This window comes from Sparus aurata, chromosome 18, assembly GCF_900880675.1.
Source record: "Sparus aurata chromosome 18, fSpaAur1.1, whole genome shotgun sequence".
Lineage (NCBI taxonomy): Eukaryota > Metazoa > Chordata > Actinopteri > Spariformes > Sparidae > Sparus > Sparus aurata.
Genome location: NC_044204.1, coordinates 37,009,573 through 37,081,661, shown reverse-complemented (window position 1 = coordinate 37,081,661; position 72,089 = coordinate 37,009,573). Strand labels below are relative to the sequence as shown.

The following is a 72,089-nucleotide window of genomic DNA, read 5'->3' as shown; positions in this document are numbered from 1 at the left end:
ACTATACTATTGTATTTAACATTTTGAAATCGTGTTTTAACTTCCCAAAACTTCACCATCTTGAAAGTCGAATTTTTGCCTTCGTGAAAAGATGCAACATGATAATGATCATTTGTCATTCAAGAGAATTATAACCTGATTAAGACATGAAGCGCCAAGGTATACAACATATAACAATAAGGTATAAAATACACAGTAGAACCAAGGACGTATACATATTCCTTGTAGTTATATCTTTAACAAAACAAATCAGACATGTAACTGCTAAATAATACAAGTATTACACAAGGAATGATGATCTTCAAATCTCTCCTCTATCGACAAAGGGGAGGGGGTTTCTGTTGACCTCAAACTTATTGAGTAATAAACTTCATTTGGGCTTTACAATAACATAAGAAAGATCTGTTGAATGATCTTCTTACGCTATTTTTGGAATCTGCTAAAATTAAGAAGTTGGAATTGTAGTTTATCAGTTATTTAGGACGTATTTGAATTTGGGTGAGAACAGAAGACAGGAATTGGAATGTCAGACCCAGGAACAACAACGGTCGTAAATACCAGTTGGACATGTGAGGAGAAGAACACACAGATTAGGTTTCCCATTAAGCCTTCCCCCACTGGAGAATGTTCCAGAGGGAGAGAAACGTAGATTAGTAAAACATCTTAAATCACCACATCTATGTTAGAAAACATTCCTCCTTCCTCTTGGTGTGGAGAAAGAAGACTATCAGGCTTGACCTTGTTTGACCTGACGAAAAGGGGTTCATCTTCTTTGGAGGAAGGGGAACAGACCAGATGTGCTTAGTCGTTGTAAATTACTTAAAGAAGATCTCTGGTGATCTGTTTTTACTACTGAAATGAGACCACTTTAAGATGCAGAGACAAAGGCTTGTGTTCCTACAATTCCGTTCACTTCGTTCACTCAAAAGATTAGTTCGTTCGATTGAACGACACGTGGCGTAGCTCTTTCATGAATAGGGCGGTGCGTGAGGTATGCGTAAGGTGTGAGTGGGTGAGCGAGAGTGAGGCCCTGTCCACACCAGACCAGGTTATTTTGGGTTAGGGTTATGCAAGAGGGTTAGGGTTTGGTCGCTAGCAAGAGGAGCAGTCTCCTTCGTTGCTCATCCAGGTGCCGCCGTTGTTGCATTAGGTTGAGCAGCTGGACATGACAGCCGAACATAGCTGACAGCAAGCCAATAAACAACAACAACTTTGTCACATCCATTTTAACCTATCAAGCGAACGTTTACTCTAGCTAGATAACAACCTCTAACCACCTTCCAACTGTCATTACTCTCTGTGTTTACGTTGTTGCGCATGCAATATTTACAAAGGCACGCGCTCAGCTCTGACATAAGCAATGGAAATAATCGTGGTTGTCGTATCCACACGCAACCGCTGAAACCTGAGTCGGCTGAAAAACTTCACCCTGGACTCCATTTTCAAACGACCACGGTTTCAGTGTTCCAAAAGCACGGTTACATGTGGACAGAACAGTGAAACCGGGAACAAAACTTTACGGTTGCAAAATTAACCAGGCTGGTGTGGACAGACTCTGAGGGAGCGTATGTGCGGGCAGGCAGTGAATGAATGAGAGAGGAAGAAGTAACAGTTAACGGTAGCAGCGACAGGAATGAACTATGCAGTACATATTGCAGTTGAGTGTGAATAAACATGATGGCTCCTCAAAGGACAGCAACGCTCCCTGTCATTATCTGCCGACCAACGACTCGTGTCAAAGGGGGTTCAACCCGAAGGTAATAATGAACTTCGGCCCTGGAAAAAGTCTTCTCCCCTGTGCTTCCCGACAACGACCGAAGGGTTAGGGTTAGGGTTAGGGAAGGGACCCTCCCACGTTCAGCAACACCGCAATGGGGAGCATTCAAGACGGTGAAATAACCTGGAACAGTGAGCAAGAAGTTGCCGTTAGCTGCGCCTAGCAAAGAAGCTCAGCTAACATGGCGGCCACTAACGGACACCATGTGAAGACGCATGTTCACATGTGCATAATCACCAAGCTCATGCCCAGCCATTAAAGCTGCACAACACAGGCATGCCACCAGCCACTAATGTCACAAACCCTTTCTCCCCTGCCCACCTGAGGAATTTCATCAAGACCACACCCCTCTCCTGTCATCCCACATGCCCCACATGCCCAGAGCTGCACACCTCTTGCTGTAACCAGCTGAATGACATCAACTATGGACATTTGCCAGAGCAGGGACCTGACCAGACTGTGCAGTTGAGTGGCTCCCCCACCAAATGTGAGCGGCACAAGGCACGTACGTGCCAGTTTCACCATGCCTGTCACCAGCTTTCATCTGAGAGTGAGGAGGAACACGATGACAGAGAAAGAGTCCCCACTTTACGTCCTGGTCAATATGATGGCACCACCCCATGGAGAGAGTTCCTGCTCAGGTTTGAGAGCTGCTCTGAAGCGAATTACTGGTCTGAAAAGACAATGGCTGTCCAGTTGAAGTTCTGCCTGGTCGGCACTGCAGGGGAATTGTCCACAAAAACCCCCGATCCTCACAGTGGGACTACAGCCACCTGGTGGAGGAGATGGAGATGGCAAAGGGCCCTTCTTCGGAGCATGCAGCTGCAGTGGCTATTGAACTGAAACGGCATGTCCGCAAGGTGGGTGAGGCTCTTCATATTTTAAGAGACAACGTTTATGGAAAAGTGTCAATAGCCTACAGTGACAAGACTGAGACTGAGCAGGATGCCATAGGCGTTGAATTTTTCACTAATGCTATAGGAGATGCGGAAATTGTCCTGAAACTATTACAACAGCGGCCGTGCACACTAGCCCAGATCTGTCTCAACTGTTCTCCAATGCTGAGGAAGCCTCCAGCTGCACCTCATCAGATCCGGCAGTGGAGATTCCTGAAGATGACGTTTCACTCCCCTCCACTGCTCCTCATCTTGACTCTGCTTCTCCTGGGGGCCCCCAGGATATTGGGGGTGGTGTGTCGGGACAGCCTCATCAGAGCCATCGTTCTCAAAGGCCAAGTTGCCAGTGAAGGACACCCGCCAAGTTCGGTAGCTGGGTGGCTCACTGAATTCATGAAAAGGTTTCACAGTTTAACTGACTATTTTCAAGTTCTGCTGTTTTGCAGTGTTTTGTATTTTCAAGCTAATGGCTAAGTCTATATGTTCATATGTGTTCGTTAAAAAAAACAAAAAAACAACACTTGAGGAGTAGTGGTTTTTATCACTATACACTGTGAGCAAAACTATTATATTTTCAGTTTTAAAATAATTTCACCATAGTCACCATAGAAGATTTGCTTAGAATGCTCGTAACAGTCTATCTGAAGCTCAGCTATGTCCGGTAGTATAGGCATTATTGATGTCTTTCCAGGGTGTGTTTTGCTCCACTATTGGCGCACACATGAAAATGGACTGATGCGTATCTGTATCCGCACTGAGAAGCTGCACCTGCTGCCAGCGCCACACTTGCAATGGACTTGAAAACCTCTGGTTATACTGAACCCTCTTAAACTGGACTGAATGCAAATGAGGACTGTATATCGGTATGAAATGCATGTTGATGTATGTTGCTGTGCTGGAGTGGAATTCTGTTGTCATCCAGAGTGGGGGTAGTGTTGTGAGAGTGGCATAGCTCTTTCATGAATAGGGCAGTGCGTGAGGTGTGTGTAACTGTACAGTACATATTGCAGTTGAGTGTGAATAAACGTGACGGCTCCTCAAAGGACAGCAAAGCTCCCTGGCATTATTTACCGACCAACGAATCACGTGAAACGGGGTTCACCCCTAAGGTAATAATAAACTTCAGCCCTGGAGAAAGTCTTCTCCCCTGCACTTAATTCAGGCTGTCCATAATAAAAGTATCACTTATGCTGCCATTTCTACTCACACTCCATCCAAAGGCATGGCCAAGCATGTATCCAAACTCACAGCCTTCATCAAACCCTCCTCACCTACAGACACAGTCAGACAGGAATGAGCTAAAAACACAGAATCCTGGATGACGAACAAATTAAACATCCTCTGCGATCATTACTTAAACATAATTTTTCCCATAATAACTCACATCATGAGAATGTAGCCAATCCCTGCTCCAATGCAGCTCTGACCAGCCACAAGTCTCAGACTCGCTGCCATCCACTCCCACGGGGTCCCTGGTGAGACACACCCTCTCAGAGTGGACCTGGTAGCTTGACAGGGTCTTCCACCCATAACTAAGCCACATAAATCACACATAAAGCCTAGATTCCTCTTCCTCTAGTCAAATGAAACTTGACTTTGGCACCACCTGCTGGGAAGATTGGGGGTGGTTTTCCCTCACTGGCCCTTTCCCCCACTATTGTGATTAGAAAAAATAAAACACCCAGTCTGGCTCCCCCTCCTCCTTCTCCCCCCAGCAGACAGGGCACTGAGCGGACAGCCTGGAAAACAAACAGAGTCCACCACTATCCTTTTCCTCCTGTTGAGTCACAAGCAAACGAGCTACCTGCAGGGGAGAGAGGTAGATAAAATAGGTGACAAATCAGGACAGCTTCAGCAGACAGAATTTACAGGAGTGGGGGACAAATCAAGCCCACAACAAAATCAGGACTCAACACACAAACCATGAACAAATCTGTACAAATATACGCACAACTCTTGTTCGTTGCCATCTTAGATGACGGTCTCTTCTTCTCTGCAGTCAGTGATTTCCTTCCTCCAAAGGATGTGTGGCAAGACTTGGGCTTGGCTTGGAATCCGACCGGAGCTGACACTGGGCTCACAGATGCAAAAAGAAGTGGTCTTGGACCAAATGATGAGCCAGAGCCAGATAAGGCACACACATGCTGACCTCCTGGTGCACACCAACTCATCTGACCCCACTAATAAAAACATCTCTCCTGAACCCAGGACTCAGACCTCACCGGTCTCTGCACGCACCCTCTGGTGGGCTGCTGACTGCCGAGGGGGAGCAATAAATGACACACAGCAATACAGGCTAAAACAGCTTCCCTCCCACAGGAGCAGCAGTATGACCTCCATCATTAAGTGCTTTACTGAAAGCCATCTCCCCTTACTGGAGCAGCTGCCTGACATCTCTTTCAAAACCATCACTGACGGCATCTGCTGGACACCATTAACGGCCATACCAATGGCCAACCATTGGTGTTCGTAGCTAAAACTAAATTTCTAGAATGCTCACAACCTAGCCAAGTACAAAGGAGAAAGAGCACGTGGTCTGGTGACCAGGGCCTTGGCCCGACGACAGCGGCTGTCAAAGCACACAACAGTCCAACCACTATCCAACATCCCTCTTCCCCACTCCCCCTTTCCCCTCCCTCCCAACCCTCTTATTCCAATCACCTGTTATAAACTAATAGACTACTTTGATAATTCAAACCACAACATAATTCCTTTCACCCTCTCATCTAACTGGGAGCGCACCTGGCATCAGCTGGATGACAGGGTGAAAGGCCTCATTCGCTCCGACCTGCATAACCTAAACTCCTTTGTCCACCCTCCAGTGACAAATAACCAAACTCAAATAGACTGTCATATAATTAAGACGCTATAACAAAATCCAAACATAATCATCAAACCTGCGGACAACGGCTCTAAAATTGTCATCATGGACAAACAATAATATGCCATGGAAGCCAAGAGGCAACTAAACGATCCTAAATGCTACAAACCAATTGACAATAGCATACAATCTCAAACTAAAATAAGATCCATCATTCAGGACTTATACTTGCTCGAAAAGCAATCAATACTAAACAGCGCAGTTTTCTCTTTGGTCCAGATGACCCCCGCAACAGATTATTTTACCTGCTCCCTTAAATATATTAAGATCTAAATACTTGACGCTTCCTGGAACGGTCCCTCTGTCATTGTTTCTGACTGCAACAATGCCACATATAGATCTCCCTGTATATCGACTCCTTCTAAGGCCCCCATTCCAGCAGACATCCTAGCTATCTCAGAGTTACTTACCACTTGCTAGAAGTCATCTGCTGGCTGAATCTGTCGCTCAACACCTGTTTCTTCACTCTGGATGTAGACAGCCTGTATTGGAAAATAGACAGAGACACGGGTCTCGGAACTGTCAAAAACATATTCAATGGGAGAATAAATTGAGGAAGAAGGTGTCATTAGGCCTCAACATAGCCTACATTAAAGGGAGAAAAATGTCAATGCTATGATCATGTTGCCTGAGTAGAGTTGCAATACAGTGTTGCTATGACAAATATGCATGCTTGTGTGCTGCCTTTCTTACTGTGCATTGTTTTCACCACTAAATATAGGCATAAAAATATCAATCAATTCTGGCCAATACTCACGTGCTCTCAACACCAGGGCTTAAGTCAGGACATCCTACCCAGCTGCATCCAGCAGGGGTCCTCCTTAAACCTCAAATTTGTCTTTGTGCCTCCCATCCTGCTTTCTAAAGGCTTCACAGGCCGGCCTTCAGGCATAAAGAGAAAAATATATAACATGCATGTTACTGTTGTAACAATGTTTGTGTGGGAGTTTAATCCTTTTTACTCACCCCCCACATGATAGTTGGATTCAGTGTTGTCGCCAGTTGATTGCGAACGCTGCGCTTATATTTGTTTATATTTATACACCCCCGTTGCCTACATAGTAATACAGAGTGTATTACACAGTGTGTATTACGATTGGCCTGTTTTGTTATTAAATTATATGTTTTGTATATATATATATATATTTCTATTTATTATTATCCATCATAAATCATGCATTACTCAAGTTTGCATTATATTATTTTCCTTCTTTATCATTTGCCTCAATTCAAGCATGTTACATGGCAATGTAGTTTTCTTATGTGTTCTCCTTACGCTTGAGAATGTTTTTGAGTTGTGTTTTGATTTTGTTTTGCATGCTGTAGCACTTGTGTGTTCAGTGGCAGACTGCTGTCCCAGTCCAGCTCCACCAACAGACTCAAAAAATCTTTCGTCCCCCTCGCCATCAGACTGTACAAAAGCTCTCAGTAAAGGCAGGGAGAACAATAGATAATAGCTACTGTTCATTTTATATATATATATATATATATATATGTATATATATATATATATATATATATATATATATATGTATACATATATATATATATATATATATATATATATATATATATATACACATATATAATATTTTATCTTTTAACTTTTATTCTTTTTTTAATTCTATTCTTAAGGTTAGGGTTTTTAATTTTAATGTATGTTTAATGTATGTCTAATGTATGTTTTGCATTTTGTATGCTACTGGACACTTGAATTTCCCTCGCGATACATAAAGTATCTATCTATCTCTATCTATCTTGTTGGACCATTGACCCTTTGGGGCTCCAGATTTAGGGTTCACCACGGACCAACTTTTATATTTTGCCACTCTGTCGGCTTCAAACAACACAGCTGCTCTCTTGCACAATCTAACCTCAAAGGATGTTGATTTGTTAAACCTTTATGTCTTCCGCCACAGAGTCATAGCTTGACGCCTGGCAAGATGGATTTTCTAAATCAATTATCACACGATCTTGTGAAACCAGCTTTCTCTGAAGGTAACTCTGTGTGCATCTCGAGGACATTGTACCTATGTTTGAAGGTCAAAGTACATGTTTTAATGAAACTAAAAACAATAAAGTAATAAAAGATCCATCAGTCACGGCTGCTAGTTAACCGCCACTCTGCATTTCCGCTTGTGTCGGTGTGTTGCCCCTGCCACTGCCTCCGCCTTGTGTATTCCTGCTCACTCCGCAACCATTGAGCACACATCACTACAGTTTGAATAAAACATTAACATTACATGTATTGTCAAAGGGCTGGTGGTTTTGTATGAACAAAAAAAAGAAAAACAATCTACTCTAGCATCATGCCATTCAAAATTAATTTATCATCAGAAAGATTACGCATAAGTTCTTGAATTGTTCATACTCAGCGGTTACACAATTCAGAAGTATCGAGGGAAAAGTTATATTTCAGTTGTCAGTTCTGTTTTTTTTAAATGTCTGATCTTAGTTGCACCAGAGCTACATCATCTATGAATTTCCTCAATCTGCCAAATTACTGTGATGACTCACACAGTCATAGGTATAAAGTGTGAAAGGTGCAGCCTTCTGGCACTTTTTATGTTCTCAAGTGCAGCTCATAGATGACTGTGGTCCCTTTAGAACAAGTAAGCTTAATATCTACCCTATGCATTGTTTGAATATGCCAGGATCAGTAAACTGATAAAGTAGATTTTGTCTGAGAATACCAAATTCAAAAAAGACATTAAGAAATATATCACTACACGTAAAATGATATGATTTGTTGATGTGAACCAAATCTCAACAATCTCTCATTTTAAAAGGCAAATTAGGTCGCTCCATATGACACTTTTACGCTTCAGGTGTGGAGCTGAAACAGTTTGTACTCCCATCTGACTATCAGACCGCCAGTCCTTTCAATTATTTTTTGCAATATGAAAACAACGCTGTTACTGAATGAAAACAATTGTTTTAATCTGTTTGAACAAACAGCCCATGCTTAAGAGAGTTATTCCTGTCTTTTGATGCTTGACAGAGTTTGATGAGTGTATAGGTGACTGTCCAATGCACTTGCTTCCCCTTTTATCCTTAACAGATGAGTGGCTTGCATAGTGTTAATCTAAGAAAGGGATTTCAATACATTAGCATGCCACCCTTATTTCAGTAACAAATCTGAAGAATGATTTTGATGAGAATTTTTTTTCTTCTTTTTCTTAACTCTGATACAGTTGTAGCCATTTTAAGGCATTTAAAACATTTTTTTCCACTTCTGAGACTCTGAAGATGCCGATAACAACCTTGATTTCTTTAAAGTGGAGTTACCATTTTACATGAGCATATGCAAGCATATGCAAAAAAGAAAAAATTGTGAATTGCAGTCATTGATCACATTTTATTGGTAAAGTTTCACACATCGTGGACATAGTAGATGTGGTACATCAATTGCAAAATAAATAAATAAATAAATAACTGAGAACTTCTTGCAGTGTTACTAAAATCACATTTAAGTGCAGTGTGTACTAATAAATTATGATAAAGTAGAGGAAACATGCCCTGCGATGAGCTGGCGACTTGTCCAGGGTGTACCCTGCCCTCGCCCAGAGACAGCTGGGATTGGCTCTAGCAAAAACCCCCGCAACCCCATAAAAGGGATAAAGCGGTTACAGACAATGGATGGATGGATGGATGGATAGAGGAAACATCTGAAGAGTCTTTACTTTTTCTTGAGTTGTTGGTATATGTTGAAGTCTTCAACAAATTTCTTTGTGGCATTTACAAAGTTTGCAAACTCCCCATGGACTGTCAGGTTGAGGTTGCAGGCTGCCTGTGTCTGATGAGAGAAGGCTGATTTAGTTCTGGGTCATGCATTTTGAGTGAGTAACTTAAATCGAAGTTATTTACAGGGAAATATAACTCTGTGGATACTCACTTGTGGCATGCACTGTTTTCGTGTCAAACCCCATTGTAGTGTCTCCTCAGTTGGGCGAATTTGGGAACTGTCACACTTCTTCTCAGCGTCTCCAAACCCTTTTATAAAGTGCGTCAGGGCTGCTTCGAAGCACTCAATCTGCTAAAGGCACATCAAAAGTTTCAGTCACACTTCAATGATCAAAATCAACATAATTGAGTGTTGTAGGCATAAAGTTACATTGGATTCAATTGGTGTTCAAAAGCTCATGGCAGGTGTTGGGGTTGGATTGACTGTCAGAGTGGTTGGCACCAGGATTGCTAACAAATGCTTGAGATGAGCAGTCTCTCAAAATACTAAAAGTGTGGTGATGTTAGCAAGATTTCTGAGATATTATAAAAGCTGTTAAGCCAGGTTTTGGTACTGCACTCAGCAGAAGCTGCATCTACATCCCAAATGACAAGTAACACCTGCTCTGCAGTGATCTCTTACCGTCACATTTGTTGGATAAGTGAAAGTCACGTTTTCCTACGAGAATGTGGAGATAAAAAACAGAGTCAATATTCACTTCAAGTCGAAGCTCAGAGTTGAAGCACAAAATCAGCTTTTTATCATAAAATAACTTACACATTTGACATCTTGTAGAACGTCGAAGGACAGGTCATCCATGTTCATGCTGCACTTGGACCCAGGTACAGGTGATGCTTGAAGATATCCTAAGAGAAAAAACATCCAGACAGCAATTCTGAAACACTGGTCCATATTTAACTTTTCGAAGAGCTTGAGTGCTTTTGTCCTGTAGAGATGTAAAGTAGTACTGTTTGTCAGTCGCTTGTGATGCCTTCTATTGCAGTTTGCTGATTTATAGGGTGGAGCTGAAAAAAAAAATGAGTGGGCTGGTAAAGGTGTGTTCTTGGAACATCTGAACATTTTATTTTTTCCAATTAATCATGTAACACTAATCATGTAGCAACTTTCCCTTATGAACTGCATGGTGTAAACCCAAAGTAAAAAAGAGAAAAAAAAGAGAAGAAAAAAAGATCAAGCTGGTAAAAACTGCCTTATCTGATGGTGACTGAAAAGTCTTCACGGTTTGTCCAAATTGTCAGATTTCAAGCAAATTTTTAACATAGCTTCTTTAGTTATCACTCGTATATAGTTATATTCTTTAACAAATACAATCTTCATCCAATGTTTTTACATTTTTTACATTCGTGTAAACAAAAAAGTTGTTATCTCTATTGTCTTCACTGTGAACAACAACTGCTGGCAAGACCACAAAGTTATCTAACCATTCATGCCTTTTTAGTTTTTACTTTGATTACTTTAGCTGGGGTAACAATTTATTTGGAACTATGTTTTACATTGTTTAATTTAAAACAAAATCAATGAGCATTACAAAATGACTTGGATACATAGAAACTGCAAGTAAATGTACTACAAATTACACAGGTGTTTTCTTTTGATGTCTGAAAGAAACAAACATCTGAGACAATCTGTCAGATTGGTCTGATACACAAATGTGAAGAAAATGAAACAAGATCTATTCAAAGTACTGTGTTTGAAATGATACTGGGTAGCAATACATGTTTAAGGAGTAAGAGCTTTTTTCTTATTGCAGTCGTCATTTATTTTTGTCCCATGTACCAAAGGTGGCATTAACAAAAAATGAAGCAACAAATAAAAATGGCCGGGAGTGTGACTTGCTGCAAATAGAGGTATCTGTTACATCACACACTCACAATGAATGAAGGGTTTTTCTTACACCTACGCTCACGTGGGGATTCCCCACAAGAATCCCGGATAAGATAGGCGGCACTGTTAACAACCTCTGCTTATGGCACCCTGTCAGTTGTTCCTTATTTCCAAGTCTAGGGTGCCTCAGGTTAGGTTTCAGTTTTGAGGTTTCTTCAGGACTCGCCAAAAATACTGAATGTGACAGGATTTTGACGTGAGTGAAGAGGGTGGGGAAATTTCAATCCATGGAATTTGTCACGATATGGGGGCATCCCTGCTGTTTCCATGTCTTTAAGCAAAGCCCTTGCCCACACTTAAGATTAGCTATTGCTATCAAGGTGCAGGTGCCTACCTTTTATAACTTGTATACTTGACCAGGCAGGAAAGTACATTTTCATAGACAATGCATGAGACATTCTTATCATGTACAGCATGCATGTAACTGTTATCTTTGTAGGTAAACCAAGATAATCATAAACCAAATTCACTCATCATAAACTGCTGCAGATGCAACATATACAATCCTGTATTCAACCCAAATTTGACCCTGTGCAGATTTCATGTTGTTAATTGCCGTTAATCGAGTTGAGTGAGACTGTTGTTGTAATTTCCACTGTTCATTTTTTTTTCACTATAGTATTTTATTCTTGTTTTGTTCAAACATTTATTTTCCTTTTTATTTCAAACCACTTAAATATCGAGTTGAAGATTCAGCTCTTTTCTCCCACCCCACCCTAACCCTTGCCAACTGCACATCAGGAGCAATTTGGGGTTCATCTTGCTCAAGGACACTTCAACATGCAGCTCAGCTCAGACCAGGAGAGCCGGGATTCAAACCAGCAACCTTCTGATCACTAGACGACCTGCTCTACCACCTGAGCTACAGCCACCCTTTGTTCTTTGAACTTTGTTCTTGTTTCGCTTCAAAAAAATGTGGTTTGTGTGTGTTGATGTTCAGACCCAATATTTGTATTTATTTATTTATTTATTCATTCAACCCTTCCTTTTTTTATATTGTTGTGCCACGTACTTTATTGTTGGGCCTCCATGCCTCATCTCTCAAACAAAGAGAAGGCCTCTGGGAGAAATCAAAAGCCTAACTACTAGGGCCTTATCGACACGAGGAGCTGCAGAACAAAAGAACAGAACCAATGCCCAAAAGGTGTGAAAAACGTAACTCAGAGTTATGACCTGCCCCCAAAAGTTTCACCCGGTTCCTATTGGCTGTGAGCGAGGAAACTCCGCCAGGATCACAATGACGTCACTCCCAGTTTAAATGTCAGGAGACCCAAAATCATGTTGCATTCCCCAGGAGCATTATGTTGTGAGACTCCGGTTTCATACAGCAGCTGCCGTAAGGGTGTAACTTTGAGGAACATTTTTCATTTTGCTTGAGCTAAGCTTCGGTTCACAGGTGTGTGTTCTCGCGTGGCTTCGCCAAATCACGTTCAGCGTTTCCTGTAGTCTCTCCAACAAGCGTTCTTAAGTCACACCCACTAATTTGTAGTCCGGTGAACATGACTTCCCAAGCCACGTTCGGCCATCTTTGTAGTCTTTATAAGGGACTTCCTGCCTCACACACACACACACACACACACACACATACCTCCACCCATTTATATGTTTGGCTTGCTTACGTTTTTGATGTTGCTCGTTGTTGAAAGCAACTGTTTATTAAAGTAGGTGGTTTGTGCTTTTGGAGAAAAGCTTTAATAAACACTGTTGATTTTAACTGAGCAGTATCTGTGATTATTTTGCATAATCCCATATTATAATAACAGCTGGTTGAGATGGTCAGTGCTCGGATTCATGCTTTCCCCTTTTATCTAATTACTGATATTTTCATAATATTGAAATTTTGACTAATTTCTAGCTTTGAGACTAAAGGTATATCATTTGATTATTGATCCCTGATTTCAGGGTGGTGCCCCGTGTTCATTAATGACTCATAGCTACCCAAGTTTCATTAATTAACTATAAAAATTTAATCAATTAACAATAATAAATTAATTACCGTATTGACCCGAATATAGGACGACCCTGATTATAAGACGACCCCTATTTCCAAGACTAATCTTCAGAAAAAGACTCTGATAACCAAAATTTGTTTCTCAATTACAAACTCACATACCCCCCTGTCAATCTCTGGAAAGAGGCAGCTTAGAGGACCACGATAAGCTTTTCTCTTATGTTAGCGTTTTCAGACGCGTTTTGGACCCGCCATCTTCGGACGTTACACTCCGTAACTCCATATTTCTTGGCTGGCTGACAGTTGTTTGGCGCCTCTGCTGCATTGACCACAATTATCCTAAAATTAGCATCATAGCTCCATCTCAGATGTCTGTAAACTTGCCCCACTTTTGATCCACTTTGCTCTGTACAATCACCGCGCCTCTCTCTTTTTTTCATGTCACTTCTTCTCCACTGTGACTGACAGATAACCGCAGCCACAGTTTCAGTGACGTCTCTACAATAAGCTGGCGCTCTCTGCCGTTGCGGTCGTGTAGTGACCCAAACAACTATCAGCATGTGTCAACGGTTAGACCCCGGTCATAAGACGACCCCACTTTTTCACATAATTTTCATCGAAAAAAACCTCATCCCATATTCGGGTCAATACGGTAATAATCAATAATCAATATTGATTCCCAACAGTATTCTTATTGTGTTGTATTGTTCATTTAATAATCAAAACAACAGGAAATCAGGCTTGTGTCACCTGAGGTTAAAGAAATTGTAATCGGGGAAAAAAACCAAAAAAAACCTGGGCAAGCAAACTACCACAAAAACACTTTCACAAAACTCTCACAATGACAGGTGCAAACTTGTACTTAAACAGGTGTCCTTTCTGACAACACTACTGTGGACTTCCCAGATGACAAAGGGGAATTCAGCAACACAAACAAACTCATCGAATTTTACCCAGATGTGTTTCACACCTGTGAACAACGATTCTGGCGACGCTGGAGCCTGTATTTATTTAACCCCCTCTATAGACCTTAGCCTGTGTCTAAGTCAATCAACACTGTCAAACTTTGTGCAATTGCCAAAGATGAAAATTTAAAATGACCAGGAGTATTTTTCTTTATGTTATCATGAAGAGTTATTTAGTTATCAACAGTATAAAAAAGTGATTCTTAAAAAAAATAATCACTTGTTAAATCCTTTTATTTTCCAAAAAATGTTAGAGCAGTGGTTCTTAACCGGTGGGGCGCGCCCCCCCGGGGGGGCGCAAGTAGGCAACAGGACGGGAGGAAAAAAAAAAAATCTGGACCAAAAAAAAAAAAAAACACGAAAATCCGCCCTCCCCCTGTGTCGAAATGTTTTGTCAAAAGTGACTAGCGATGAATCTAGCGACTTTAACTGGTGTTATTGGAGACTTTTGTGGTGTTTGGAGACGCTGACTTGAAAGCAGGTATCAATCTGCAGTCACTGTGCTCAACGAGCAGCGGGTGCTGCCGTGAGTCCCTCCCCCGTCCAATAGCACTGACAGGCGGTCAGTCTCTCAGTACCTCGCGCAGCAGTCCAGCCTGCAGCCAGAGCAGAGAGGAGACACACGCCACTCTGCGTCCAGGATGCAAATGAATCGCGCATGCGTTTGGCCGCCGCCGTTCCCGCCGTGGCTTACAGAGTGGGTGTAAATTAAAAAGTTTCTTCACTCACTCTCACACAAAAATAAATCACTGCATTTGACTCACGCAGCTCCATTCACTCTAGTCTAGTCTCTTGCCAAGTTCGCTTGTGCCAGCTCTCGCTAGTCTGTCGTCAATCTCGATTTATTTAGGTCTATACTTAAACACCCAAACAGTCTTTTTAAAGACTAATCCCACTGTCTTTTTAAAGATTATTCCATCTAAGCCCTAGCCAGTAGTTTTTTAACTGCTAGCTAGGCAGTGCATTTAGCTAACCTTTTTCACCGTGTTGCAACACCCACGCGACTAAGACACACACACACACACTACTGTCATTAAGTCTTAAAATAAAATCTACATTGCCTGCCTGTTATTTTGTTCGTTTTTATTAAAGATCGTGCCTAAGTCCAGACTGATTACCCCGATACTAGTCTCTCAACATAGCCAAACACACGCATACATCGTTACATCATAGCATAACTTTATTGAACACACAACTAATCCACATTCAAATTATTTCAAAATCAAACAGAAATGGAGAGATTTCTAGTGAGGACCAACAAGGCAACCGACACACCACCAGCTGCAGAAAAGCTTCGAAGGTACGATGAATCATACCTGCAGTTTGGGTTCACAGTCACGGCTGATCTGAGACCCCAGTGTGTCGTGTGTGCAGAGGTGCTGGCAAACGACAGCATGAAGCCCTGCAAACTAAAAAGGCACCTCGAAACAAAGCATGCAGGCATTAAAGATAAACCGACTGAATATTTTAAAAGAAAGCTTGATGGCCTCCATCAGCAACAGGCAACCATGTCAGTGCACAGCACTGTGTCTAAACAGTGTTTGGAGGCGTCGTATGTAGTGGCCAAAAGAATAGGTCAGCTGGGTAAACCACATACAATTGCCGAGACTCTCATTTTGCCGGCCGCGCAAGACATGTGCAGAATAATGATAGGAGATAGTGCAGCAGCCAAACTCAGTGCAGTACACTGTCCAATGACACAGTCGCTAAGAGAATTTCAGACATGTCTAATGATATCAGAGAGCAACTGATAGAGTTCATTAAAAAGAGTCCTTACTACGCGCTGCAGCTGGACGAATCCACTGATATTGCTGGGCAGGCACAGCTCCTCGTGTATGTCAGGTATCTGCGGGACAAGGCGATTGAGGAGGATGTCCTCTTTTGCCGGCCTCTTCAGTCGCACACTACTGGAGAAGCCATCTTCAATGTCCTTGATATGTTTCTCCGTGAAAATGGTTTGGCTTGGGACCGATGCGTCGGCCTATGCACGGATGGTGCGCGGGCAATGACGGGCCGTGAGCGTGGCCTAGCTGCTCGCGTTCAGCAAGTAGCTCCACTTGTGAAATGGACACATTGCATGGTCCATCGCGAAGCACTAGCTGCTAAAAACATGCCGGTTCTCTTTGACTCCGTGCTGAAACAATCCGTGAAAATCATAAATGTCATCAAATCACGGCCGCTAAACTCTCGCTTGTTTGGACTCCTCTGCCAGGAGATGGGGTCAGGGCACGAACAGCTGCTTCTGCACACTGAAGTTCGCTGGCTCTCCAGGGGGCGGGTGTTACAGCGGTTGTATGAGCTGCGAGAGGAGGTGAAGTTGTTTTTGACAGAAATTAAATCAGATCTGGCGAAGCATCTGGATGACACTATGTGGCTTGCGTCTCTGTCCTATTTGGTCGATATATTTGACCGCTTGAATGGCCTCAATCTGTCTTTGCAAGGCCGTGAAACTCATATTTTGCTCCTGGCAGACAAAGTGGACGCCTTCACTCAAAAACTTGACCTCTGGCACGGCCGCATAAGTCGAGGGAACTGCGACATGTTCCCCAGCCTTGCAGACTTCATCACTGATGCAGGCACGTCACACGATTTCTCCTCTCTATTTCGATCAGCGTCTGAGCACCTGTCAGCAATGAGAACACAGTTTGCGACATACTTTAAAGAGGATTATCGCTCTTTTGCGTGGGTTCGAGACCCATTTGTGTGCGCAGCAAACGAGCTGTCAGTTGATATGCAGGAACAGCTTATTGAGCTGAAGAGTGACAGTAGGCTGAAGGAACTCTTCACCTCCTGCCCGCTTTCGTCATTCTGGGCAGCGTTGATGCAGGAATACCCACAACTCTGTGACGTCGCCTTGAAGATTCTCCTCCCTTTCGCGTCGACATATTTGTGTGAGGCAGGATTCTCAAAAATGACTGCACTCAAAACGAAATACCGCAACCGTGCACAAATCGAGGATGATTTGAGGCTATGTTTATCACACATTGAGCCAAAAATTGATGATCTTTGCAAGGCAAAGCAGGCTCAGGTCTCACATTAACATCGCCTACCTGCAGGCTTCTGTAAAAAAATGCAGATGATATGCTATTAGGCCTAGTAATAATAACAATAATAATAATAATAATAATAATAAAGCATGTCACCTCATATAAGTATATAGCAATAGCCTAGTAATGATAATAGGCCTACTACTACTCATAATAATAATAATAATAATAATAATAATGATGATAGTAATAATAATAAAGCATGTAACCTCATATAAGTATATAGCAATAGCCTAGTAATGATAATAGGCCTAATACTACTCATAATAATAATAATAATAATAATAATAATAATAATAATGATAATAATATTAGCCTAGCCTAGGCTGGCTATCTATCTTTCTATCTATCTATCTATCTATCTATCTATGCAAGGTAGTGTACCGGGGATGGGGGGGGGGGGCGGCAACTGCAATGAACCAGCTTTGGGGGGGCCCAGCTTGCAAAAGGTTGAGAACCCCTGTGTTAGAGAATACTTTTATCCAAAATGTTATCAAATTTCTCTTGTGCATCTTTTTTCTGTCACTGAAGTGTGTTTCTACACGCATCTCCCATTGGCTCCATCACATTGGTTACCACAGTCTTGCCTCAAAGTGTGATGACCCTTCCCTTTTTTCTTTTTTTTTGTTTTAGGCTCCTTGGGTTTTATTCGTAGTTCAAGTAGCATATGGAACACTCACAATTGAGTGGGATATGTTTGCATGAAACTGAACGGTCAATTTGGAGAATTACAAATTACATGAGATGCATAGACATACTCAGGACCCGCTAGCTATCGCCTGACAACAATTTGGCTTTTTATGAGATCAATAAAATAAAGTTACCTGCATTTACTATATGCAGATACCTACTCTTTTTATACATCCTATGTTGCCAATTAGACTGTGAACAATGAATGACACACGGAGGGTAAGTATTTGTCCAGATAGCAGGATCTCTAATGGCTATGCGAAAAAACCTGGAAACACTGGCCAGTGCCCCCAGAGGCTTTGTTGTCATCAAACGACAGTTGATCGGTTCCAGTATTGCACCTAGCTGCAGTGAAGGGACATTTATAAACTCATGATTCCAAAAAGTTGGGACACTGGTAAACATAAATAAAACCCAAATGCAATCTTTTGCAAACTAACTGCGTTTATTCCAGTTTTATGAGGTGTTCCAAAGCCCTTGTAGTAATATCCTTTCCACAGTCATGCAGAATGTTTCAAACAGATATTTGTTGTGAAATCCACAACTTCAAATTGTTTGAAACATGCCTGTGCTCCACATTCAGATTAAGCATGTACATAAAAAAATCAATTAAGTTGAATGAAGTTGATGAGCTCGTAAAACTAAGTATAACGTCTAGGTTCTGTTTTTGAAGCTAAAATTAATATGCAAATTATCACATTCTATTTTATTTTACAAAGCATCCAAATTTATTGCAACTGTAGTTGTACAAAGGGGGAATTTTAGACCAAAAACACTGACTTTGGAGGATACCGACTTGATGTCACAAATTCACAGAGCTGAAGTCACATATTAACTTCAAATTTTGAGATACATTTGAAAAAAATAAAAAAATAAATAAAAAATACAACAGGCACACTGCATGATTTTAACTACCAAATAACCCTTACTGACCCAAACATTAACTGACACTGTCCAACTTGATCCAATCAGTTAGTCCATCAAATCACAACTACAATTGATTCTACACCAATGTGCTGGAGTGTTAGTGTGTGAGTGCGTGTGTGCGTGTGTGTATGCGTGCATGGGTGGGTGTGTCAACCTAAACTCTTGATTGGGTCGTTGCTGCATTTATGACAAACATCTGCCCTGATTGAGCCCAATTGCGGTGAAAAGCCTAAATTCTGGTTTCACCCCAATTACCACTTCGATCTCAATGAGCAAAGCACTTAACCCCAACTGCTCTGGCTGTATTTGTGAGGGATGCCACACTCTTCTACCAAGAGTTAGTTAAATGTTGAACTGACACTGAATCATGCATGGAATGAAAACATGCAAACTCTCAGGGATTAGAGATGTGATGGAAGCTTATAGGAACCATGCAGTAAATACACATACACACTATATTGCCAAAAGTATCACCAAATATATATGCCAAATGTCACCTGCCTTAATTAATTTATATATATATATATAAAAAAAAAAAAAAGTGTAAACTCTACTCTAAATATGTTCTATATTTTAGAGTCCTCAAAGTAGCCACCCTTTGCTTTGTTGACAGCACTGCAAACCCTTGGCATTCTCTCAATGAGTTTCATGATGTAGTCACTTGAAATGGTTTTCATTTCACAGGGGTGCCTTGTCAGGGTTCATTTGTGGAATTTCTTGCCTTCTTAATGGGGTTAGGACCATGAGTTGTGTTGTGCAGAAGTCAGGTTGGTACACAGCTGACAGCCCTATTTGACAACTGTTAGAATTCATATTATGGCAAGAACCAATCAAATAAGTAAAGAGAAACGACAGTCCATCATTACTTTCAGAACTGAAGGTGAGTCAGCCTGGAAAATTGCAAAAACTTTCAATGTGTCCCCAAGTGCAGTCGCAAACACCATCAAGCGCTACAACAAAACTGGCTCACATGAGGACCGCCCCAGGAAAGGAAGACCAAGAGTCACCTCTGCTGCTGCGGATAAGTTCATCAGAGTCACCAGCCTCAGAAATCGCAAGTTAACAGCACCTCAGATCAGAGCCCAGATGAATGCCACACAGAGTTCGAGTAGCAGACACATCTTTACATCAACTGTTCAGAGGAGACTGTGCGAATCAGGAATTTATGGTCAAATAGCTGCTAAAAAACCACGACTAAGGAAAAACAACAAGCAGAAGAGATTTGTTTGGGCCAAGAAACACAAAGAATAGACATGAGAACAGTGGAAATCTGTGCTTTGGTCTGATGAGTCCAAATTTGAGATCTTAGGTTCCACCCGCTGTGTAGTGAACGGATGGTCTCTTCATGCATGGTTCCCACCGTGAAGCATGGAGGAGGAGTTGTGATGGTGTGGGACTGCTTTGCTGGTGACACTGTTGGGGATGAATACAAAATTGAAGGCAATCTGAACCAGCATGGCCACCACAGCATCCTAAAGCGACATGCCATCCCATCTGGCTTGCGTTTAGTTGGACCATCATTTATTTTTCAACAGGACAATGACTCCAAACACACCTCCAGGCTATGTAAGGGCTATTTGACTAAGAAGGAGAGTGATGGAGTGCTGCGCCAGATGACCTGGCCTCCACAGTCACTTGACCTAAACCCAATCGAAATGGTTTGGGATGAGATGGACCGCAGAGTGAAGGCAAAAGGGCCAACAAGTGCTCAGCACCTCTGGGAACTCCTTCAAGACTGTTGGAAAACCATTTCAGGTGACGACCTCATGAAGCTCATTGAGAGAATGCCAAGAGTGTGCAAAGCAGTAATCAAAGCAAAGGGTGGCTATTTTGAAGAATCTAAAATATAAAACATGTTTTGAGTTATTTCACACTTTTTTGTTTACTACATAATTCCATATGTGTTCATTCATAGTTTTGATGCCTTCAGTGAGAATCTACTATGTAAATAGTCATGAAAATAAAGAAAAACCATTAAATGAGTGGACACGGTGTGTCCAAACTTTTGACTGGCAGTGTGTGTGTATATATATTTACACTACTCACAATAAGTTAGGGATATTGTGAGAGACTCAGTGGATTTCATACATACGGTGTTTGTTTCACTTCAGAGAGTTTTGGGATAGGGAGGCAATTGTATTGGGGTGATAGACACACCTCATTTTGTGTTTTCCACGTAATGGTCTCACTGTGTACAGTGTGCCTTACATATTGGGGCCAATACCAAAAAACTAAAAGACAACCCTTTTCAATGTGGCATCAATTTCAACATTCTGTGGGTATAAAAAGCTGGTATTGTCAGTAAGTCATTCCAACTTCATCATTCAAACAGCCATGAACACACGACGTCACTTAAAGGACGGGCAGCCCCACCTGGCCATAGCGCGCCTTCGGGTCGGTGGCAGGCAGTCAGATGTTGCTCGTGAACTTGGTGTGTCTCAAAGTGTCATCAGCAGACTTGCATCAAGACACAGAACTACTGGCAGAGTTCATGACAGACCCAGGAGTGGAGCCCCACGAGTGACAGACCGCAACGATGACCAGTACCTAAGGACCTATGCACTCAGACATCGTTATGAGACTGCCACACAGCTGCAGACCCAGTTACAAGATGTGAGGGGTACTAGGGTTTCCAGACAAACCATTCGAAACCGACTCCACCGCTTTGGCTTGAATGCCAGACGACCGTTGCAGGTGACTCCACTGACACCAAGACACCGCCGTGAACGTTTGCAGTGGGCACAAGACCATGTGACCTGGACAATGCAGCAGTGGTCTACTGTCCTGTTCACTGATGAGTGTCGGGTCACCTTACACAGAAATGATGGTCGTCAGCATTGCTGAAGAAGGCGAGGTGAGCGATACGCCGAGGTCAACATGGTCCCCAGGGTTCCCTTTGGTGGAGGAAGTGCAACAGTCTGGGCAGGCATCACCAGTCAGCGCAAAACAGATTGGGTTATTGTAGATCAGGCCCGTCACGAGAAGGCAAGCAAACCAAGCAATTGCTTGGGGCCCCGAGCTGGCCTGGGGCCCCAAGACAACGACTGGTTATGAATAAAATGCAACGACAAACTGTGTGAGCGCCCCTTTGATAGTCAATGCAGTAAAGTGCAATGACACTGTTATCGGGATCCCCCTCAAGGGGGCCCCTCTCAGTAGTCGCTGACAGCAGCCAGCCAGCCAGGTTCGTGACCTCTGCTGCCGGCAAAATACAAAACCTCTGCAGTCATCACATGAAGCGTAATTATGCATCAGGAAGCCAGAAGAGAAAAAAGAGAAAGTAAGAGGAGGATAAGAAAAAACAAGATAGTGGTAAGTGATACATTATACTGGATAAAATAGCTCAGTGTAATTTCGCAGCAGGTAGGCTAGCAAAAAATGTTTATGTTAGCTACCTTCATGTCCATTTTGCTTGGGGCCCCCAAATTCCTTGAAACGGCCCTGTTGTAGATGGCTCAGTCACTGCACGTTCTTACCTCAGAGACATCATAGAACCCATCATCATCCCCCAATTCCACCAGCACACCCCCAACTTTCTGTTCATGGATGATAATGCTCCACCACATCGTGCCAGAATTGTCACAGCTCGACTTCAGGAAGTCGGAGTGCCTCGTATGGTATGACCAGCAATGTCCCCTGACCTGAACCCCATAGAGCACGTCTGGGACCAGCTGAAGCAGAGACTGGATGATCGTACCCCACCCCCACATGACCTGGCAGAACTGCGTGTAGCACTTGTGGAGGAGTGGAACGCATTGCCTCAGAACAACATCATGAGGCCAGTGAGGGGCATGAGACGTCGCTGTCAAGCTGTCATTGCGGCAAATGGTGGAAACACCCGCTACTGACATTGTCAATTTTTGTTATTTGGGGCTATCCTTGTTTTTGTCAAAATTTTTGGGGTAATAAATATTAAACTAATGAAAATGGTGTTTTGGAACTTTTACTTATTTCATAAAAATTCAGACCAAATAGGAAAAGCACTCATGTAAATAACAATATCCCTAACTTATTGTGAGTAGTGTATATATACACAAGATTAGATTAGAATTTGTAATAACTGATAAATTCGAAATGAATCTAATAACACATGGTAACTCACCTAAGCCACTACCTGATTGTGATACTATGCAGTTGTGGCTTGTGGTCACCAACCCTCCACCGTCTCCACTGACATCACTACTATCATGGAAACCAAATTTTTTATTTCCTCTTTCTTTCATTCTGACTAATGAAACGTCGTGAAAGCGTCGACATTTAGTTTTTGGGACATGAAGAGTATCTTCTGGTCAGTGTGTTATTTAAATGACATCATCACACAAAACGTCATAGGAAGTGATACACTGACTCACCTAAAGGCCACAAAATGACTTCACTTTTATGAGGCATGGTATTTGATCCACCACACAACTTCCACACTTCAATAAATTTTTTTGTTTTTGTTTTACATGTTCATATTGTCAACAAAAGAAACAGGTGCAAAGCTGGAATCAACTGCTTCAGGTGTTTTACTCTTTTGAAGATGCATTGGATTAACGTCCATCTATAAAATCCACCACAATTCAACATATGAAAGCAATTAAATGCTAAATTTTATTGCCAACAGCTTCAGGGAACTTCTCAGTTTAGGCCTAAAATATTATACAGAAACTTTTGTTTTGTCACAGTTCTAAAAATTTGAAAAAGAAAAAAAAGGAAAATAATGAAACGCAGGTTTGTCGAATTAGAACTGAAACCTAATAAAGGTTTGAATTAATCAATTGGTGGAAAATTAATCTGCAAAAAGTAACAATTTACTTAATAATTCATGTTTTTTTGTGTGTGTTTTTTTTAGCAAAAATTCATTGATTACAGTTTCTGAAATGTGAACATTGCCATTGTTTTAGTCTTAAATGCTGGTAGTTCATATCTTTGGGATTTGCCTACATTATCCACAATGCAAATTAGCCACTGAGTATTATCATTACAGGCATTTATCAGATTACATGGAGCTTCCTCTGGGGCCACAAAAGCTTTATACTGCTTGAGTCACATATGCAGTAGTGCTCCCCAAGACCTGTTTACACACCTCAATGTGTGAAACTGGTTGTGCTTGTCCTCTTAACAACCACATTTAAGAGGTTAACTCATCAGTTCTGCTAATGAAAATCCATCTAATGTGACTGAGGCAGAAATGTTCACAGATGATGCAATGTATTCAAGTTTTATTTCCACTTTGCTGACTTCTTTCCGCATTATGACATATTGTCTGATGTTTCCCTGAGAGTTCATGTGGATATTTGTGCCAAGTAAAATAAATCCTTCAAGGTGTTTCTGAGATATTGACATCACAGAATGGGATGGATGGATGGACGAACGGTTTGAATTTTGTTGAAAACACAACTCAACAAAATGTACAACAAACATCTAGTCATTAGACTTTCTAATACAGAAATGTTACACATTATATATTTAGTTTGTTGCAGCTCAGAGTTCTGACATGATGTTAAAAGTGTAAGCAACTACCTTACATAGCAACATAACGAAGAGCTATACAATTGACAGGAAAATTAAACAAAGTTAAAATTTATGCTAAATTGAAGCTTTCATTCCAAGAAATACCAAATAACAAATGGAAAGGTGCAGGTGGAAGCTCCCAAATATGGACAGCATGATTTAGATGTCCTGGACTGTAGGTGTTGCACTTGTGGCAGAAATGACTTGCTGTCTTTTTAGAGCCATGGAGCTGCACCAAGGAAGAGACGCACATTGTACGTGTGAAAACAGGCCGCTGGTTGATGTATATGCTTCAGCCCTTATCTAGTATATCTTCTTTCTATCAAGATCTACCTCACGGAAGTAGTATTGTTACGTGGGAGACATTGATGATTACCCCTTACAAAGAAGTTTCCGGAGCTATTGCAACAATAAGGAGAATTAGGGCAGAGAAAGAAGGACTAAGGCACGAAAGTAAGGTCGCTTGTAGTATGGTAAAGATTTTTACCACAGATTTTGTTTAATCACAATAAAATATTGAAAAGATATATAATATATGTTAATATAAATAGAGTAGCTCAAGTGGTTTGAAATAAAAAGGAAACAAATGTTTGAACAAAACAAGAATAAAATACTACAATGAAAAGCGCTATATAAATGCAAGTCCATTTGCCATTTACTAGTGACCAGTTGTTTAAATTAACAGAACAAAGAAAAATCAACAATGGAAATTGAAAAAAGTACGGAATGAAGGTGCTGTATTGAAAATGTGAAATAACATCAGGAAACGGTATTCTAGGGTGGGAGAAAAGAGCTGCATCTTCAACTTTTTACTATTGTGGTTACAAACTTCAAACACAAAAACAACAGTCTCACTCAACTCGATTAACGGCACTTAAAAACATGAAATATGCACAGGGTCAAATTTGGGTTAAATACAGGATTGTATATGTTGCATCTGCAGCACTTTATGATAAGTGCATTTGGTTTATGATTGTCTTGATTTACCTACAAAGATAACAATTTCATGCATGCTGTACATGACAAGAATGTTTTATGCATTGTCTATGAAAATGTACTTTCCTGCCTGGTCAAGTATACAAGTTATAAAAGGTAGGCACTTGCACCATGATATCAATAGCTAATCTTAAGTGTGGGCAAGGGCTTTGCATAAAGACATGGAAACAGCAGGGATGCCCCCATATCGCGACAAATTCCATGGATTGAAATTTCCCCACCCTCTTCACTCACGTCAAAATCCTGTCACATTCAGTATTTTTGGCGAGTCCTGAAGAAACCTCAAAACTGAAACCTAACCTGAGGCACCCTAGACTTGGAAATAAGGAACAACTGACAGGGTGCCATAAGCAGAGGTTGTTAACAGTGCCACCTATCTTATCCGGGATTCTTGTGGGGAATCCCCACGAGAGCGTAGGTGTAAGAAAAACCCTTCATTCATTGTGTGTGTGATGTAACACTTAAAGATACCTTTATTTGCAGCCAGTCACACTCCCGGCCATTTTTATTTGTTACTTAATTTTTTGTTAATGCCACCTTTGGTACATGGGACATAAATAAATGACGACTGCAATAAGAAAAAAGCTCTTACTCCTTAAACATGTATTTCTACCCAGTATCATTTCAAACACAGTACTTTGAATAGATCTTGTTTCATTTTCTTCACATTTATGTATCAGACCAATCTGACAGATTGTCTCGGATGTTTGTTTCTTTCAGACATCAAGAGAAAACACCTGTGTAATTTGTAGTACATTTACTTGCAGTTTCTATGTATCCAAGTCATTTTGTAATGCTCATTGATTGTGTTTTTAATTCAATAATGTAAAACATAGTTCCAAATAAATTGTTACCCCAGCTAAAGTAATCAAAGTAAAAAATAAAAAGGCATGAATAGTTAGATAACTTTGTTGTCTTGCCAGCAGTTGTTGTTCACAGTGAAGACAATAGAGATACCAACTTTTTTGTTTACACAAATGTAAAAAAATTTAAAACATTGGGTGAAGATTGTATTTGTTAAATATAACTATATACAAGTGACAATTAAAGAAACTATGTAAAAAATATGTTTGAAATCTGACAATTTGGACAAACCGTGAAGACTTTTCAGTCAACATCAGATAAGGCAGTTTTTACCAGCTCTGCCTTTTTTCTTCTTCTTTTTTTTTTTTCTCTTTTTTACTTTGGGTTTTCACCATGCAGTTCATCAGGGAAAATTGCTACATGATTAGTGTTGCATGATTAATTGGAAAAAATAAAATGTTCAAATGTTCCAAGAACACACCTTTAAAAGCCCACTCTTTTTTTTCAGCTCCACCCTATAAATCAGCAAACTGCAATAGAAGGCATCACAAGCGACTGACAAACAGTACTACTTTACATCTCTACAGGACAAAAGCACTCAAGCTCTTCAAAAGTTAAATATGGACCAGTGTTTCAGAATTGCTGTCTGGATGTTTTTTCTCGTAGGATATCTTCAAGCATCACCTGTACCTGGGTGCAGCATGAACATGGATGACCTGTCCTTCGACGTTCTACTAGATGTCAAATGTGTAAGTTATTTTATGATAAAAAGCTGATTTTGTGCTTCAACTCTGAGCTTCGACTTGAAGTGAATATTGACTCTGTTTTTTATCTCCACATTCTCGTAGGAAAACGTGACTTTCACTTATCCAACAAATGTGACGGTAAGAGATCACTGCAGAGCAGGTGTTACTTGTCATTTGGGATGTAGATGCAGCTTCTGCTGAGTGCAGTACCAAAACCTGGCTTAACAGCTTTTATAATATCTCAGAAATTTTGCTAACATCACCACACTTTTAGTATTTTGAGAGACTGCTCATCTCAAGCATTTGTTAGCAATCCCGGTGCCAACCACTCTGACAGTCAATCCAACCCCAACACCTGCCATGAGCTTTTGAACACCAATTGAATCCAATGTAACTTTATGCCTACAACACTCAATTATGTTGATTTTGATCATTGAAGTGTGACTGAAACTTTTGATGTGCCTTTAGCAGATTGAGTGCTTCGAAGCAGCCCTGACGCACTTTATAAAAGGGTTTGGAGACGCTGAGAAGAAGTGTGACAGTTCCCAAATTCGCCCAACTGAGGAGACACTACAATGGGGTTTGACACGAAAACAGTGCATGCCACAAGTGAGTATCCACAGAGTTATATTTCCCTGTAAATAACTTCGATTTAAGTTACTCACTCAAAATGCATGACCCAGAACTAAATCAGCCTTCTCTCATCAGACACAGGCAGCCTGCAACCTCAACCTGACAGTCCATGGGGAGTTTGCAAACTTTGTAAATGCCACAAAGAAATTTGTTGAAGACTTCAACATATACCAACAACTCAAGAAAAAGTAACGACTCTTCAGATGTTTGCTCTATCCATCCATCCATCCATCCATTGTCTGTAACCGCTTTATCCCTTTTATGGGGTTGCGGGGGTTTTTGCTAGAGCCAATCCCAGCTGTCTCTGGGCGAGGGCAGGGTACACCCTGGACAAGTCGCCAGCTCATCGCAGGGCATGTTTCCTCTACTTTATCATAATTTATTAGTACACACTGCACTTAAATGTGATTTTAGTAACACTGCAAGAAGTTCTCAGTTATTTATTTATTTATTTATTTTGCAATTGATGTACCACATCTACTATGCCCACGATATGTGAAACTTTACCAATAAAATGTGATCAATGACTGCAATTCACAATTTTTTCTTTTTTAAAGGCATAAATGCATATGCTCATGTAAAATGGTAACTCCACTTTAAAGAAATCAAGGTTGTTATCGGCATTAATTGTTTCAGCTCCACACCTGAACATGGTTTCCTTTGACCTCACTTCCTTTAACCTCACTATGTAGTTGTAGCCAGGGACGTGCACATGATTATAGAGGGGTAGGGGCTCAAGGACAGAACAGGGCAGTACCAACATTTTTTACAGGCCTGAATAACACAATGTATAGATTGACTTAAAATTAGTAAACAAAGTAATTATAGGACGCTAACTACTTAGCTGTGTATCCTGTGTAGCTGTGAGTGATATGCAACTGCCATTTTTTTTGTGGCAACAAGTTAATGTCAAAATGAGTTTATTAATATTATCATAATACTGAGGTTTGGAAGACATGCAATTCAGCTGCAATTCTTAAAAAGCAATAAAACACTGGTTTATTATTAGGCTATTTATTGGAGGGCAAGTGCAAACTAGAAATACAGGCTACACATCTAAACACGTGACAAAACCAAGAAATGACTACTGTGACTGTTAGTAGGAACAACAATGTTTACAACAGCAGTCACAATAAACTCAATATCTAGAAGAAGTTTAAGATGTGTGGTAGATAAACAGCTGACACAGACAGCTGTCAGATTATTCTTAACTCATTAACAAGCAGTTAGCTTAACAAGCACAAATGGACACTCTTCTGAAATATGACTCATATTTAAGCACGTTGAATATGTGGAAGGTGACTTGTTAGCCCCCACAAGGAAGTTATGTTAAAGGAAATGCTATTAACACCAAACTTTAGATCCTTGGTTGCCATGAGACTGGGAAGGGATGAGCTGAATTTGGCGAAGTTTGGCCATTAGGGGGCGCTAAAAATATGGGAAGTTTATATCGCTTGAACGGCTACACTGATTTTTACGAAATTTGGTTCGGTATGATGCAGGGCCAATCCTGACACCACATCTTGAAGGTGGTCATGACTGGTCAATGTGGGCGTGGCTTATTACAAGACAAACAACAAACATTCATTTCAGCCAAACTATTATGCTGAAAGCTTTGAAATTTAGATGGTACAGAAAGAATAGGACACAGTTCTTCCATACCAAAAGTCGCACATGTACTCCACTAGGTGGCGCTATAATGGATGCAATCGCGTTTTTGCCTGTAACTTCCACATTTTAAATAACACATTCACAAACCTTATATCCATATGTTCCCTTAATAGAGCTGGGTTTTCTGACATAGGACACGCCCACTTCTGCTGCACATTCCTTTCGCTAAATCGCCACATATGCAAAACCTACTTTTTCGAACTCCTCCTTGGGATTTTGTCCGATCTGCATGAAACTTGGCATGTACACTCTTCAGCTGGACCTCATCTAAAGTTATCAAAAGAATTTTGCTCGGTCAAAAAATGCGCAATTTATTAAAGAACAAATTTCTGTAGCTAGCTATAAAAATGTAAACTGTCTGATATCTCGGTCAAACTAAATGGGATTAACACCAACTTTGAAATCTTTGGTTGCCATGAGACTGGGAAGGGATGAGTCGAATTTGGCGAATTTTGCCCACTAGGGGGCGCTAAAAAGATGAGAAGTTTATATCTCCTGAACGGCTACACCCATTTTTACGAAATTTGGTCGGTATGATGTAGGGCCAATCCTGAGGCCATATTGTGAAGGTGGTCATGACTGGTCAATTTGGGCGTGGCTTATTACAACAAATCCAAATAGGCACACATTCAGCCTTTTGCGCTTCCAGTGCACTTCCCATTACAGCGAATACCGCGGCTCAGACGTTGGTCTGTGTCCTCACTTTTGCCCCGAGCCTGGCATCCTTTGGGGCCAACTTCGGTGGGCTCTGCGGTGCACGGGGTCCGAGTCACGCAGGGGGGCTTGGCCCCCGTTCATAACTGCTTGCAGTTCTAGTTTCTAATTTGAATTTGGTATTGTCAGACAGAATCTACTGTATCAGTTTACTGACCCTGACACATTCACACAAGGCAGCGTTCTAAAGGGACCACAGTCATCTATGAGCTGCACTTGAGAACATAAAAAGTGCCACAAGGCTGCATCCTTTCACACTTTATACCTATGACTGTGTGAGTCATCACAGTAATTTGGCAGACTGATGAAACTCATAGATGATCTACCCGCAGTAGATGACCACCAGCTCTGCCCCTGTGTGGAGAAGACACAAGTAACTGAAAGACAGAGATTGGTCAACCAACCACTGTTGCCAACTCCTTAACACAGAAAGTCGCTATTGGCTGTCCTAAAAGTCACTAGAAGTCGCTAAATGACTTCATTGCCTAATCTGCATAACTAACCATGTGCATTTAATTGTAATGGGTGCTGTAGGAGAGATGAATAACGTGTCGGAGAGACAAAAAGTGAGTAAAAAACATTCTTAATAATATGTTTAGAACTACAATTGATTTATTTTAGACAAAAAAAATAAAAAATCCATTTACATCAGCCAGCGGCGGCTTCGCTCATGCGCGATTTGCATTATGGACGCGGAAGGGCTGAACATCTCCTGCTCTGACTGCAGCCGGGAGGGACTGCTGCGTGAGGACTGGGCGGGAGGGGCCACGGCAGCACCCGCTGCTGGCTGAGAAGAGCAAAAACGATACGTGCTTTCACATCAGAGTCTCCAAAAGTCTCTAGTAACACCAGAAAAAGTCGCAAGATTTGTAGCTAGTCGCTTTTCTGAAAAGAGTCGCTAGAGGGGTCTGAAAACTACAAAAAAAAAAGTATTGTGACAAAGTTGGCGAGTTGGCAACACTGCAACCACCTGCAGGGTATTTTCTGAAAGTGCATGCCCTTTTAAAAACAGTTTCCAGCAGTTTCCTAGATGGTTTTGTGTCACTAACCATCTGGCAAGTCAAAGGAGATGCACATCAACAATAACACTGAAATTTCTGTATGCCATTCACTTATGTGCACATGCTACTACATTGCACACTTATTATATATGAGATATTGGTACATATAAAAAGTGTTTTAGTTTGTTTTAATTTTATATCAAATTATTATGCTAAGCATGAAGCCTAGACATTAAACACCTAATTAAATCTGTAGGCAAAATATTTTTCAAACTGTTTTTCTCCAGTGAGCTGTTCTTTATTAAATTGTGAATCACACAAAAGACAAATAGTTGAAGATAGTGTAGCTGTTTTACATACATTTCAATAATTACAAAAAAAGTACAAGTTTCAGTTCATGACAAACATTCACCCAACAGAACAGAGAGAAAAAAAAACCTCTGCACCACAAACTAGGGACGGCCAACCTAGTTTCATAAGACCTTGAAGTTAAATGCTGTGCTACAATAGGCCACTTAGGGATTTTACCATGTTGTAGTAGCATCATGAAAAAAAAAATTCCAAGAGTCATGTAAAGGAAAAACAACGCTGTATACATTAGTAGATATACAACTAATTCAGCCCACCCTTTCCACCCCACTGCTATATAAATTCAATAGAGCACAGGGGTAAGTAAAGCAACACAACACCTCCACTTAACAACTTGCACATCACACTGACAAGCTCAATATGGAACACTTGACACTCTGGATTGCCTTTTGGATTGTTACCCTCTCTGGTGGTCTCCCAACAGGACATAGGAGACTGTCGATGGACGACTTAAATATCAACTCACTGCAGGCCAGTCTCCTATGTGTAAGTTTTTTCAAGTTGAATACTTTTACTTGGTTTGCTAAGTTTGGGCCAGTGGCTAATAGTCTGATGTCTTCTTTTGTCCATACAGGCAAACAATTCAAATTTCTATACTCCATCAAAAGTGGAGGTAAGTGTTTATTTTCAGATTTAAAAAGTTTAAGTTCTTTAAAATATAATGATGTACTCCCATATATTTCATTTATTTAAGTTAGAAGTATGGTATATGTATGTACTGTAAAAAATATGATCACAATGTTGAACTGATGAGTTTGTGAATATTTAGCCAGAAGAAAAAAGTCATGTTGGGTACTCCCCAGCATCAAAGAAGCTCAAGCTTCAGGGTGTACTTGAGCATTTTTAAACCACATGTGAAGGTTCTCTAGTACAGGAAATGAGCTTGCCAGGTGTTGATACTTCACACAGCTGTGACTTCTCTACATGCAGCCACAAGTCTGCCTCAGTCAGAGCAGTAACATCTTTCTCTCTCTCCCTCTCCCTCTCTCTCACACACAGGGTGATTGCATTACTGCAGCCCTGGAGTGCTTTCAGATAGAACTTAAAGGAACAGTCCGCGTGGAGTGTGAATACCCAGAAGAAAATATAAGACAGGCTGTTGAATTCCTGGATTTTGCGATCAGACAACGATCGAGGGACGTGAACGCCACTGTAAGTACTTCTACACAGTGCTTTGACAAATTGGGTGCCAAGGGTAAGGAAAAAATGACTGCAACATGAAATCTGTTCAAATGGACTAATCTGACTTTTCATCTTTTCTGTAGGCTGCGTCAGACTCTGCCGAATGTCCCTGTGAGAGATGGCCTACAACTAATATCACCAATTTTTTGAATGCAATTGAGCCTTTAATTCAGCAGATAAACAATGAAGCTTTAATAAAGTAGATACGACCGGGGCCACCTTTGTGCCACAGCTTCTCCATCAGCAGTTCTGAGAAACACCACAGGAGCTTCTGAAGCAGCTATCAGGCAGTTCAGGGAAAGGACAATTAAACTTTGTCGGTGGTTGTCAGTCCTGTCATCTCAAACTGGATGGAGAGTTTAACAAACATAAGTGCCTTGCAAGGATTTTAAGTTACCGTGCAACATCCACACTTGATGGATGGCGTGACCTCAGGTATATCTTTTTTTAGTGACGCTATGAGTCTGAACACTGCTCTAATATAATTGCATTTATAGCCATGTCATTGCAATATGGAGATGAGGCAACCATATATTCTGAATGTGTTTCTTTTTTTACTACATTTTATAATAATCTTATATTTCTCCAATTATACATTTATTATTCAATGATTTCTATGAAAAACTGCTGTGAAGGGAATTTAAAAGTTCTCAGTCAATTTCCAACAATGAGAATGTATTTGATGTAAGCTCCTGTAAAGCTCTGAATTTCTATTTATATATTTATTGCTTATTTAATATGCTGTATGTTGGTGCTCTAAACCTGAAAGTATAACTTAATAAATGTTACCTTGAAGAGTTTGTGTTTTGCCATTAAGAAAATTAACAAATTATGGAAAACAAGCTGACAGTGGAAAGTTTAAGAGAAAATCCTCAGAAGATTTCAAACATCTTGGTCCAAAAAAAACACAATTTAGGTCTTAATACTCCATCAAATAGGACTCTGGATTCATCTATCCATAAAATGACACAATACAAATTCTGTCTTAGAGTCAGATTTTCTAATTACTGTAAGAATAGGAGTGATGCTAATGTGGGAGATGAATATGCGTGTGGCCTCTGTAGGCGGCTGTATTTCCTCAAAGTTTGGGGCAATTTAACTAGTCAAGCTGTCCACAGAGGGTTTGAGTATGGAAAATCACGTCATAATGAACTCAACGTCAGGTCATATTAGGAAAAAATAACAGATTCTGTTCAGTCCCACAGGGCTTAGCTGACGCTGCCAAAAACACTTAACTTTACACCTACGTTGGCAGGTTAGCTGTTCTTACATGTCACAATCTAGCAGTATTATAGTCCCAAAAAAATGTGTGTGATCATTTTAAGTTAGAAGTTGTGAGGTACACTGGTAACTTACTCCCAAAAAATAATGCAAGATGCACAATGGTACAAGGATCCCATGTTAATTTATTTGCATTCCTGCCTGCACAAAGTGTCATTCTGCCAACCGTGCTCGGATTATGATAAATAACTAACAAAACATAAAACAGCAAAAACTCTAAATAATCAGAATATATGTTTGTTTATTCACTAGAAACATCTGGTTGGGCAAATCTGACCTGAGGGCTACTTTGGGTATGGTCTAAACCTGCTTCAGTTAAAAAGTGTCATGAGATAGCTTTTGTTGAGAAGTGTTACTGTAGAAATAAAAGTGACTGGAGATGTCTTTGGGCAGCCCTTATATACCATATTATCGTTGACATATTTTTAAGCAAGTACACTGGCTCCGGTAATCTACCTATTACTTATTTACAAATCAGACGTATTTGTACCTTATTGGGAGTATTGCCATTTTATGCACCTTCTACTTGCTGCCCACTACATTTGTCTGACTGCTTAAATTACTAGTTACTTATCAGATTACCATTTTCTTAACCTTCTTGCCTGGTGAATACCACATATCTAGAACTTTTCCGCTGAACTGAAGGATGATGGATTCCTTAATTGAATAAGTACTTTTATTTTTTATAATTTTAGTACATTTCCCTGATAATATCTGTATACTTTTACTTAGGTATTCGTTTGAACTGCAGGCCTTTTGGCTTTAGTGAAATCATTTTACGTAGTGGTATTACTACTTTAGGTGGGTAGAATACTTGTTCCACCACCAAAGGTGGCTGAGTAATATGGTTTGGTATACAAAGATACTGGGACTGGCGTCAGTCACCTCCCAAGAAAAGGCAGAGTGGTTGGTATCACGCCTTCGCTAAAATGGGATCTTTCTTTCCATATTTGACAGTTTTCTACCCATCAAATCATGGAAGAAGCTATTTTTGGCACCGTTATGTCACTTTATTGTAGCCATGGTTACTCTGATGACATGTCTTAACTTTTCTTTAAATATCACACACAGTAGATGTCACAGATAAAATGGCCCATTGAATTCTTAAACCAGCCACGATTTACAAGAATGCAGCACATATTACACATCCTCCCGCACAGCACTTCAGCATAGGTGCTAAAGCTTCTATGAGCTTGGGTCTCAAATGTTTTCTCTGCTTAACCACATCAAGAGAGTTGCATATCCTGTTTATCTCTAAACCTACTAGTATCACCTCAGTGACTGATGCAAATTAAAGGTTGGGCTGATACGCTTTTTACAATGGAAAAAGCATATGAATAAGTAATAAGTTGAATTTACTTCACTCAGTCTCACTAGATTCTAGTGATATTAGACTTCAGAAGGCCCTGACTCAGCTCTGCAAGACCTACTTCATAAAAAAGGGGATAAATAACACTAATGTTAATAAGATTAGTGTCTAGACAGTGCACACCTTTTGACAACATGAAAAATGCTATGAGACACAATAGATTCCAGTCCAACACAAAAATTACAAGAGAAGGCAGCATTTAATTGCAGAGAGAACATGCAGAATCAGCCAAGATCACATATCTAAAACAATGCTGCCTTCTGATAGAAAAGTCAACTATGAGTGGATTGCCTGATGTTAGACAAATACACAACCTTGCATTAATGAAGATAAACTATCAAATGTGTCCCTTCTAACTAAGAAACAACCAAATGAATTCACAAACCAAATACTGGCTGCAGGAGGAACGAGGGCAAATTACAAGCAGCTCCTAATAGAGCCTTTTAGTATAACATGCATTAAGACAACACTACTTTGCTTTTGTGCTGCTTTGAAGGTTTTCCCTTTGTATCATCCTTTAAAGCAGTTTGGGGCCGAGTATGAACTTCACAGACATAAAATTGTAACTGTAAGGTGCAATCAGGGATGAGTGCACTGCATTACACTTTACAGCCACACTTTGTAGTGTATATGACAACACATAAAACTTAAGTATGAAACCTAGAGCTGTACATACAACTGAAAGGCTTGATCCTCGGACAAAGGTTCCCTGAACGCACTGGTAATCCCTCCTGTTGTCCACATCAGTAAGAAGAAAAAAAACACCACTCCATTCACAAGACTGTTAAACACTTCAGAGTAAATCATCCACTGCATCGCATATACAGGAAACCAAAGCATTTCCTGTATGCATACGAGGCAAATCAACCGTTTGTATCAACTTGGGAGGTCAACAGTCTTGAATCAGGAGGAAAGCAGCTAGATCTCTGCATAAAGCCTGTGTGTCCTCAAAACGGTGGGAAATCAGTACTTGTCGATCATCAAATTCTGGTAAATTTTGGTTTGTTAAATCCACAAAACAAGCTCACAGTTTTGTAATGTATTTATCCTGTTTTATTTTCATGCCAATTATTAAACCACCTGTGGTCGAGCATTCACAGCTTCTTATTTAAAAATAAAATGTTCTGAAGAGTTGGTGGATGTTTGGATATAACGCCAGCGATAAACTTTTGCCATTGCCGTGTGTATTGGTCACTGTGGAATTTTTTGCAAAATAAACATGCACTGTATGTCAGCATTTGAGTTTGGATTGATTTGTTTTATTGATTAATTTCCTTGAATTAGCCATGTTTATCAAGGCTCAAATCGAGGACTGTAGAGTAACTAGTATTACATCAGAACAGTGATTAAGCACCAAGACTTATTTGCCCTAAGAGATGAAAACACAAACAGTAAATCTACTGAGACCAAACTCAGGTCTTTTTATAATAACAGTAATGATATAACGTACTTGTCATACGTAACAGCCCAATTCTTTATTGTACTTTCTATTATACTAAAGCCTAAAATACAACAATGTAAGCAGGGCATGCTCTCATCAACTGAAGGAAGTAGAATTATTATCCTAATAAAATAATTTTTATACAGATGTATATATTTGTATTCCTCTTTTGAAAGTTGGACATAACGCTGAGGATAAGGTCACAGACAGAGCTCACAAACACAAAAAGATACATAAAATTGAAACTTTTGTCCCTTTAGAAATGACAACAGAAACCGCTTATTACCAACATGGTGAAGTGCTTCTCACAAACTAAACGTAGTTTTATAATTGTAGCGTACAATTGCTTCCGGAGTGTAAATGTTTTTTCCTCCTCGTGGTTTCTCCTTCACATGCTGAAGTTATCACTAACAGAAAGCTTGACCAGCCAGGACCCAAACCCCTGCTGTAACAGGTACGCCCTCAGCATGTTCTTGGCCTCCTGGTACGGCTTCGCCATCCTCTTCAGTGACAAAACAACAACAAAAGTAGTATAAATAACAATGTTCACAGAAATTTTCTGAACCAACTACGCGTCGATCTTCGCAAAATCCATTTTTAAATGTTATATGTAGTGAACAGTTAGGCCACGCGAACAAGTTAAAGTAATGTTAATAAGCTCTAAGTGAGCTAACTTATAAAGTCAATGTCAGTGGATCAGCATTGCAAGACCTGTCAAGAGGTACAAGGAGGTAATGTTGACGGTACCTTAGCTTCTCTGTAGGAGCTCGTGGCCAGCAGATCCTGCCTCTGGGCCTCTTTGGCCACCAACTTGAAGCGGTGTAGCATTGCTGCTTTGCACAGACGGCTTGCCAGAGCAGAGCCACTCTTAAAGGGAGATCTACAACAAGAGAATCAATGTAAAAAAATAATGTATGATTGAATGATTGTAATACAACTATCAACTGTAAAGCTATGAAGTGTTTTCAGATTTTTAAATAAATGCTATCCAGTTACTGTGGTACAGACTTTTTAAGAGTTTTAGAATAGACTACACTTCAGACTAATGCCAGCTTGCTGTATGGTCATCCTTACTCCTCTATTGTCTTGCCCTCCAGGCCATCCACAACCTCCAGGGAGCTGTCTCCTTCGCTCCAGTTGATACCATAGGTAAAATATCCACGGTCTGTGCTGTCAGTAGCTACAGATGGCACCAGGCTGATGTGGGGCCTCATCATGCAGTAGAATGTGGGCAGCTGGGAGGTGATCCCCTCCACGCGCTGGCTCACAGAGATCTCCATGCCACGGATATCACTGCAGCCAGAGTCACCTGTAGGATTTAAGATTTGTTTGTTAAATTCAGTTGTTCAAGTTTACATCCTTCAGGCAATATCCCTGAAATACGTATCTAAATACCTGACTTTGACAGAGAGGTGCTCATTTATCTCTATAGATGCTGATGTTTGTGTTGGGCTGCACTGTAGTTGAGGGTAAATTAATGGGGAAAAAAAACAGTAATCCGAAAATGAACTCTTGCAGGAGCCTGGGTAGAGATCACAAGTTCTCTTTGCTGTCTGTGGCAATACCACTTGTGCTGTATACAGTACATACAGCTTAAAAAAAAGGCAGTTTGGAGCAGCAACGACTAAAATTAAGTGAAAGTATGAGACACAATGCAACCATAACCCTTCTGTTGTTTCATTTGCAGTCATGCGTTTAAGGCAGTGCTCCTAAAAGAGACTCCTTCAGCCAAAATTATCAGGTTGGAGAAGGTAGCATGGAATCTAAATATGTTTAAATTTCAATTCAGAGAAAACCATGATAGTTCTAGTCTAAGGAGCATGATTTGACTTGCCTACGAGGATGCTTTCAACATAGACGGGCTCGATGAAGTGGCTGAGCAAAGCTCCCTGGTATCCCAGCACCTGCCACTGAGTAAGCTTGTCCGTGGCGGACATGCTGACTACCTTGGAGGCAGAGTGATCAAAGGCTGAAGAGAAAACTGAGAACACCTTTAAAAGAAACAAAGCAATCTGTTAAAAGTTGTAAAGCCATTTATGTACTGACTCCATGGTGCATTTAGAAATTAGAATCATAACTTTTGATGCATTGACCATACAAGCAATAATTAAAAAAACATTTTAAAAAATCACCTTGCCCTCCACTGACAGGTGTAGGCTGATTTCATTGTTGACTTGCCATGCAGAAATGGAGAGTGGGTTTAGACGCCTGATTATAGAGCACAGAAATATTTTGCATGTTACTTAACCCAGAGTTGGCATTTTTAGTGACTTTAATAAGGACAAACAAAACAGCCACATAATGTTGAGGGCTAAACCATGGCTTACCAGAGGCTGCGTGACGTACGTCATCATTTACAACTTTGGAATAGCCTGACACAAAAGCTTTATTTGGTACAGGCAGATGGTTCGGAAGACGTCTCTCTATTTGTTAACAATTGTTGAAGTTTGGAAATTAAAAAAAGTCCTTTACAAATGATTTTTCCTATGAAGGGTGTGCAAAAAAACTTTTTTTTGGCTCTGCAACTTTTGTACATCGAGAGCAAAACACTTTACAGTGGATTTACCAAACTGACAACTAAAATGGCATGGGGACACAAGGATACCTCTGAGCTACAGGTAAGAATATATGATAACGCCAGTCACTGGAAAAAGAAAAATATAAATGGTGGCATCAAAATCTGTCCGATTAAAATGGAGACAGCCTCCTGTTTCAGTGGTAAGATCACAATTATGCCTTTAACAAACTGGAATTTGCAGGCATGTTAAAGTAGCCATTATTAAAAGGAAGAATTTATACATCAAGATAAGAGGTGATTCCCAAATTCTGACAAATGTCAGTAGTTTTGAGCAGTAACAATAAATCATCATGCCTTTACTGTAGACCTTTTCACATCAGATGATCTCAGCATCTTGTGACCAAATGGCAGTGAGACACTCAGAGGGATTAAGCTGATGATCAAAAACTCACAGCTTAGAAGGAATCTGAGCAGCACCCTTTGGCAGTTGGTTCACGTAGAGATGGAGGGTGACGCCACTCTTCAGGCTGAGGAGGCCACTGCAGCTGTTGTGCTGGAAGACAGACCTCTCCTTCAGATTGGCCGTTTTGCTGAAGAACATCAGCAGGTGCCGGTACAGAAACCTGCAGCATCAGAATGGCTGGTGATGACATGTCTTATAAATGTGCATAAGAAGAGTTAAAAAGGTGAAGACACACATTTTAAGAGGAAAAAGATCATCAAGAATTATCCAGTAATGGAGCATGAGATTGACAGGCGGATCGGTGCAGCGGCCGCAGTAATGCGGTCGTTGTATCGGTCTGTCGTGGTGAAGAGAGAGCTGAGCCGATTTACTGGTCAATCTACGTTCCTACCCTCACATATGGCCATGAACTTTGGGTCATGACCGAAAGAATAAGATCCCGGATACAAGCGGCCGAAAAGAGTTTCCTCCGCAGGGTGGCAGGGCGCTCCCTTAGAGATAGGGTGAGGAGCTCTGTCACCCGGGAGGAGCTTGGAGTAGAGCTGCTGCTCCTCCACATCGAGAGGAGCCAGCTGAGGTGGCTTGGGCATCTGTTTCGGATGCCCCTGGGACGCCTTCCTCGGGAGGTGTTCTTGGCATGTCCCGCCGGGAGGAGACCACGAGGAAGACCCAGGACACGCTGGAGTGACTATGTCACTCAGCTGGCCTGGGAACGCCTTGGGATCCTCCCGGAGGAGCTGGAGGAAGTGTCCGGGAAGAGGGAAGTCTGGGTGTCCCTGCTCAGGCTGCTGCCCCCGCGACCCGGCCCCGGATAACGCGGAAGAAGATGGATGGATGGATGGATGGATCCAGTAAAACAATCTATATTATAGCTGAGTGTGAACCATCTTTAAAATAGCAAAGTTCACACATTCGACACAATAAATATACCTTGAACTGTAAACAGACAGTGCTAAAAGAGTAATGAAATTTAAACCAATCTTTGTCTCGTAACACTAAACTGTGCGGTAGCTACGGCTGGGCAACATACCAATACTGTATTGTTGTCATGGTATGATGCTATACATCATCTTAGATTTGGGACTTGTTCTAAAACTTGCCTTTACCTACTTTTATATACATTTTATCCACGCTACAGATGATAAAATCTCAGATCTTAATAGAAACTTGCTAAATTTTATTATGAACAAACATATTGGCCTCCGTTTTGTTAAATGGTTGCATATTTCCTTGAATCATATTAGTGGTTAATGGCAATATGTGAAACGTAGGCATTCTCGTGTTTTCAGTTTTTATAATTTGTTAACAGTATTCACCAGTGTGATATATTTTTCGTTACCTCTTCCTCTTTTAGCCACATGAGATTAACTTTGGCAGTTAGAATGATGTGAGATTTGCAGGTTTCCACTGACAACAAGACATGTCCACAAGACATTTTGTAATACACAGTCAAGATTCATATTTCCAACTTGCATATAATGACAATCAGCTTTGACAAGGCAAATCATAACATACATGTCATCTCAGAGCAATGGAGGACTGCTTAACGAAACAACAGGAAATGCAACCACATTCAGAGTCATTCTCAGAGACGTTTGTAGGTTACTGTGGTCTACACTTGTATGTACACTTACTTACCAAACTGGCAAAAGGTACACATTCACACACAGATGTGTTATCTACGTGACCACATTTTACAAACTTCTCTGTGTTAATCTAGATGTTTGGGGCCCTTCATGTGTTCATGAAATACAGTGTTTTCCTATACATGCAATATGGATTGTATGAAGTGAAAAGCTTCTAGAATATGTATAATTACTGATAAAAAAGAACACTTCCACTTTTCACTGCATTGTCAGTTGTATCAGAGGATCACGCTTTGCAACTAACCTCATAAGTGATCTCCTTGCAGTAACCACCGCATGTGAATCATGCACAATCCTCCCACTGGTCGAGGCACTCGCTTTGGTGTTGAAGTTCCCAGTGCCGAAAGCAACCACCTCACATTCCCCAGCTAGAGGGAGAGAGGTTTGTACAGAGGTAAAGAAAGCCTGTTTAGCCAATAGCCACTCGACTGTTCAACAGTTTTGTTCAGTTATTTTGGCTAACATGTAGTTGTAATAACGTATTTAAAAAAAAAAAAAAGAACGTTCTTGAATATAATTGGCCTTAGGATTTCTGGGGCCAATCACTGAGATTATTTTATTTTATTTTATATACTAGTGCAGTGCCAGTAAGAAAAGTGTATTCCTATAAAAAAGTGGGAGGTTAAGGAGCTTTTTCATGGATGGCCAAATGAGGCCGTGTTTGAAGGTGGGGCGTCAGGGATATTTAGGTTTGTTGTGAAATCTGATATTCCAGGGTATAATTGGCTGTTTTGGACTATTTTTGATTTTGCCATTATATTTCATCTTAAAAGCTATTTACTTGGTGTCATTATTTTCAGCACAACCTCACATGTGTGACTGTACAGTTCTTTTTTTTATTTTGACATACTGCATTAACACAATGGACCTAAAATCACAAAAAAAAACATGAAATCGGAGTATATATATATATATATATATATATATATATAAAATCTCATCTCATTAGTGCTGTCAAAATTAACACGTTAATTTTTGTGATTAATTTCAATTATTTAACACGTTAAAAAAAATTAACGCAATTAACGAAGTTGTGTTTTGTTTTCTTTCTGCGGCGGCTGACGTATGTGACGACGTGAGCCGCCAAAGAGAACCATCCTGGCTTAAGATGGATAAAGACAAGGGCGGAACTTGGGGCGGAAAGTTTCACTTTAAAAAGTTGCCAGATGGATCTTTTGAGAGAACCAAAGTAATCTGCACATTTTGTAAAGCCGAATTGAAATACCACCAGGCTACGTAACAGGAGTGTGATACTCGTCGTTGGCGAATAGCGAAACCTGTAAGTGAGAAGCTAACTAATGCTTTGGCTAATTGGGTAGCTAAAAACTGCCGGCCAGTTAGCATAGTAGAAGGCGATGGACTGAGAGAAATCATTCGAACTGCAACGGGAGACGCGTCTTATAATCTACCCTCGAGGGGAACCGTCGTGTCAAGAATACACACTTTGTATGAAGATGAGAGGGCCTGAAGGATGAACATGCTTGAGCTAGCAAAAGGCGTCATGCTCACAGGGGACCACTGGACTTCTGTGAGCAATGACAACTACTTGGGCGTCACAGCGCATTTCACTGATAAAGAATGGCATCTGCAATCGTTTGGACTAACTGAGTAAAACAGAAGAACGACACTATGCTGAGGCATGTGCTACTCATTTTCTGGGTGACGCAAAAGAATGGAATATCGAGGAAAAGTTAACCACACTTGGCATCGACAGTGCTCGTAACATGGTTGCAGCCGCCCGACTTCTTTCATTTGAACACCTGCCCTGCACGGCCCACAGCCTGCAAAGAACCATCGCGGTTTCCCTTCACGACAGTCGGGGTATAAAATTAAATTTAGATGGCAGGTAGGGTTTTAAATTTTACCAGCCAAAATAGGTTTTGACCACTGAAGTGTTCACAATCACAACCTTAACTAACAGATTTCCTGTAGTAAACACTGAACAGCATAAAGATAATTGTTAATTGCCCACTGATTGTTTTTTAGTAGGGAACTATCTAAACTACTACTTCTTCCTCTTGAAAAATAACCCTTTAAATGGTGACTACCGGTGAGATTTTAGAAAAAAAAAAAAAAAAAAAATATATATATATTTTCAGAGTTTCAGAATCTAAGACATGAGACAAAATAGTGTAGAAGTTGACATTGCTGCTTGACAATATGTTAACCTCTTGAGCATTAGAGAACTTTTTTTAACCTTATTTTCTTCATTATGTTATATTTTTTATGGAAACAGAATCTGTTTCCAAAGTCAGTGAGCCACATGATATGGGTACTGAGAAAAAAATCATAATTTCTGCATATTAATATTCATATAAAATAGAGGAAGCACTAATATACAATAACAATAGGTGTGTCTCAATCGTCCAGTTTACTAATACAATCTGCTGCTGGTTTGGAGTCACTGGGCCACATGACATGGAAGATATCGGAAAAACTGCAATTATTTTGTATTAATATATTTATGCTAAGTAATTTAATGACGGTCCCTAAATCAGTCTCCAGCGATTCAGTGCGAGGCTCTGGGAGGTTAGCTGACCGTCGTCCTGCTGCTGACACTGGGAGAACCTCAGTAAAGTCGCGGCTGGACCCGAGTGAATATCCAGAGAATATCCAACCTAAAACTAACTTCACCCCGGTTCGATGAGTCGCCTGTTGCAGCCTTTGAATAGGATGACGAGGATTTCAGTCAGTCAACTTAAACAGTGACTTGTAGAAACACAATCCGATTAATAAAAGTATTTTCAGATTAAACTATCTGCTGTAAAACTTAACTAACCAACTTTCGGACCATGATATACCCCAGGTTCTGTCCCTTGTCAGAACTCACTTACAGGTTTGAATAATGAATGCTGCTGTGGTGTCAGCACAGGCAGAGAACTCAGGGTGGCTGTTCATCAGTTTTGTGAGTTGATCCCTCACAGCATGTGGAATATGGAGGTTGACAGAATTCTTTCTTTCTGAACACAAAGAAAAAAATTAAACTGGTTTTAACTTTTCTCATTACAGATACAGTGAACCCTGAGGGAGGTATGTATAGAAGATATAGAGTAGCATGTCTTTCAGCAGCTATCCTTTTAGCTTTATAGAGTATGTTCCCCAAGACCAACTGGCTGTACTTTAGAGCTTAGTTTGAAATCAAACATGACATGTGTTTCGTTTGCTATACCAGACTGACCAAACACATAACAATTCCCACACTTTTCATCCAATATAGATGTCAACATCATCCCATTAAACCTGAATGTTAGAACATGAACTTCAGTTTCATTTAAGAGAAAAAGTGTACAGAGCAAACCTAACCCTGTCAAAATGTGCAGATTTGACAGATGAGAGTCCTTTTATTCTTCTGTCATGTGTATTTGTGAGAAGTGCTAGACACTGTCAGGTCTGTATTCAGAATAAAAAGCTTTGAAATCTTATCGTGAAGGTGCACTATGCTGCCATCAGGAGAGTCTTATAGGATCATATAGAAATCCAGGATTACCGTGAATGGCTCTATGAGGATGGAAGTCAGAGATGGAGGGCTTCTCTTTCACTGGCAGGGGTGGAGGGACTCCTAAGGAGAAAACAGGCATGAAAATGAATGATCTTTTAATGAAATTGTCTTTTAACAGTCATCATTGACCACTCAATACTTGTCCTCTACCTGCTTGTAGCTGCTTCAACTGAGGCCCCCCCTAATTTTATTCTCACTGAAATGGTTACCAGGTTAGTGACGTATTCGAGCATGTATGCTCATCCGTAATCAAGAATACACAGGTTATGTTCTCAAACATTCTCAAACTGTGGGGTGCACCCCCCTGCTGATTCAGATGAATTTTGCACCGAGCAGACAGGAAGTCAAGCGCCGAAATAACAATATAACATCCGGTTACTTTTCAAAATAAAACGTTTCGTGTTGACACATCACACAAATCTAAAAAAAGAGACAAACACAAGCTCTCCTGCTAATCCTTCGGTCGGGAACTATGGAGCAGGAAATATGACGATGCCTACATAGCTCTTGGGTTTACCATGAACACAGTCGGAAATGAGGTAGGACCTGTTTGTGTTTTATGCCTAAAGACTCTGGCAGGAAACCATTTTGATAGTCAGGTGATTGTATGCAGAATGCTGCAACTCATACAGTGGTTAATACAGATAAATAAATATTATACGATTCTCAATAGTATTTCATTTCAGGGGGGGCGTGAAAACATTTCTGTCCTCTAAGGGGGGCATGACAAAAAATAACTGAGAACCACTGATGTATGTTGTTAGTACATGTTCAAGACAGAAAAGAAAACCAACATCAGTAATAATGACATATATGAGGAAATCAGCACTAGACGTTAGGGCTGGGCGATATGGACTAATAGTCATATCCCGATATATTTAGGCTGAATATCGATATACGATATATATCCCAATATTTTTATGCAAAGTGAGAGCAAATGTTCAGTCAAAATCAAAGCCAAATATGACATGTGGGTGGGAATTTCGTCATTTTAGGGGCAAGTCCATTTGGCCTTCACTTTTTTTTTTGTCAGGGGCACCAAGGCCACATGACAGGGCACAAAGACCACTGAGTAAAATGTGTTGATTTACCTTTCAGACTGATACCATAACATCCTAATTTATAATAAGACATGGATTATGTATTAAAACATTTTTTAAATACCAATATCAAGTTAATGTTACATTACAAAACAGTTTTTTTAAGTAGGGTTAGAGTGAGGTGAGTTTTGTGACACTACACTGAATATTAGTGTTATTGAATATTTCTCCCAAATAGAAATTCCCCAAAATTATGGCAAAGCACATTTTTTCCAAACAAAAAAAATTGTAGAATAACCAGCAGGAGACCACTGATGTGTGGAGTGATTTTGGTGGCACTACACTCTGAATAATAGTGAAGTTCTTGAATATTTTTTGTAGTTTCTCTTTTCAGTGTTGCACTTTGTAGACGGTCCCTGCGCCCTCGTCTCACAGCTGGCTGACCATACAGACCAGAGTTAATGTCCACACGCTCGTTTTGATTAACATACGGTTGTAGCTCGTTGTCTTTCTTACTACGGTAGGAAAGAGCCGTCAGTTGTGTTTTAACAAGGTTTCACTTATGAGTTATTGATCCGGGAAGTTCGAATCTGTGAATATATTTCCAACTTTACCGGACTAAATCCTACCACACAAGTCAGTTACGTATCATGTCAAAACCGGCTGCGCTCGCTCGCTGTGCTGTAAGTTTCGTTCATCTGTTTTGAGACGCTGCTGCTGTTTGAGAGGCTTTCACGTGAGATCATCGTGATGATGAGACTCCACCTGCGCGAACCGCAGACTCACTGAAGTTACTGTGAGTGACTACTGTGCACTCAGGTGGCTGTAATTCAGGGCAAGCCTGCTACGCTGACCGGTGGCCATGCGATGATATTTTTTCACGGGGTATCAAGGCCAAAGTGTGGGGCAACGGCGGCCACCAAAGTGTTTGTTGAAGAGTGCCGGAATGTCTGTTCCAGCCCCTCCCCTCTCTGTGCATGAAGGAGGAGGGGCGGGGGGAGCAGTGCAGAGAGCTCCGGGTCAGCGGTTTGCCTGGAACAAGGATCACAGCGCAAATTTGAACTATATCGATGTATGCGATATGGTCTAATTCCATATCACATTTCAAAAATATATCGATATAAGTTGTATATCGATATATCGCCCAGCCCTACTAGACGTATCATCAAAGTCTGCTGCAGGAGCATGTTATACTTAGACTCTCACCTGATGCTTCAGGCAAAACAGAATTCAGGTTTTCCCAGGTGGGCAGAAGGTCCTGCACAGCGAGCACTGCCGCTTTGAGCCGCGCCTCCTTCTTGGTCATTCCCATGCCGGTCTTGTATTCGACCCCGTCGATCACCACACAGAAGGCAAAATAAAAGCCTTGTATGTTGCCTGGAGAAAAAAAGAGTTGAGAAACTGATTGGAAACAAATACTCAGCTTTGACTCGCCCTTTTTTCAGGTTAAGTGATTATTTTCATTGTTAATTAACCTTTTTATTATTTTCTTGATCAAACAATTACTTTGTTTGCTCTATAAAGACAGAATACAGCAAAAAATAAATGACATCCTCAAATGGTAGATATTCAGTCATTGAGAAGAGAAAGCCGAAAATATTCACATTCAATCAGATCATTTTGACTTTTTTTCTTAATTACTTAAGTAATTCATTTCAAAGGGCACAAAGACATCCTGAGGAGCTTTACCTGTGGTCACTGTTTCCTTTATTTCTAGGTGGAACTGTAAAACCTGGGCAAGCTGATGGAGTAAAGACACGGCATTCACCTCGCCTTGCCTGTACCTTTCAAGTAGCATTTTGGGTGAGACTTTTGGCTTGACAGGATAACCTTAGTTGATGAAATAGGAAAAAATATCAGTTTCTCCACTTGGCAGTAGCTAAAAAAAATCTAACTACAACAATGTATTAACTTCCCTGCAACAGTATCCAGACCTCTACATGGGAAGTCTAGAAGTTAGCATCGGTCTTAGTTATTAAATCAATTATCACTGGTGATAGATATCTTTATAGATATCTGTGGGATTCAAGCAAATCACATTCTGTAACTCAGCAGGTTTTGTTTTTATTTATTTGTTCTTTTAAGTATCTTTTGGATCTTTATATGGCTTTAATTAATAGTACAGTTCAAGATACGACAGGAAACAGGTTGAGAAAGGGGGAGTGACACACAACAAAGAGCCCCAGGCCGGGACTCGAATCCGGGACCACCGCAGCGAGGACAAAGCCTCTGTACATGGGACGTTCGCTCTACCAACTGAGCTAAGCAGCGCCCCAAACTCAGCAGGTTTTAAAGTACCTTTAGTTTGTTGGCCAAAAACATCTTCACTTGGACCACTGGAGGCTGGCAGGGGTTCACATGATTCAGCCAGTCCCAGCTTCGCAGGCAAATTCTTCATGTGGGTTTTTGCAAATGGGGATCCTATGGATCCTCGAAATGATCCCCTTGCTTGAAACATCCTCAACGCTTTCACAAAAACTGGAAAAAAAAGAACAAAATATACTGCAATGTTGAACTGAAACCACATTTCTAAAATCTGAATGATACTGACAAACGAACAATGACATATTAACTACAGTTCCCAAGATAACATCTGAGGACTTTCAGTCATTGTGATCTTTTGAATGATATTACAATTATGATATGATTATTTTTGGATCACAAATGTCATTTTTACTTAGATAGATAAGTTATACTTTATTGATCCCAAGCTGGGAAATTACAGTGTAGCAGCAGCGTTACACACAGAGACAATAACACAGTGAAATTAAAGGAACAACCTAGACATATTAAAATAGCAACAAAAAATGCAATATAATGTATAAAAATATTTAAATAAATAAATAAAAAAGATCATGATGATTTGAAATGCATTTGGTTTGTGCAAACATGTTCTCCATCTTCAGGAGATCAAAAGTTATAGACCAGGGCATCTCCGCACCACTCCAGTAGGGCTGTTTCATAAAAATGCAGTTATTTCACATATTTCAGCTATATCATAAAAGCTATTACTGCACCTGTGGCCATATTACCATCAGATTTCGATTGATTGTCCAGCCCTTCTGTCAGAGGTTCAAACTAGAGCCGCACAATTAATCATAATTCCCAGAAGCTGAATTGTTTGTATTTTTCCTGATAAAGGTAACCGTCTGACAAAACAGCATTAACATTATAGAGAGGTATTAATTACTGATGTCATTGGATAGAAATGTCATACTAACACATTTTTTGCAGTGGAAATGAAATTCATGCCAAAATGTTCGTTCCCATTAATCGTGAATCTGTCAAAAACAATTGCAACATGATTTTTTGAACCATACAGTGCAGACGTAGTTCAAGGGCATCCATTAACTAACACTGTGTGGAGCGGCAGCAGGTTAGCTTAGCTGCGCAAGTGCTTCACTCACTGGGAAACGTGGTGAGCTAAATAAGCTAAAGCTAAATATTCTAGGGTAGGCGAGGGGAGGGCAAACAACGGAGACAACTAGTCGCTAGCTAACCCTGACGCTAACGCTAGCTAGCAGGTGTCATGATAAACTTAACATTTCGCCTATCAAAATTATAATTTCAAAACTCACCGACCACGACCAAAATTGCCCCTAAATTCAGAGTTAACGTTGATAAAAGCCTTTAACGTGACATTTCGGGCCAGCTCGGACACTCACCGTTCACGTTCGGCTTCTCTGGACGGCGGTGGGCGTGTCTAACGCACGTGCATTGCCGGTTGTCGTTTGAGTGATGGCGTGCAGAGATCGTCTGAAAACCACGATGATCTACACTGTCTGGAAAAAATTCGACGGAGCGCCGAAGTCACGCCTCTTCCGGTGGGTCCCATAGGAGCTTATTTCTGAAAAAACTTTGGTAGTGAATGGAGAAAGACAAACAATTTTTTGCTCTGCCTTTACTGTGCCATCAATCATGAATCATGTTTGTCAATTTAATAGATAATTTTCCAAGTCAAGAAAGTCTCAGTTTGTTGTAAGTAAAATATCATGTCATTTTGTGTTAAACCACTCAATGAACTACATCGTCTCATCAACACATGTCAGCAGCACCAACATAGAGCCAACTCAGCTTAGAAAAGGTACTAAAAAAAAAATGAAAATCACAATAAATCTGCTCATATTGACAACTGCAGTTAAGTGAAAGGGTAGTTTGTTGTGAGTAAGCTAGTATACAGGCCCCGCTCTACAATGTTTAAGTTATGTTGTTTTGGTGACGATTCAACGAGACAACGTCACTAACGTGACTGCTGGCTGTGTATTATTTAAAATAACGTATTTTCAAAACCTTATATCTCATTAGATTTATGACAAACTGCAACTTTAGTGATTTAGAAAATTGTCTCTTTTAAATTGACAAACTTTGGGTTATAGCTGCCTTTCGATTGGCAAGTTACTGCCACAGCATTCACTTGGATTTTCCGTGAGATCCAATCAACCTCCTGCTGAGCTACACGCTCGTATTGAAATATGGTAACTTCCACCTCCACCAAAACAAAATGGCCATGATGACCTCAATGTTGGCTTAACTTTTTAAGCCATAGTCCCGGTGGGTTGATATTTGTTGACCCCGAATTTGTCCTCTGGTGACACTATGAAGGAGAAATTTGTGGTATTTATTAAAATTGAATACACAAGTGACTATGAGGAACTTTAAGTTTTGTTGATTCTAGATGCCCCTTTTAACAAAAGCGGTACGACACCAGCGCCTGCTGTTGTAAAGATCTTTGCTAGCTTGTGCCAGCGTGTTTTGGAAATGAGTGACAGAAAGACCAGAGGATGGATCGTGATGAGGTAATGTATTTATATGCAATTTTATATATATATATATATATATATATATATATATATATATAGATATATATATATATATACATACATATGTGTGTGTGTGTGTGTGTGTGAAATATGTGATCACACCCAAGCACAGGCTATGAGCATATAAAGATAGCAGTCTTCACGTTGATGGTCTCATTTGCTGTTACAGGTCATTTAAAATCATCAGAGTAATCACAAGACTGTTTCAAAAACATTTTTCCTCGTTCCTTGTAACCACTGTAAGTTGGCGTGTCAATGTGCACTGGCTAGCATGTGGGCTAGTCATAAAACATACAAATATTCTGCGATTATATAAAAAAGGTGTTGCTGTGACTTTTTGTCAAGGAGCACTGAACTGTTTTTTATTTGTACCAGAACTCTTGGAGGCATGTCAACTGAGATCCCACAATACCTAACAACTTATCTCAAATCCCATTGAAAAAGAATAATGGCCACATTTAGTGTTTTCTAAGGCTCAGTTGGTCTTCAATGTGAATCTTGCTATCAGATGCAAATTAAGTAATTGCCATAATTGTTGCTTTGTCTCAGTTTATTCATTCTGCTGAAATCATTGGCCAATGATTTAAGCAGTCTGAAACCTCTACAACCCTCTTTTACTGCTTTAACTTACAGACCTGGATCGTAACTCACTCACACTCACTTTTTACATTTCAGTGGCTGCAGCAGATTTTCCACAAGGGGGGACTTTTTGTTAATTGTGACCTTTAGTTCTATACAGGCAAATGCATCACTAACAGATAAGGGAAGTAATAACAGCAGCAGTTCATACCTGCAGATGAAGACTAGATATTTCCAATCATACACAAAAAGAGCAATCTGCAGACAGGGACCAAGTATAACTATAGTAACCAACTCAGGTAGCTTTTATTTTCCTACATTGTACATTTCATATACTGTATTTTTTTAAGGATTAACAGACCACAACTGTTAAATGAGAACAGACATTAAAATGAACAAACTGTTCACACATTGAACTTTTTTTAATACTTTTTCTTGGAAGTTGTGTGTCTTTTCATTTCTGCATGAAGGAAACAAAACCAAGTGCTCAGATTATGACTGAGTGTCCTGATTCGTTTGCACCTTTGACCCAAGTCAAGTCAGTTTTTGGCCCATTCAGCTCTCTGACGCCTGACAAATACATTTCGTTCCACTGAAACTCAGTGCAAGTTGTGAAAATTTGAACTGCGATGTATTAGAAAGTGGGCTTCCTCTCTCACCTCCCACTACACGCTGATACAATGACACTTGTGGTTTATTGGTACATACACAGGGGCAGCTTCCTCCTCTCTGACATACATTTGCTGACGGCAGATCACACTCCTACTCTTGCATTCTGCATCCTCACCAAGACAAAATAAATACACCTCCAATACCTTCAGCAGAGTAATTTTTATTTTGGTACCCACAAGTGTTCTGTAAGTGACTGGTTTTGTAGTTTAGGAATTTCCCTACATCCGGAACAGAACAAGTGCTGTGTGCTTTGGATTATTCTATCACCTCACACTGACTGCTTTAGGGGTTTTTGCACCTTTCTGCTTTATTTATAGACAAGGCATAGTCTCAGTCATACAACAACAAAATGACAAGGAAGGTCACGGGACACCATTTTCACTGAAGCAACAACAGACACAGTATCCAGATAATGATAGTTGGATTTTGTTTTCCTTTTGACTTCATATATCAAATAAGGTTTCAGAAAGTTACAAAATCCACCTTTGGCAGCTTAAAAAATAATGTGTTGCATCCTGTAGTTTAATTCAAACACAAAATGAGCTGTCAGGAGTCTTCTCACTGTGATGCTTCAGGGAAGCCAGATTCAAGACAGACAAATGTTCTGCTATAAGCCCCTGTAAAACTTCAACATGTCCTTATAGCACTGTTTTGTGCATGGCTCAATAAAAAGAATACATCTATGTTAATTTGTGAGCTTTAGAGGGGCTGGTAGATGGATGTCGTTCCCTTTGGACAGAGTCAGGCTAGCTGTTTCCTCCTGTTTCCTGTGTTTGAGCTAGTCTGTGCGACTAGCTGTAGCTCAATTCTAGCTTTATATTCACTATACAGACTTCAGATTGATAGCCTATTGATCTGCTCATCTCCATAGACAAGACCCCAAATAAGCGTACTTCAGTCAGGACAGATATTTAAGACAAACAAAAGAGAACGAGAGAGTTTTAAGTAAGATTACATTGATTTTGAACATGATAAACATAGCATAATAAACGTCGGCGCATGGCCCCAGCAGGAAGTAGGTTACCATGGGAAGTTGGAATTTGGTATGGCCAATACAAACAAGACTTTCCCCTAAGTGTAGACACTGGGGGTGGTGATGAGGAATGGAGCTCGATGTGGCACATTTTAATGCAAGGGAAATTTCTGATCAAAGGGTTGATTACAGTTGCCAGCCACATCTGGCTGAGATGTTAAAGGGGAGGACGTGGGTTGCAATGTTGGTACTGTGCTGAAATGACAGCAGAGAGAGAACACTTTTAAAGTTTGTCAACTGCAATTGATTGGATGAAAAGGAGAATAGAGGGCATGCCTGAAGAGGGTAATGGGGGTGATCAGTGATCTAATATCGCTGTCTTGGTGTTGTTCCTACAACATCCTAATTTATGTTGCTAAAGCACCATCAATGCATATGACCAGCCATAGTCTTGTAATGTTTGATCTTTGCCAAAAATACACACATGGAAGAAATTAGCCTGAGGGGACCTTTTATGCTTTTCCTTACTTTTTATATGTTCTTTTGCAAATAAAAGATCTTGAAAGTTAGGAAGGTCAAAGTCCACCCCAACAGAAGCTCCTCTCTCCCACACTGCTCCACTGTCCTACCTTTAATTTGGTGCTTTTGTGTCATCACACTACAACACAGAATCATACATGCAGAAATAATGCCGTGTGTAGGAGAAAGCTGATGTGTTTCCTGAGCACTAAAGCATGTAAATCTAATCTTGTGGTAACCCAAAACAAAATGATGAACTTGAAAATTAGCATAATATGTCTCCTTTAATGTTGTGGAAAGGTCTATTTGAACCCAAACCAATGTTTTCTAATCCTCCCCAAGTATTTCAGTAACCTTAACCTAACCAAGTGGTTGTGTTGCCTAAACTTAAAGCTGCAGTCTGGAGTTTTGAGAAAAAAGTTGACTTAGATAATTTGAATGATACAGCTCCCAGGTCAGTCCTTCGTCCTCTCTGCCTTCTAAGCCCCTCCTACAGGGGAGTTTTCTCTCTGGCTCAGTCCAATTTTTCCTTTGTTTTTACACTGATTTTCTCCGTCAGTCTTCTTATTTCTTCTCTTTGACGTGGGGCATTTATTGGCTCTGTTGTTGTTGTCTGTTCTCTGCTATTGTTTACAGTTTGAGTTTGAGCTTGAACTATCTGACCAGGTGAGAGCAGACGCTGCGCCTGCATGGGGAAGGGGCACTGCCCAGTATGCGCTGTGCGGGAGAGAATGGCTGCCAGCAGCAGCATATGCACGAGAATGATTGACACTTCTTAGACATGCCCCTTGGCTCTGATTTGTTGTGTTGATCGGGGAGCAGTGGATTCTTGTAAATAAAATGGGCCACTGGGTGGAGCCACAGAGAGCTAACCTGTATTTTATTCTACTATCAGTATAATGACAATTTTAGCAGATAAAACACAAAAATCGTTACAGACTACAGCGTTAACCAAACTGTGACAGAAAACTTAAAGGGGAAAAAAAACCTAACATGAATCCCAGTCTCCTAGATAAATGAATGGGCTAGAATAAACTATGGTCCCCTGTCAGACACAATGTCCATAGAGATCCCGTTGAGACATGGACGACTAGCATGTTAGCGGTCTCTAAAGCAGACAGGAGTTTAGGCAGGGGGACAAAATGTACAGCTTTAGAGAATCTGTCCACAATAATGAGTATGGCAGTGGTACCTTCAGAAAGGGACCAGGTTCGGTAGGGCACAAGCAATGGTCGTAGCAGGCCAGTAGGGGAGCGATGACAGCGATTGCCGTGGGCACAGACGGAGCATGCAGAGATGAACTCCTTGGTGCCGAGGTAGACTGTGGGCAACCAAAAGCGCTATGCGGAAGAGGGATAAGGTCCTCAGAAACCTGGTTGACAAGCACATTTAGAAGAGTGCCCCCACTGGAGCACTAGGTTGAATCCGGGACAAACCTTCAGTGGGGTGGGCAGTCACACGGGGGAGGCTGAGAGCGCTGCACCGCCAGGATGGAGCGCTCCAACTTTCACATAGTTGCAGCCACCACACACTGGGGGAAGGATCAGTTGGAATAGCATAGCTAAAGCTGGTATTAATGGTGGAGGATATTAGACTATATATGCAGATTATGGCTCAGCGCAATAGGTGTGAGGGGGTGGCTGCCTGTGGTTAGGGGCTTGACATTGCATATGCACAAGCAACTGCCAGAATCGAAACTTCCAATTCTCTAAAGGGTCATTATGAAAGGCTACTGGCTTCACTGTTTTCAGTTCCCCTCTTGAACCATTGGATCAATGATTAGCAATTATGAGAGCATAAAAAGTAAAGTGGAACAAGCAGCCCACAGGCAGCGAGAAATGAAGGTCACCACAGGAACAAATATGGTTTTTACCTCCCACGCAGGTTGTAGGGACAAGGTTTGAATCAACTTCTCTGATCAGTCACACTTGAAAAGGGAAAGGATGCGGTCTGAAATGAGTTTGCAAGCTCCCTCCTCCTGTTAATCTTCCCATAAGCAGCATGATAAAGGAAAAAGATGACTCACTTGACTTTAAGTTTGTGACCTTAAACAGAGTTTAGTTTTCCCATTATTGAAGCTGGACGAGAGGCAGTTTGGTTTGTTTTTCTTCTCTAAGGGGGTAGATTTCATCTGTTGGTTTATAGTTTATATGTTCATAGAAACTATTTGTTGTGAATATAACCTTGATCTCTTTCATCATTCCTTTTTAAAATTCATTTCAGGCATGTAGCTGACTAATAATAGAATAAAAACAAGAGAGATTGATAATCTGATCTGAATCTGTGTCTGCACTTCTTTATAAACAGCCAAGATAATTACATAAATATGTTTTATTTACAGGAAATATAGACCAAAAAAATTATAATTTATGTACATATGTACGTAAATAAAGGCATAACCTGCGCAAGAGAAAATGTTTTAAAGTTTAACTATCTATTGTGGGGTTGTTTGTGCAGCATGGAAAAATCACAACATCCCTGATCAGAAGTGAAACCATCAGCCTTGGAAATATTTGGTGTTATTAATAACTGCATACACGTCTGCACTCACTCATCAATTTGGAAAAGCTAAACCCCAACTAAAAGCCATTACGGGCCATGGAATTTCCCACAGCAGATTTTCAGGACACCACCATCTCTTACAAACTCAGACAGAAACTATTTTTTTCTTTTATTTGAAGTTATTTTGGAAAAATATAAAATAAAAAAATAATGCACCAGATGCAATAGGCTTGAGCATGGCATTAGCATGCAACGGGTCATGACATATAGAATTTGATGTAATTTGCATGTGTGATAACTTACACCGATCAGTCATAACATTATGACCACTGACAGGTGAAGTGAATAACACTGATTATCTGTTCATCATGGCACTTGTTAGTGGGTGGGATATATTAGGCAGCAAGTGAAAATGTTGTACTCACAGTTGATGTGTTAGAAGCAGGAAAAATGGAAAAAAGGATTTGAGCAAGTTTGATAAGGGCCAAATTGTGATGGCTAGATGACTGGGTCATAGCATCTCCAAAACGGCAGCTCTTGTGGGGCTTTCCTGGTCTGCAGTGGTCAGTATCTGTCAAAAGTGGTCCAAGGAAGAAACGGTGGTGGACCGGCGACAGGGTCATGGGCGGCCAAGGCTCACTGATGCACGTAGGGAGCGAAGGCTGGCCTGTGAGGTCGGATCCAACAGACAAGCTATTGTTGATCAAATTGCTGAAGAAGTTAATGCTGGTTCTGGTAGAAAAGTGTCAGAGTACACAGTGGATGGCAGTTTGTCGGGTATGGACCATGGGGCAATGGAAGAAGGTGGCCCGGTCTGATGAATCATGTTTTCTTTTACATCACGTAGATGGCTGGGTGCATTTGCGTCGCATACCTGGGGAACACATAGGACCAGGATGCACTATGGGGAGAGGGCAAGCCAGCGGAGACAGTGTGATGCTTTGGGCGACGTTCTGCTGGGAAACCTCGGGTCCTGCTATCCATGTGGATGTTACTTTGACACGTACCACCTAGCTAAGCATTGTTGCAGACCATGTACACCCTTTCATGGAAACAGTATTCCCTGATGGCTGTGGCTTCTTTCAGCAGGATAATGAGCCACAAAGCAACAATGGTTCCGGATGGTTTGAGGAGCTCAACGACGAGTTTGAGGTGTTGACTTGGCATCCGAATTCCCCAGATCTCAATCCAATCAAGCATCTGTGGGATGTGTTGGACAAACCAGTCCGATCCATGGAGGCCCCACCTCGCAACTTACAGGACTTAAAGGATCTGCTGCTAACATCTTGGTGCCAGATACCACAGCACACCTTCAGGGGTCTAGTGGAGTCCATGTCTCGCCGGGTCAGGACTGTTTTGGCAGCAAAAGGGGACCAACACAATATCAGGCTGATGGTTATAATGTTATGCCTGATCGTGTATATAAACAATAGACCATTAACAGGCTTTCTAAACCAACTTCTATCGCTGTTTACTTATGAAATTAAATTTACATATGAATTTATCAAAATATAGTGCGTACATCTTGATCTATGTGCAGGATTCTGAAGACTACTTGTATAGTTTGTATTTCACACTACCACTGATGAGGTATTTTGCTTTTGTAACAGTAGAGGGCAGTGTAAGAATGGAGATTAACTAAAGTCAATGACACAAACTTAAGGTTACATATTTCTCATAATGTGATTCATTCAAATGTTTAGTATCTTTCAGTGTTAATGATAGTGATAATGACAGGCCTCAGCAATATAAGTGATAATGAGTCAGCAGGGTTTGATAGGGGACATAAAAATGTCAGTTAAGGCAGTTAGTATTCACCTCATTAAAGATGGCCACATACTGCAAAAGTTAAGGCAAACTCCCTGTTTCCTGAAAACTTTTAGTTTGTTTCAGATAATTCTGTAATATCTGAAAAGAGTGAGAATTTAAAAAAATATCACAAAGTCATAACGTTATCCTCTTTTTCCAAAGCATTTGTAATCAAACAGAATCTAAATAGAATACATTACTTTTTATTACATTTAATGCCATTCACAGGCCTTTTTCACACCTCATGAGTGCAGTCTGGACAGTAAATGTGCTCTGAAGAGAACATGATAGACCTACATGTTTATTATTTATGATGAGAAATAACACATCCAGCTCTCTGGGCTTAACACATGATGCACACATGGGCACATCTTTCCAAGTATGATCTACACATAATGGGCTGTAGCGAGCTACACTTACCACTTAAATGGCCAGAGTGCCCCCAGACCATCAGAAACCAGAGCCTAGCGCCCCATGGCTAACGCATGTTTGCTCTGACAGCAGCACACCATTGATAAATAACAGCAGCTCTTCTTTAGCCTGCTGCTGCAGTCGCGTTCAGCTGCAGCTCTCCAATGCGTCTCCACAGCCAAGATTGAATCTTCCCCATTCATTAGACTAAGTGGATGAGGCTCTCTAATAGGGGCTCCCTTCCCCTCAATAATTGCCGTTGATTGGCGTAAATTAGACCCTAGTTGCCAGACGAGTGATTCTCGACGACGATAATCCGATTCCAAACTCAAACTAATAGGATTTTAACTCTGGCTTTGGCCTAATGTCCGTCTGCAAACCCTGGCGATGGCCCTATGCCCCATCTATCCGACGTCCTCTGGATCATATCTGGGCCAGGCCGAGCTGAAGTGGCAGTGGTGTGTGGATTCAGCAAGTGGGGGGTCAGGTCATCGCTGCCTTGCGCTCAGTGACTCATCCCCCTGCATGACATTCTTGGCATCAATTGGTCATTCATGTGTGTCACTTACATCATCAAGCGAACATGCGTGTGAATGAGACTGGAGTCTGCTGGAGCACAGAGCGGACGTTGGATGTCTTCAGTTGACACGTAGCCACAATGTAGGCCTGGATACTGACTGTGTAATGACTGTTATAAGCAGTAACAGAGAAAATACATTTTCTGGTAGCTCTGCCCACTTTATCCAGGCAGGACAGAGAATTGTATAAAGAACCTACACTGTGGCATAGGGGAACAGGGATAGATACCAATTCCAGTGCTACTGGTGACAGCATATACTAGCAAAGCCAAGCAAATAAAAATGCTTGAAGAAAAGAAAGAGACAAGGAGAGCTGCCATGAAAAATGGAAGGTAGCCTTGCAAGTGGGGTGGCGTCATGAGGAGGGAGGGGATTGCTAACTGCTAAATGTACATGTAGTCAGCTAAAATGATGGAATTGCTTAAAGCAGCTTTAATATTTGGGAATCACTGTATATGAATATGTATGGTCCAAACCATTTGCAGTGTTCTGGCACTGGGGACTACAGATAAAAAAAGGTAATTTACCTTTTGACTCATTCTGGCATTTTGTTTACATTTTACCATGTTTTTATGATCTGCATTGCTCCTTCTTAAATAAACATACTTTAAGTCAGAGATAAACAGTTTATGAACAACATTATGAATTGTACCTGTACAGGTAGTGTCTTGTTATGTCTTATGTCTGCCACTAGAGGTCTCTCCATCAAACCATTGAAACAAAACTTGATAATGCCATAAAGTGGCGTAGGATCGTGGGAGTTGCTCTCTTCATTGTTCAACAATCACTATTGTCATTGCCATCAAGTTTTATTTACGCCAGGTTTGGTCACGAAAGCAGACTTCCTTCCTCTCCCTCCTTCCTCACCGCCCCCACTGTCATTTCATCTGATGTTTTCCTGGACATATCAACGGCAGGCAACCAAATGTAACACACTACTAATAAAATGAAGCGTTTGAACATTCTGGATGAGATAAATTAAGTGCTCAACCTAACAAAATATATTACAAGTCTTTAACCATTTAAGAGCTGAAACCTGGAGCATCGCTTCTATTTTTTGTCTGGTGTGATGTGGGATTGAAAGACGCAGAAACACCACCCAATTTCATCCTCAATAACCAAAATGCCACCTTTCTATGTGCTTTGACAAACAACATGAGGTGTACAAGACGAGCATCCTGAATGTTCTTTTGTCATTCAGTTGATAAGGGGACGGTGCTACTACTAAGGCCCGAGGACTAATGAATCTCCACTCCATTACGGCTGAATCGGACAGATTGCTCTCCCGGAGAAATGAATTGAGTTTTTTGTATTTGTGAGATCATTCTCCCTCCATTAACTGCTCTTTATCCCGTCTCTTCATCACAGGCAAATCAGGTTAGGCAGCCATGATTAGCTGGGGTGGCCTCCCTTTTTAAAAGGTAATTGGGTTTGGCGGCTCAGCTGATAGTGCCATTAGGACCAATAAAGGCTGGGCTTGGCTCGTCGAGTGAAACAGATTCTTCAGCAGCAGATGGCAGACGGAGAGAGAGGCTCTGATGCATTGAGGGCCAAAAACAAAGTTTGTGTAACCAAAGTAGTTTGGGGGCATCTTCTTTATTCATAACACCATCCCCCTACCCAAGTGGCTTTTAATATGCTGAACAGTGATTACAGAACTATTTCGCCATGACAATGTGTATTTTTTTTATTGGGATAATTATTCATTCATGCAGAAATATTTTAATTGTGTATTTGGGCAAAGATGTCACTAAGGACTGAGGAGGGAAAGAGAAATCAGTTTCTCTCACACAAATATTGTGTAACACCTTGTTGTTGCTAAATTATCTTTTTTGTTAATCACCCACAGTCTGCATCCTAACCTACCTGTATGCAAAAAAAGCAATCAGCAGCTGATGACTATCAAAGATGTCGAACGAAGTTGTGCAGCTCGACCAGCCATCGATCCCCCTCCAACTGTATCATCTCCTGTCATCTGGACTAAAGGAAAGGTGAACTTGCCAATTCCGAGAAATCCTGCAAAGCCCCAGATAACCTTACTGCATCTGGGGCTTTGTCCTATAGGAAAAGGTGCATTAGTGGTGACAGGAGGCCCAGTGGGGACTGGTGCTGATGGGAGATTTAGACGGCTGGAGGTGGGCTTGTGTATTATGTGGCTGGCCATTGCTGTGACTGTCTCCCTCTTATCTCTTCCACTGAGGGGGTCCGATCCCCACTGTCCCTGTTATCTGCAGGTTGAACTTCGTTTCTCCCCTTTGCCTTCCCGTAATTGTCCCGTTTTGGTGGACGGGGGTACTGGTCACGTGAAAGGTGACTCTGTTGTCTTCTCTTCAACCAACTGCAAAGTTCATGTAAAGAAGCCATCTTTTTGTATCATCTTTAAATCATTTGTGGGATTTGATTTCAAGACAGTGCTATATTCATAATATGATCAACTGGCTTTTTGCTGACCTTATCGACCTTGAGGATGGTTGGTTTTTGATTTGCTGCAAAATTAAGCAAGCCATGTCAATGAAAGGCCACTGTCTGACTTTTTTCACATAGATTTTTTCAGAGAGGTTTTTAAGAGCAGGAGAAAAACTGAATAAACATAAAGGAAATGCAATCATCTATTCTGCTTCCGTGCGTCTGTTTTTGTGCCTGCACACACACACGCACACAAACACACACACAAACGCAGTGATGTATTGCTAGTATAACCAGAGGGATGCAGTACATTTTCACCTGAGAGCTGCACATTTCCAGCCCTCCTAAATAAAACATTGTGTCGCCAGGCGCCGGTAAGTGTCCCTCAAAGAGCAGAGGGAGGAAGGGCGAGGGTAAAAAGCGTCCAGGTTAAGTTGTTTGAAAGGCCCCGGGTATTAAGAGGCATTTTACACTTAAGAAGTTGGTTTCGCTGGGTTTTCTGTTTCCCCTCTTATTGATTGATGCTCAACTATCAATGCATAATAGAAAAGCACTCAGAGCAAATGCAGGGTTATGGCCTTGGGAGGGAGTCGGCAGACGAGACTGCAGCACCCCCCCACTCCAATGCCATTATTGGCCCATAAAGGATCCCTCGGGAAGGCCACGGTGTTCAGATCAGCACACACCAAATACCCAATTAAAAAAGGCTTTAAATTCCCTCCTCTTTCCTGGGCGAAAATCAATCTGAATTCAATCTATTCGGCTAGGATTCCGACAGAGCAGGTAATTGCCCATAATCGGTCAGCTAGGTGACAACAGCTTAAAGGGGAGACACTAATACAATCAGGTATTTGCTTTCAACGCCCGTCCTGGGCCCGGGCCTCGGCTGTCGAAAAACAGGTAGAGTGCAGTTTATGTAGCCATCAGACAAAGGCGTATATAAAGTTACATAAGTCTTCTATTGTGGGGTGCTCGACAGCTGATAAAGAGATTCTGTAAAGTACTGGAGGGATGATACTTCCTAAATGACCTGTCATAAAGCTGCAATAAATGTATTCAGCAATCATCTTCAAAAAAAGCATGCCAGGGAGCTGGAAATTAAACAGCTCCCATATTCTACAATAAAGGGCTTCACATTGTCAACACATATTATTAGCATAATTTGCCCATAGTCCTCATAATCATGTCAGGATTATGTCAATGAAATTTTATGCTGCTGCTAAAGACACGGCATACTTAATGGTAGCATTAGTTGAGTAAGATACATACTGGAGGTGTATTACTGTACATAACCCCGCCCCATCTGGCTAGATGTTTTTCCATCGCCTAATGCATGTGCTCTCGTGCCGCATTAATGTTTTGTGCTCTCACGCAGTTCTCTGGAAAACTCGTCATCTTTCAGACTGCTGACACACTCTGAATGTTAATTAAAAAAGACAAGGGCACAACATAAGGCTGATGTGGAAAGTTGACATTTCAGATCTGCAAACATGTTAAAAAATGCTTCTTGATCAGAAGTAAGACAAAAAAGCAGTGCCTGTAATGCAAAACATAAATAATAACACATTGAAACAATAAAACTGTCAAAAGCTTTACCAGTAGAGATCGTCTAGCTCCTTTTTGGATTCAAGTTTCTTGTTTAGGTGTCATGGTATTTTGGATCTTGAGATAAAAATCTTTATGTGACTTTGAACAAATTTGAGCATGAAAAGAAGAGAAAATAATTAATGTATTTATTTTTGAAATAAACACATATTCCACAAAACAGACAAATAATAACACAGATTTTCTTACAGTTATTGATTAGCATTTTGGTTAAAGGAACAGTTCACCCAAAAAGGAAAATTCAGTCATTATCTGCTTACCCCCATACAGATGGAAGTTTGGAGGTATACAAAATACTTCTGGAGCTTCACAGCAAGTTGTTGCAGCATTGACTTTAAAAAGTTATTTAAAACGCCAAAATAGTATTTACAAATTCATAAAATGGCTCTGAAAAGTTCATCTGGCATAATTTGAGTCCATGGAAGCCCACAGATCCCAAATTGATTTGAGAATATGTTATATACACCCATTTTAAAGAAAAATTCTTCACTGTAGCAGCTTAGCTAAAAGTTTCAGCATACAACCCATCTGAAGTGGGTGCACAAGCTTGACCATGTATCAAAGGTGTGAATGTTGTCTTGTCAAATTACTTTGGGATCTTGGCACCTCTGGAGACTTAGATTATGCCAAGTTGTTTAAAATAAGTCAGCACAGTTTTGCCTTGAATAGAAATGTTTTGTGGACTACAGAAGTTTAGCCAGCTTTCCATTTGCATGGGGTAGATAATCAGTACAATATGTTTTTGGGAGAACTTCCCCTCTATGTTGCTTGATCCCTAGGCTCCTAAAACTCATTAAAAAAAATGATAAAAAATACAGTAAAGTTTCAAGGGAAAGAAATCATCGCTCAGATGTCATGTCTTCCCAATGAAAGCATGAACTGCGATGGATAAATGTGAACCAAAAGAGACAAACCACTGAGCTGAAAATTGTTATTATTAGGTTTAGTTTTTGTGTGTGGCTTTAACTCCAGTTTGCCCGGCTGGTAACATGATGTCCAGAGGTCAGCAGGGGTCAAAGGGTCAGTGGCAGAAGGCTACGATTAATGGATCTCTCAATAAAAACGGGAGCTAATATTACCAACGCTCTCTCCCTCAGCCCAACTTCGCCAAAGTGGAGTGGGAATTCCTCGTAGCAGACAGCGCGGGGCAAACAGCTTGGCTCTTGAAATTACTTTCTGTAATGGGTCCAAGCTTTAAAAGTGGAAGCGCACTTTTAATTGACCAATCAAAAGGAAACAAAGCAGCCAATCTTCAGACACGAAGCAGAAAGCCAATCGAATTTGTTTCATTTCCTGCCAGATCCATCGCCGTTTAAGGCCGTTACACATCAGAGCAGTTGATTATGAATATATCAGACAGCCAGCTGCTTTGAGAGCTTTGACTTTGTTGCATTAATAAGCACAGTGAAAATCAATTTATTCTTTTTTATAGTATAGTATTATCTCATTGTTAAAGAATGAAAATGTGGAGCTTGATTATTATAACTTGATTTAGTGTTACTTCAGGTCTTGTATTTCATTGAGATTGTCTCTCTAAGAAAAAAAATCATTTTACAGCCCCCGCAGAATAAAAACAAATACTCATCATACCTACTTTTCACTAAAAGAGTCTGTTTTGATACAGGTCATGTCCTCAACAGTCACAAGGTTTCTGGTATTCATTAATAATAAGGACCTTGAATGACAAACCCTCTTAAAGTAGCCACCGAGTACAGTATGAAAAATTGTCTTGAATGAGAGACAAAAAAGTGACTTGATCAGAGAAAAGGCTTCTATTATGAAAAAAACACATCTATTCTCTTAAAAAAGTCACTTGTCACTATCAGTCATTGTGATCCAGACCAGCTGCTCTCGGCTCAGTGGACTCACTGAACGTGCTAAGAATCTTTTGTCCATAAGGTGGCGTAAAATGCTCTCACTTGCCAAGGCACACTACTTCCTTCTAACAAAAATTCCAGCTGTGAACACACTAGTCAGCTTGAATGACATCAACCTGTCACAAAAAATACCATTTGGTGGACAGAATTACTCAAAGGGCCTGTAGAAATATTTAAATAATCTCCATAAAGGAATAGAACCACAATTAAACAATAATTTACAGCATTAGAAATCATTACTTTTTAAACCACAGGAAGATTATGAGGAAAATCAAGCATCAGAAGTTAAAGCGCTCATTATAATAAAGTTGTTGGTGGTCATCATAGACCTCTTACAAATACCCTCATGAAAAATAACTTCAGAAAGAGGGAAGAAAGTACAAATGAGATAGAGGACATACAGTAACATATAACTATATGTACTTGGATACTTTATTCTTAGGGAACAATCAATTTAAAACCTTCATTTTAAGTATAGAAAAGTGGATTTGTGTGACAGCAGATTTTTAGTAATAGTGGAAAAGTATTCCGATAATTTTTCTGGAAAATGTGACTATTATTATTGATGTATTAATGTGTCAGTGGTATTCTACTGTTAGTGTGCTTTGTTATTTTATACTACAAAAGAGGAGCCTTGCAATATTTTAGATTCCATACATTTTTTTGAAAACTATGAAAGGCAATGGTAGTACATACTGTAACATGCTTTTTTATTTCAATTTGATTCTGCACGCAAAAATAATCAAAAAAAAAAATCAACTATTACAGATTTGAATGAGCTTGACGCTGATATTTGCACTGACCTGTGTAAACAAATCAAAGAGGCATCTGAGAGGCTTTTCTATGCACATTTCTGCCATGAATCAGAGCAACTTTGAAGGTGTGAGTCACTCAATCTGTTGCTTTCACAAGGCTGAGGCGCTGAGAGCCGCTTGTATTTGATTTCACAGAGAGGTGGTAAACATGCCGGTCTTTTCCACATCTCTGTTGTTCTGACACGCTCAGCTGAGACAGAGCAGCTCTAAAGTGTCAGCTTGAGGATGTGGGAACTGCAGGTCAGCTTTCACACACACAAACTTACACTTCTCAGGTTCCAGCCCACAATATGGGTGGATGTTACTGCGAGGGTCCCCTTGCTGGCTCTGGATTAGATGCTGACGTGTACTGTATAAATTGAACTTGGTTCCATGTGGAGAATAATGTAATTACAGTATGTGATATGGCTGTTAATTGAGATGTTCACTTTTGAAGAGAGAGCATATCCTAAATATCATTTTATTTTAGAAAATAAATAGATAAAATGCTGCAACCTTATCGGCAAAATAAATGGAGTTTTCTGTAAACAACGAACATTTTGAAACTTATGGTTTCTACCACTGGATAGGTTTAGGCACAAAAACACTTCGTTAGGGTTAGGAAAAGATCACGTTTTGGTTTTCCTTGTTCTGTAACCACAAACAGCTGTAAAATGTCCCAATGTCCTGTTAAAGATATTCAGCGGTTTCACGCTTACAAATGTTGAAACACCATTTTGACTTTGAATGTTTCAGTTAGCAAAGGAAGGTTCACCCAAAAATGAAAATTCAGTCATTATCGACTCACCCCCATGTTGATGGAATGTCAAATAAAGTTTAATAGTCCACAAAACGTATGTGAAGCTTTACAACAAAAAAACATTGCAACATTCTCCTAAACAGCTGAAGTAGCTGCAGACTTGTTTTAAAAACAACCAAGAGGAAAACATAAAAAGACTCAACACTGCTCGGACGGCGTAGTCCAAGTCTTTAGAAGCCCTGAGGCCCCAAATTGATTCAAAAAGATGTTATTTATGCCCTTGACGTGGGGTTGAACTCGTGCACTCACTTGTGCATGCTAAGACTTTTAACTTAGCAGCAGTCATAAATTTGGCTTCTTGGAAAGGGTGTAAATAAAGTGTTTTCAAGACAATTTGGGATCTCTGGGACTTGGATTTCACCAGAAGAGCTTACATTAACTGTTTAAGAGAATGTTGCAACACTATTTTGCTGTGAAACTCCAGAGATGTTTTGTGGACTACAAAACTTTGCCTGACCTTCCATTGGTATGGAGGTGAGTAGATAATGATTGATACATTTTTTGGGTGAACTGCTCCTTTAATAACATAACTTTAGGTGTCATCCTGCAATGTTTTTTTTCTTTTTATAAATTTGAGTCATTACTCTACAACAATATCTTACATTCATGCATTCAGCTTATTTAATGTGAACTGTAGACCAACACACCTTCTCCAAACATTATGTGGTATTAATATGTAAAGAGGAAGTGATAAGACAATACACTCTCTTAGGGCTTATCATTCAAAAAGGAGCTTCCTTTGTCTGCTGAAAATATATGGCCATTAGAGTTGATGAATCCCGTGAGGTGGCTTTTATTAACTCCATCTCATGTTGATAGGTGTGGTGGCACCAGTGTTTTCAGAGTAGGACACGGCAGCTGCTGAGGCACTGAGGGTTTTGATGTCCCCACAGTGGGAGCTAAACTTAGGCCCTGAGGATGTGAACGGGACCCCACCCCCCTCCCCACCCGTTCTCCCACTGCTATCAGGCTTTCTTCTCCATAGCCCTGTCAAGCCCGAAGGCCACCCTGTTGTCACAGAGTAAATCAATGTCCCCGCCCCAGTCCGACGTCCCCTCACCGCTTGCCCATCAACAGGAAATGTCCACACATTGATATTCCCCCTCCTTGGTCTCTCCCAGTCTTTATTATTTTAATTAATCAGGATCGCTGCACCTGTCTGTCAATTCTGTGGGTCGCCACTCCACGCAAAAGGAAAAGTAATTAAAGTGGCTGGCAAGGCATGCTGGGGGTTTGGTTTGGGGCAGAGATGGTGGTGCAACATTGACAAGATGAATCGGATACAGATGCCAGAACTTTCATTAAATCCACACCTCCCCTCTCTCTCTTTCTCTCTCTCTCTCGCTCTGTCTTTCTGTCTCTCTCTCTCTCCCCCTCTCCCCCCCTCTCTCTTGGTCTTTTTGTCTCTCTCTCTCTCTCTCTCTCTCTCTCTCTCTGTCTCTCTCTCTCTCTCTCTCTCTCTCTCTCTCTCTCTCATTCTCAACACCTGAAGCCCTCTTTTTGCACGTTCAATGGTGGCCAGGTAGGCAAAGAGTTAATAAAGCAGCGGCTGTGTTGTTTCTAATTGTGTGGATGAATAAATGATTGCTTGAGGACAGCGTGAATACTCATCTGACAGAGGCCCAGATAATTGTATCCTCAAAAACATCTGATATCTTGCAGAAACATTCAGGCTCCTGAACTCGTTCGATCAAGTGTTACTTCTGGGCTTCAAATAGTTTAATTTGATATTTTGTGAATACTTTTGGTCAACATTAACCATTTTTTGACATGTTCAAACCTTGTTATTCTGAATCGGTTGATTTGCATTTAAGAGATATGTGAACACTACAAACTTGTGTATTTCTGTCGTCATTTTTAGCCCTAACTGTAAATTTTGAAGATGAATAGCTGAATAATTTGATCTGTTTACCCGTGTGCATATTTTATGTGCTGCTTGGCTGGTATGTTTAATAAACCAAATGTAGCCAACAGTGACATCTCATTGCCAGACTGACTTAATGCTAGTTTGGGGTAAACTTTAACTGTCATTTTCTTTAAATCTGAGGTCCAACATGTAAAGTCACCCCAGCTTGCGGGATATAATATTAGCAGTTAACTTTTCTGTATGTCACAGATATATACATGGTTGATATTTGTAGCAAACTTGGAATATCACACTTTTATTATATGTCTATTAGCTGACTTCTATATCATGGAGGGGTCGGTGATGGAGTTATTACAACGGTTGACCGCAGTTTGAGTCACACAAGTGGATATTTTAAAGGGCACTGTGTGATATTTCAAGCTATTTTTGGTGGGCTGAAAGGCAGGTTTTTTTAGTTTTTTGTTGGTCTTCTTGATGGTTTTATTCATGAAGAGTGGCAGGAAAAGGGTACGAGAGGGGGTGAAGTGCAGCAAAGGGCCACAAGTTTGTATGATGACACAGCCTCCATACATGGAGTGCATGCTCTACTAATTGAGCTACTGGGGCGGCCCAAAGGTAGTTGTGATTAAAGGTGACCTGCACAAATTTCCAGCCATTTTTGTTGGCAACCAAAACTGGCTATTTCATGGGAAGTTGGATCACCTTCATTTTTTTTAAGCCTTGATGTTTTCCTAACCCTCACCAAGTGGTTTGTGAGTAAACTTAACCAGAATATAAGCATATTGTGACAAGAGAGAAACAGAAAGTTCAACCTAAAGTAACATGAAGTTGCAACATAAATAAATGTTGAGTTTGAACTTATCTGTGCTCTTGCAGAAACGTACTAACTACTATATCAACAGTTTGAATTAAGCACAGTTTAAAGCTCAGTTGTAAGCTCTGGCATTCCAATCACCTACATTCACATTTACATTTACATTTACATTGAGGGCATTAAGCAGACGCTTTTGTCCAAAGCAACTAAAGTACATTCATCACAAAAAAGAAAACAAAAAAATATCACTGTAGATAAAGTAAGAATGAAAAAAATCATTTCACAAACAATTTCAAGCCCTCTTCTGAGCATGGTAGCTGCTATTTATCAAGGACACCTTGAGTACATAAGTGATTGATTTATGATTTAAGTGCTAAGGGTTAGAACATACAAGTGCATATATGTTTTTTTTTTTGTGCGAGGGAGTCATGCTATGCGGGGTTGAGGTGAAGTCTGAACAAATGAGTCTTGAGTCTTTTGCGGAAGATGGCGAGTGACTCTGTTGTTCTGACATTGGTCAGAGGCGGTACCAGCCAGCCAGCTGATGTAGTGGAGAGAAGTGATCGCGGTGGGGCGTGTGGTTTGACCAGTGTTTAGAGGTAAATGTGTGCAGTCCCGTTGATGGCCTTGAAGGCCAGCACCATCCTCTTGAATCGGATGCGGGCTGCAACAGGAAGCCAGTGGAGGTCACGGAGGAGGGGGGTCACATGGAAGAATTTGGGTAGATTGAAAACGAGACACACTGCAGCGTGATGGATGCACTGCAGCAGTGCACCTATTGTCTCATAGCCTCATAAGGCCTTTGCCTCCTCCCTCCTTCACAGCCTGTTGTTCTCGTTTTGAAATCATTGCCTATGACTTGATCACACTCATGCTTCGGTCACCTGGTGCAATCATATCTTAAGTCATATCTCTGTTAGCTTTATGGCTCCATGTTTCAATAACCTCCGGCTTGTAAGCACCTTCTGGTTGACACAGAGGGAAAGAAACGTCTTTGTCGTGCGTATTAACACTGTCTTGTGGGGGCAACTTAGTGTCAATAAACCCTTGTGCTGGCAAGGCGACGGCAGCCAGGAATGGACAATCAGAGCGTCTGCAGGGGATCTGCAGGGATACATAACACGGTGGGGGCTCTGGGAGGCTCGGCATCTAAGTGGGGACTTGGGGTCTTCCACAGCATTCTGGGTAATGATCTGCATTATGAAGCATCAGAGCACTTTACGAGGGTCCCTGAGAGGGTAGTGGTGGTAGTGTTCTGGGTGGGCGGGCGTTCTGTTCTCCAGCTCAGTCAAAATGAGACGTGACGCCACATAACCTTCAGGACTAGGCCCCAGCTACAGCTTTCCATTTGGAACTGTTAGCCTCAGCCTCCTGCATCCTCCCCTCTCCTTTCTTCCCCTCCCTCACCCCGAGTCAGTGTCATCTTCACTGAAACAGGAGCAAAGTGCTTTAAAAGGGGAGATGGGAATAGACCAGGGGGCGGGTTCGTGGGGGAAATGTGATTATCATCAAAAAAATGCAATGAGACCAAGAGTGTTTAATGCACAAATGCACAAAAAGTGATATTTTATTACAGCTTGAAGGCTTTCAAAAATTACTGGAAAAGGCAGGAAAATGTGTCTGAGATGGAAACTCTGAAATGCCTGTTTAACAAGACATAATCGGTTTAACCCTGATGTGTCCTGTCCTTTTCACGCGAAGATATGTTTCTCTGACCCTTGATTTGATTAAGTAAAACTTCATTTTGGGGGGAAAAACCACTTTGTTGCTATTACTGGTGCATTTTCAAGATGGATGACTGTGGAAAAAAAAACAGGGCTGTTCAAGACGTAATTTTTGTATGTCGCTCTCAGCTGGTTTACTTGACTGTCGGTCTATACAGTATGTAAGTGTGTGTGTGTGTGTGTGTGTGTGTGTGTGTGTGTGTTTGGACTTGTCTCGTTTTAAAAGGAGAGTCTCACATTCCCATAATACATAATGCTGCAATATAAGATAAAAGTGTTTAGTATGACTATAACTGAGGAACATTTCCGGATTTCCTTTTACACTTAAATGTAACCATTAACAACATCCGCTTTAAAATTAGGGTTAAAAAAACGCCTCCTATGCTCTTGTGACCATACATCATCATTAACTCAACCCATATTCATCTATCATATTATTATAATAGGGCTAAATTACAAACCATTTTGTGTTCCATTATTTTTTGCAATTTGCCTTCATTATTTTCTTTATTATGTTTCCCAGAATATCAAAATGGAGCTTTCTGGTTTGGAGCACTGATAAAGCCTTTTCATGACAATGGTTTTACTTAAGTTTGACTCTTTCTAAATATGCAATGATATAATAAAACAAAGTGAAGACAATTAATTCGAAGGAAATCCAGGGGAATTGAATGTCACTTCCTGGTTGACCAGTTAACACTTGAGTGTTAATTGGCAATTATAAAAAAACAACTTTAGATATGCCAACATAAAGCAAATGGCACCTGTTCACGGTTAATGTCAATTTTCAACCATTTTATGTGAAGTATGAGTGAATATGCAATACAGTACAGCCCACTAGATCACATTCCTACTGTCAATTGATAGAATGCCTGAGTGGAAGGGCAGATAAAATGCACCTTATTTCAACATCAAAGGAGTTTAAAGAACTCCGAGGATGGTCCTCCACTTGGTTTGATTTTTATCAAGCATCTACTGCCTAAGATGAACATCTAAGAAAATAGATGTGATTTCAAATTTTTCAGATAAACTGACATTTATAAAACATTTTGGGGGTTGAAAAATGAATTCCTTTAATAAACCCACTGGATAATATTTTAAAAAGTGCAATGCCACAAATCTGAAAACAACACTGTTATATTGAGTTCTTGGAGATTTAGTACACAGAATTCATTGTCCTGATCTTTGAAAATACTGTGTAGCACATGGATAATATGAAGGAGACTGCAACTCAATACTGACAAAGGTGTATATTGATGAATAAATTCACCATATAACTTGTCTCTATTATCTGCAGAATGATGTGTAAATGTTCCACCACCAGATAAACAGGGTATCTCATCCTACTAACAAACTGTGATCTACCTGAAACATACAGTAACTAGCCTCAAGTAAATTTCATAGATAGATTAATGTCAGCAAATATTTTGGCTTTTCAGTAATCAAACTCAGTCTAAAAAAACTTAAAATCTTACAAAATGAACATAATCCTACTGTGCAAAGTTGATCACTAAGTTAATACTGTTTGCTCTGAGCCCTTTCCTTACAGACAACATGTCAGAGGACCTAATCAGATTGTAATTTGAAAAGCTCCTTGAACCTCGCTGAACATCACTTTCACTCCAGAATGGATCGACGTCATCTCGCTCTGAAGCCCCTTCACACTCTGATCCATCTGACAAATCTC

General features: G+C 40.6%; 1 protein-coding gene across 4 annotated transcripts; it reads right to left on the bottom strand.

Annotated features, from left to right (window-relative positions):
* Positions 1-35,205: 35,205 nt before the first annotated feature.
* adad1 (adenosine deaminase domain containing 1 (testis-specific)) lies at positions 35,206-49,419 on the bottom strand. Of its 4 annotated transcripts, none has more exons than XM_030395396.1 (13): positions 49,298-49,419; positions 47,931-48,110; positions 47,322-47,462; positions 46,839-47,009; positions 44,581-44,652; positions 43,928-44,053; positions 41,338-41,461; positions 39,437-39,607; positions 38,599-38,674; positions 38,301-38,457; positions 37,541-37,775; positions 37,214-37,346; positions 35,206-36,968 (listed from the first exon to the last, which is right to left on the bottom strand). In XM_030395396.1, exons 2-13 carry the CDS (start codon positions 48,088-48,090, stop codon positions 36,855-36,857), a joined length of 1,680 nt encoding a protein of 559 aa, XP_030251256.1. In that variant the 5' UTR covers positions 48,091-48,110; positions 49,298-49,419; the 3' UTR covers positions 35,206-36,854. The 4 variants fall into 4 exon arrangements, with proteins under 4 accessions (XP_030251256.1, XP_030251257.1, XP_030251258.1 ...); XM_030395397.1 differs by having other exon boundaries at positions 36,263-36,968; positions 49,211-49,319; XM_030395398.1 differs by lacking the exon at positions 43,928-44,053 and having other exon boundaries at positions 36,263-36,968.
* Between the last annotated feature and the right edge of the window lie 22,670 nt (positions 49,420-72,089).

Coding starts and splice junctions, on each gene's coding strand:
- adad1 (XM_030395396.1), bottom strand. CDS start 48,090: ATGTTTCAAGCAAGGGGATCATTTCGAGGATCCATAGGATCCCCATTT. Junction 41,462..43,927: donor AGCATTCATTATTCAAACCT/GTAAGTGAGTTC, acceptor CTCTCCCTCTAG/CTGGGGAATGTGAGGTGGTT. Junction 38,458..38,598: donor ACCTGTCAGTGGAGGGCAAG/GTGATTTTTTAA, acceptor TTTCTTTTAAAG/GTGTTCTCAGTTTTCTCTTC.